Here is a 72,089-nt window from a genome sequence, read left to right on the forward strand (position 1 = left end):
ATTTTGGCACGATCCGTTTGATGTAGGGTCTCGTGGGGATTCGTAAACGACAACGGGCGTCGGGACGCAAGATTCGATAGTATCATCTCGTATAGTGTGTCATAGTGGGCGACAACCTACGTCGCGTCTGCGATGCTTCACGAAATCACGACAAAAAGACTAGCATGTTTAATTTTTTAAACGGTCGTCCACGACGGGTTCCGTCACATTATGAGGTTGACCAATAGGAGCACAGAAGCTTTTCCGTACACAACTTTCAAAAATGGCGAAACGAAAGAGAGACGATGGTGCTACTAGGTGGAGTTATGACATGGAGGAAAGGTTCGTAAGAAAACAATATTTTACCTCAAGTTCTCTTTGGAGGATTGACAGCCAATACTGTCCTCTTCGAGCAATAGGCTTGTTGCATAAACAGAACGTTCGATATTTCCGGGTTGTAACGGTAGGCCGCACGACTTCCGGTTACTCCTGTCAGAGCGAGTCTGACAGCGAGCAGCTGCTTGTCAGAGCGAGAACGCTAATGTTAACTTTAGTTAGTCAACGAGGTAGATGGCATTTTACACACGATGCTTGCAGGACCTGCCAAGGACTACCGTTAACGGTGTACATAGGATTATACAATCCTCACAATCTGAAATGTTGATCTTTTTTTTTTTAAAGATTACACTTGAGCACTCATTCCCGGTGCAACTGTATGAGGCTGTGTGTTCATGTGTGGCTGGTAAGGCACTGTGCAATCACAATGTTGCACTGCTCTATCAGACAGAACACTACTCGCAGCTTCAGATCAGTGCTGTACCCCCTGTCCTTAGTTGCACTGAAACAGAGCAACGCTGGCACAAGCCAAGGTCTATGGTAAATCTGAGAGCATTATTTACCACACTGTTTCATAGTGTAGTCAGTCAGCTGAATTGGTATGTGTGCAAAGCTTGCTTTCATTAAAGACCATTACTATCAACAGGGTGTGAAGCCAGGCCGGGTCAGAGACATGGTCGTGTTGGCAGCCAAACCCAAGCAAAAGACGGTTGGAAATGGTGTAAGGTAATAATGTTTTGTCTTATTTCTATAATTTAGATAAAACATGATTTAAATATGAAAATAAACACATCTGAAACACAGCATGTTACCATGTACACAGGAGCACACTTTACAAAGCACTGAGGGGAGAACTGCCAGATGTGGACATGCTCAAAGTGGCTGAGGTGTATAGTGATTTCCCTGCGACCTTGGCACCACTCATCACCACCATGGCCATTAGTTCTGATGTTCCGTTAGTCCAGTCAGCACTAGGGGAAGTGCAGGAGGGAAGTGCCATCGCTTCTCAGCACCCAGTAGCACCCACCAGGACCATCCAGTTGCACTCAGATGCACCTCCACCTCCACTTCTGCCGTTGGCTGATTACAGGTTGGAGCCTACAACCTGTCAATTTGTTTGCAGTGAACAACAACAACTTCATCTGGTCTCCCTCCAGACAAGTATTGAAATGGCCAGACAGGTGGAGGTTTCCACACGGGACCAGAGCTTGTCTGCAGAGTGGCATCAGGTTCGTCGACCACAAATAACGTCCTCACACTTTAGAGAGTTGTGCCATGTTCGAGGTGAGAGTACAGCACAGCACCTCGCTCAGAGGATTTGGAAGGGCACTGTTCAAACTGCTGCCATGAAGAGGGGCCTGGTACTTGAACCTGTTGCCATTGAGGAGTACTGCAGGGTCAAGAACACAAACTATTGGCCTTGTGGGTTTATCATCCACCCTGATGCCCCCTGGTTAGGGTCTTCTCCTGACGGGGTTGTATTTGACCCAACCGAAAACCCTCCCTATGGTTTGGTTGAGATTAAATGTCCAAATTGCAAGAGCTATGTTGATTGCAAGTACTTGAAGTTGCATGCCAACACAATGCAATTAAAACGGCAGCACAGCTATTACTGGCAGATCCAAGGCCAGCTTCTAAGAAGTGGAATGGAGTGGTGTGACTTTGTGGTGTTTGCAGAGGATGACATGGTCATCCAAAGAATCTACAAAGATGCAGAGGTTGCAAAAATCATTAGGGAGAAGGGGGATCACTTCTTTTTTTTATGTTTACATGGCTGTGTGTTTGAAATAGATACTGTTACTATTTACTGTTACTCTTAGAATAATTTACAGTAAATCAGTTCTATTTTGTATGTATTTATTAAATTGAATCAGTTCAGGTTTTATAGATTTGTAAAAAATAAACAATAACATCTCTGCATTTGTGAATGTTTGTAAACAAACAACATATCAGTTTAACCCTCGTTTATGTTGTCACTTGTGATCTTTGGGGTCTTCAGATACCCCAGACAATAACATTTAATTTTGCAACAGGATAATAAAAATGTTTTTACAAATGCAATTTTACTCTGTTTGTTAATGTTTTTCCTCAACATTTGTGTAGTTTTGGGAGGATTTATAATATCTTGTAAATTTCTAGGAATAGATTAAAAAATATTTATTTAAATAGGCTTTTAACAACAAAAAAACAACAGTATTTTATGCAAAATTCACTTTATAAAAGACCCAGATATCTAACTTTCATTCATGGGGATAACATGGATAATTTTAAATGGTTTAATGTAACATTTATGCCGATTTTGGGGAAAATGTAGTTAAAAAAAATAAATTTAACCACTAGATGGCTATTGTCACATTCACCGTCTGTCTTCATCTGTACTACACTTCCCAGTATCCTCCGTCATCAACAACATCACCTGTTCATCATCATCATCGTTGTCATCCCCGCCTTCACCTGTGTTTCACTCATCATCGTCACCTGTTGTCTTTGTCATTATCTCTGAGTATTTAAGCTCCCCTGTTTCTCTGTTCACTGGCCGGTTATTGTTTGTGTTCATACACACTTGTTTCGATTGTTGGATTTTTTGCCTGTTTGAATATTAAACTTTGAGTTCGCTGCCTGAAACATTACAGCTATATGGCTCCATTATACTATTTGACTACCTGAAAGATGTATTTTCACAAGTTGGATTCATATCTAAATGTTATAAAATGTTAAAAATAATTGTCAAAATTTAGCAATTTTTTGTACAGAAAAAAACTACAAAAAAAACGTTCCTCAATAATTTTACATTATGCTTAGAATCAAATCTGAACAAAGTGGTACAAAGAGAAATGTTGGACTCTTAAGATGTTATTTATTTCAATCATCTATTACTAACTGTAACAGAACAAAAATGAACAGAAATGAACAATTATATTACATGTTGGGTAAAAATACATGACCATCAAAATGGAATGAACTGAACAGCAATAACAAATGAGCAAGTATGTGTGTGAGAGAGAGAGTGTGTGTGAGTGCATTTACAAAGATATATATAGATTTGTAAAAATTAACAATAACATCTCTACATTTGTGGATGTTTGTGAACATACAACATACAGTATCAGTTCAAGTTTTGTATAGATTTGTAAAAATGAACAATAAAACTTGAACAAAGAAATTGGAACTGATTGTAAACTGATTCATAAAAATTCTAGTCCATTCATTTCTGTGTTGCCCATGCCTTAACCAGTGGTCCATTCTGGTAATTCACCAAGAGACAAGCGACGGTGAACAACTGGTCAATGCTCCCACACACTGACAGAGGAATGACTTTATCAAACAGTTTGTTCTCTTTTACTCGCCTGATGCACCTCTCAACATGCACTCTCACACGGGCAATAGACTGTGTCTGCTGGACATCCTCTTTGGTCATCTGTTTGTTTCTTGCAAGGAAAGCAGGTCGGTAAACCTTTCCAGAAAAGAGATTGTCCACAAGAAAGCCTTTGTCAACCATAATGGCCATCTCTGGTGTGAAGAGTTTGGCTATTCCTGACTGCTTAAAAATTTCCCGGTCACTCATGGAACCTGCATACAGAGGTGACACAAAGGTGATGGGACCATGAGGTGCAATGCCAATCATGGCCTTGAAAGTGGTGTGTGACTTGTATGGGGAGTAGACTTCGCTGTGCAAAAGAAGAGAAGAGGGAGTTTGGCAAAAGATTTCTGTGCAGTCAAGCACCACTTGTGTGTCTGGGAACAAAGCAAACTCAGGTGGTAGATGAGCCTTTAATTCCTCTGGTGGTATCCACAGGCGGATGGAACCCAGTAGATAATAGAGGAAATGTGTCCACGATGTAATTATTCTGCTTGCTGTGGTGGTATGGATGTTGAAGCGTTTGGCTAGGTCCCTCAAATGCAGGCCCACAGAAAGGTGCATCAAGAAAAGCAGTAACTCATCTATCGGTGCTAGTCTCTGTTAAAAAACAAAAACACACAACACACTAGAAATCACTTGTACTGTAGTATTAATGTGTGTTTCCCTAACAAATCATCTGAAAACACCCTTGATTAATACTGGAGCCTTTGACAGTCAAGATATGTCAAGTAAACTGTAACAAATGTTAAGACTAACAACATAACTTACTGATGGTCTCAGAAGGCTAGGTTCTTTGGAGGCAGCATGGACACTGGTGATCCGTACCATTTTAGTTGTTGCAGCAGGCTCCACCAATTGCCAAAGGGCCTGGAAATGCTTGTATGATGCAAATCTGCAATGAAATTATAATCACTTTAGAACTTTATGTTCATAATAATACAAAATGATGACTGACATATTATTGATGGAACAACATACTTTTTTAAATTTTACTTCAGTTTCTCAAAAAGGAAATTTTACTTTTACTCCAGTACATTTTTTTAGGGAGTAATTGTACTTTAACTTTAGTATAGATTTTCAGTACTATAACCCCCACTGCAATCCAGACACACACACATAGAGTTAGCTACTACATACAATTGCATAATAGCATGGACCAACCTTGTGTAAAAACGAATATCCTCATCAGATCCTTGGAGGTGTTGGAGTCCAAACCGAGACAGCAGTTGCAGTGATTGGACTTGTTGTTGGAGCTCCTCTACCTTTCTCCTCAGGGCTTCGTTTTCATCTGCCAGCTGATGTGTGACAAGTGCAGTAGTGGTGGTGACACAGTAGGCGTGATCACGATGTACAACTTCCTTCTCTGTGACCACCTCGTTGTCAGACGCCATCGGTAGGTCAGGGGAAGGAGGCCTTGGCCGACGTTGCCAGGCATTAAGCCGAGGTGCCGGTACGCTGAACTCATTCCAGGCAAACAAACAAGGGACACTGCCTTTCTTTAGTCGTTTCTCCCCTCCAGTCGTCGTTACAAAATCCTCAAAAAGGAAATGACAACTGCAGACACGAGTGCATTCAGTTGGAGTGAAGCTATCCCTGCGGATCTTGACTAGCCACTTTGATCTCACCTCAAGATCCACAGGGAAGCGATGAAAACGAATTGTTCCATTGTATTTCAACGAATTTCCACACATCTGCACACAACAGTGTAAAGACGTTCGTCTGGATTGACGCTGTAATTTAATTCGTTTTTCTTTTACTCTTGAGAAACTCATAATTGCCGTCTAACTAAACTATCAGTCTCTCGCTCTCTCTGACAGGAGATAACGTCAACGTAACCGGAAGTTGTGCGGCCTACCGTGACAACCCGGAAATATCTAACGTTCTGTTTATGCAACGAGGCCATCCAGGAACGTGTCCATTGTCGGGTTTTCTTTCTTTTTTTAAGTTTTCTGAACACAGGACAGCCAATACAACACTCACCGCCACATCCATTGTTTGTTTACGTTCGTTTCCGGAAGTCACTCGCTATAGTTTCGCCTTCTCAATGACATCACGCGCATCGTTAAAGACTTTTAACGACTTCTAACTTATAAAAAGTGAGGCAAGTGGCTGCATTGGATGTTTTAGGTTGAGTCAACTTGCAGTCTTTTTTAAGTATATTGAACACTGTAACATTACTTAATATGAACGCAATACAATCAAGTTATTACGCAGGAATGAGAGTATCGTTCCTATAGCCATATCGACGTAGAAAATCGCAACTTTTCATTTTCCGTCGGTCTTACTACATTATGTAACTGAAGTCAAGTTAAAAATAGAAAAAATATCTAAACTCTTTGGTCATTTTTTTAAGAGAGATGCTAATGGTTTGATCCGATTCAATGATCTATGCTAAGCTATGCTAAAACTGGTACCCCCAGATCGGCTGAATGGATTCGAAAACCGTAAAACTCAACTGTTTAACTCTGGGGGAGTTGTAAAATGTTGTTTTTAGTTTCCAAAAAAAAGCTAAGTGTTCCTTTAAGGTCAAAAGTTTAAGTTTGTATTTGGTAAACTCAACTACCAAAGTGATTACATTTTTTCAAATAATGGTGTTGTAGAAATTTTAATAGTCATTGATCCCTAACAGGTATCATAAGAGAGAACCTATCAATGTGTAAAATATATACGTGTGTACGTACTTGTGAGTGACGTTTCAGGAACATATGGGACAGTACCTCTGACCTTAGGGACGGTCAGTTTTGGCCAGCTTATTTCAGTACCAGTTTGTGTCTTTAAGTAGAAACTGAACAGCAGTAAGGACCTTATCTGGGTGGATGAAAGGTACAGTGGGTGAGGAGGAACCTTGAAAAGAGTATAAAGGCTGTCTCATATCTTCCTGTGGGGTGTCACTCTCTTGCACGGCGTAACTTCTGTGTATTAGACTGAACCTATTCTTGCAAGAATAAATACTTCTCTTTTTATTAATTTGACTCTGAGTGTCTCTTACGCAGTGATAATGTTTAACAGAATTTCTGCCACAACAATGGCAAACAATGCCACATGCCCTTGAGAAATCATTTAAGATCTGCAACACTTGGGGCTTGACCTACAATGTCCTGTCTTCTCAAACTGAAAGTTCTTGACATCTCATTTATAACTCTGCCGTTATTATTTTTCTTTGTCTCAGAAATCAACTCCAGACTGTCACTATCAAGGGAATCTTCTATTTTCCCGGCTGGATGAGGGGGCAGGTAGTTAACCTCACCTTTCCGTGTTTTTTTTTATATTCTCTGCTGGTTGCTTTTCTTCAGAAGATTTGCGCTTTAGAGAGCTAACCAAGACTTCTGGAATCCCATCATTCGAAGTTTGCTTCGGTAGTTTGATACTTTATACTTTAGGCTCTGCTGTCATCCATAGAGACCATTGAAGGAGCCTGGCTCCTTCAAACATGGGTTCTTTTTTATGAGGGCCTCTGCGACTGCATATCGTCGTGCATCACTTATAGGGAGTGTAATCAAAGATGAGCTCAGCTAAACACTCCAGAATGTTGGACTTAACACCAGAGTATTATAGTGTCATCAGATTCCACAGAAATGGAGCCACTTGATGTTGATAGTTGAGACACAGAGTCATTTTCGGACACTGATCTGGAGACAGAACAATCTTCTGTTGGGAGCTCAGGAATGTCAACATTTGTTAACAAAATGGCAGGTGGAACGTACACTATCTTCAGTGTGTCCCTATCCTTCAGGTCATCGATTGAACTTAAAGTAAAAAAGTCATCAAAATCCTGGTCTTTGCGCTGAACGCTTATGTCCATTGAGATCCCAAATTTTTGTTTTATTGTTGCTTCCAACTCTTTAACTGACTGTGGAATTCCAGGAAGACAAAGTTTCTTTATGTCATGGTCCAGGATGACTCGAAATTTTACAGCTGACTCCATTCTGATGATGTAGCCCTAAAAAGATGACAAAACAACATATTGTTTTTACATTCAGTCTGGCATTGTTTAGCAAGCATTCTTTGTTGTATGTGTGTGTGGTATATCAAATAAACTTAAAGAGAACTGTGAAAAAAAGCATACATCAGTACCCCTTGAATTCATACCATATTTGAAACGTGTTTCTATTCTAGACAAATATGTCGCTTCAGCGTCACCATACGCCTTCCTGCAACCTTATAGGCTGACAGCGGACATACATCAGTGAGATTCTTCTGTTCCACAAAAACTACAAGCTCTGTGCTCTCTAGCTCAAACGCTCGAAAGTGCTCATCACACCAGGAAATTAATACTTTAGCAATGAAATGGACCTTGTCTCTCAGAATTACTATCTGAAGCACTTCAATAAAGTCTGGGAGTCCCGCAATAGACACATAAGCCAAAATCATGCCTTTAGAGTTTGTAGTTCCATAAACTGGCACAGTGCTGGAAAGATGTACAGTAGTCTGACCTGGAGATACTCTTCTTATTGCATCATGGACATTTTTATGCAAAACAGCTATGGGCACTTAGGATACTCTGGCAGTACTGAACTAGGGAACTGTTGTAGTTGCATGCAGATGGTGTGCAATCATCAACTGATGCTTGGTTGCAAGAGAAAAAAGTAAATTTTTGAAATTCTCTGTATGTCTTACAACTTGTTTGAAATAACTATGTTTTCCCTCGAATCGCTTCGTCCAAAGTACAATGACAGGTCCAAACACTTTAATGAGCGTTGGATAATGCTCCAGGAAGTGGTGTTTGGGGATCAACTTAATCTGAGGAAACACAGCAAGTAATCTAAGTCGATGCTCAGAAATCTTTGCATCAAGATATGACAAACTTGCTTAAGTTTGGGTTGGTGCTACCACAAGTTCAACTATGTCTTTAAGACACATGATTACATTCCATGCAGGATCATTCTGTTATCTTGTGTCCTATCATTAGTGGGAGCAGTCTGAAGAGGGTCCAGTTTTTTGTGATCATTTCCTCCGAAACTTTTTAGAGTGTGGAATGCAATGTGAATGGGATGTGGACTGTCTGTCTTATCTCCCCACTTGTAAGGAAATGATTTGATTGTGTCGTTAAGCTCGTCAAGTGTGACGTACTTTTTGGCTATGAAATCACTAAAGCACAGTGCTAATTCCATGGGAAAAATCCCCTCAAAAAGGTTGTGCAAAATATCAGGAGGATAGCCCTCAACCATGTGAAATGGCTTAGTTTCTCTGTCACCAAAGCAGTGGGGTAGTGACTGGTTCGCTTGAAGTCTTTACATGAATGGAATAATCCTCCTTTGTCCGGTTTTGAAAAGCACCGTATCTCACTTCCTTTTCTTGAAAGTCAACGTGCGCCCCTAGACAGAAGCTGCAAATGTATGGTCCTGAGAAGCTTTCAACAAGACCAGCAACTGAATGTGCACCAAGATTGTCAGCAACTACAAAGTAAACAGTCCTTTTGACAGTTTTTCCAAAGACAGGAACCAAAATACCATCTTGTTCCAGTATAACCATGTCATCCAAGAGTGGTTTGGGAACCTCTGCATAGCCAAATCTTTTAATAGCAGTAGCTTTGCACAAAAGTGCAAGATACACTGAAGTTAGTGTGGACCGAAAACGGGATTGGATATTTCCCAATATCCAGTACACGGCTGTTATTTTATGTTTCCTTCTAGATGTTCCTAAGGGATTTCATACCTCAAAATCATCTACATAAAGGAATATACAGAATCTCTGCTCTTCAGAATAAAAATCACTCTCTCCATAAATGGCACCATCACGGAATGATCTGTACTGTGCAGGAATACGTGTGTGTCCATTATCTGTGAGGAACTTCTCTCTGATATCTTCATTGTTTAGAATTTGTTTCAATGATTCAAGGATCAGAACATACTGAAAACTGTTATTTTCATTTGGATCGAGAATATATTCAACTGGCTGTACAACGTTAAACCTTTGTAGAAAGTACATTCTCCTTTTGAAAGCTGACGATAGTGGGCCATCCTTATCAAAAGCGATGCTTATGGGGCTGGATTCATTTAACTCCTCAAATAAAGATGTGACAACTAACCTCAGCTCCCTGGAGTAAGCGATTTTGCATGACTTTACATCCCCAGTCATTTGGCTACACTGTAACTGGTTTCCGTAATTTGAACAGTATTTTACTGTAATATGTACTGTAAGATACTGTAAAATGTTTATACAGTATGTTACTGTAAACAGCAAAGGATTATGGGAAAATATATGGTCACTACTGTATTTCATCTCTACTGTAAAACAATTTACAGTAGTAAACTTGCCCTCGAAAAACTGACCAATGGCAAGAGAGATTTCTTATGAATTTTTTTGACTGTATGGTTGAAGTGGCAGTTAATGTGGACAAAAGATGTACCGGTCCGGTAACTCCAAAAAGGTTAGTATATTATTTCTATTGTATGTAAAACAAACATTTGCAAATGTTGTCATTTATGTTAACAGCAAACTAACATGATTTGACTTTTTGTTTTCGTCGGAATGGTTTTTGGTGCCTTTTTTTCCTGACTGTCGGCCGGATATCCGTCACGGTGATAATATTAACTGGTAAGTAACGTTAAGCTAAGTTATCCGAAATATTCTTTTAGTAAAACGATAACAATAACGTTTGTGTATTCCTCTGCCTCTTTAACGTAAGCTCGCCAGGCGAAGTCGTCGGTTAGTAATGTTAACCGCAACGAACTAACGTTAACGTGTCATGAAATACTGAGGTAAAGTGAGATAGACGAAACCCTTGTTTAAGTGAGGTTTTTTTAAACAATACTTTCAAGTATATGCTTTGATTTATTTTCAGGTTTGTGATCTGTATAATGTCTGCAGTCTGCAACGATGGAGGTGTGTTGGAGCCTTTTCATTGCCGTCTTAACGGTGATAACATCAACAGGTAGGTTAACTTCACCTAAATAAGCCGAAGCATATACTTGAAAATATTGTTTAAAAAAACTCACTTAAACAAGGGTTTCGTCTATCTCACTTTACCTCAGTATTTCACGACACGTTAACGTTAGTTCGTTGCGGTTAACATTACTAACAGACGACTTCGCCTGGCGAGCTTACGTTAAAGAGTCAGAGGAATACTGAGGTAAAGTGAGATAGACGAACCCCTTGTTTAAGTGAGTTTTTTTTAAACAATATTTTCAAGTATATGCTTTGATTTATTTTCAGGTTTGTGATCTGTATAATGTCTGCAGTCTGCAACGATGGAGGTGTGTTGGAGCCTTTTCATTGCCGTCTTAACGGTGATAACATCAACAGGTAGGTTAACTTCACCTAAATAAGCCTAAGTAAACTTATTAAACAGAGAAAAATAATAACTTTTGTATGTTCCGTCCCCTATTTATCACAATTTAGCTAGTTAGGCAGATGTAACAACGTGCACAGTGAGCTAACGTGAAAAAATAAGTTAAAGGAATAGTGCACCTCAAAAATAAATTCTGTCATAATTACTTGCCGACAAGTTGTTCTAAACCTGCATGAAGTTTTCTTCTGAACATAAAAAGAAGATATTTTGAAGAATGTTGGTAATGGAACAGTTTGACTTCTATAATAATAAAAAAATACTATGGATGTCAATGGGGACCAGAAACTGTTTGGTTACTCATGTTTTTTTTAAATATCTTCTTTTGTATACAGCACAAGAAATAAATTAATACAGGTTGTGAACAAGTTGAGGCTGAGAATACATAATTTTCATTTTTTAAGTAAACTAACCCTTTCAGCGACACCATTGTTAATTACATCTTTTGTTTTATTTTCAAGTTTGTGGTCTGAATCATGTCTGCAATGTCAGAGGTGTGTTTTGGAGTCTTGTGATTGCCGTCGTAATGGTGATGACATCTACAGGTGAGTAAAATGACATCAACTAAATTAGCTGAAGTATGCGTTAGTTAAGCAGGCAAACATAATATAATGTAACTGCCGATGAAACCAACGGAAGGGGAGAAAACGGGTTTACCAGGCAGCAGAGTTAAAGTGCTTTTAAATAATCGTCCATCAGTTTCTGTTCTTTATTTTGAATTTGCAGAAGCCATTCCCTCCGGACTGTACATTACTGCTGACGCTCTCCACTAAAACACAGAGGTTGACATTTGAGGAGGAGGAGGAAAGGGTTAGCAATATACCATTATCAATATAGCAAAATTTTGCTAACTAATATTTTAAATGTTGTTTCATTTATTAAAAACTATAAACACCATACAACATCATATCTTACATCATCTTTACCCCTCATGTCGTTGTTGTTAGTAACAAGTTCTGTTATTGTATTTTATTTCTGTGAACTATAATATCACTAAAAGGCTGCTGTGACTTTGTCTGTTTCAGGAGAGTCTGTTCTCTAAGCAAAAACATGGATGCTGACTATGAAGGGCAGAATCATCATCCAGCTAACAGACTCTGGTTCAGCATTAGCTGTCCATTTTGTCGAATGCAGAATTAGGTAACCCAAAATATATATATTTTTTACATTACATTTACATTCATGCATTTGGTAGACACTTTTATCCAAAGCAACTTACATTGTATTTAAGTTTAAAGGAACACGCTACCGTTTTTTGAAATAGGGGTTTTTCACTGTCTCCCCTATATTTAGATAAGTGGGCAAACGCATTTTTGTCTCAGTGCATGCATTGTCTTATGGTGCGTTCACACCAAACGTGAATAGGACATCCGAGTGAGCCTTAGTGTTATTTATCAGTGGAGACAGTTTTCAAAAAATGTCATCTAGTCATTCAAGTTGCATAGTTCGCCGGTGCTAGGCTAGCGCGAGTCAACGGTATCTGCTAGCCTGCCATTAAAAACAGTTTTACCCACTCCACAGTACACCAAAAGCAAATATTATAACGCCAGACTGTCGATGTAAATGTCTGTTGAGAGAATAATGTTAGAAATCAAATTACCCTTTCATCGCATTGCAATAGTTATACTTTGTTCCCTGTATTTATTAGCACAGTCTACAGCAGCGGCGGAGTGATATTAAGTTACCTAGGCAACCGAGCACGCCGGTCCACTATTTACCTGCCGCTGACACTCATCACTACAGAAGCTGTTCTGTGTTTACTTTTCGGCGCAGTACTACTAACCGGAGCAAAGTAAACTTCCGCCGCTGCTGAGAAACTAGTTCCTGTAAATGTAATGAGATCATTGAGATGCAAGAGTAGTTTGATTTCTAACATTATTACTCGGCGCAGTACTACTAACCGGAGCAAAGTAAACTTCCGCCGCTGCTGAGAAACTAGTTCCTGTAAATGTAATGAGATCATTGAGATGCAAGAGTAGTTTGATTTCTAACATTATTACTCGGCGCAGTACTACTAACCGGAGCAAAGTAAACTTCCGCCGCTGCTGAGAAACTAGTTCCTGTAAATGTAATGAGATCATTGAGATGCAAGAGTAGTTTGATTTCTAACATTATTCTCTCAACAGACATTTACATCGACAGTCTGGCGTTATAATTTATTTGCTTTTAGTGTACTGTGGAGTGGGTAAAACTGTTTTTAATGGCAGGCTAGCAGATACCGTTGACTCGCGCTAGCCTAGCACTGGCGAACTATGCAACTTGAACGACTGGATGAAATTTTTTGAAAACTGTCTCCACTGATAAATAACACTAAGGCTCACTTGGAAATGAGCCCCGATGTCCAAAATTCCGAACCACCCCTTTAAGTCAATGTAAAGACGCAATTACGCACGTCTACAAGTCAATCAACATCAGCCATCTTGCAAACAGACAACCGTCTAGCACTTGCCCCTCCCACAAAAAGCGGATTTCGCCTCGGACGCGCGTCAATTTCGCTTCAAACGCTTGCTTTTTACGCTTGTCAATTTCGCTTTGGATTCAAAATGTTCAAGCGTCCAATTAGATGAGGTAGATGAGAATTTTATGCTCTATTCGCGCTTGGCAGCGCCGCCGGATAGCATGTCCGAATAGCATGTCCTGAGTAAAAGTGACCCCCCCCTTTAGCTTATTCACCGTATCCCCCAGAGTGAGATAAGTCCATACATACATTTTTCATCTCCGTGTGTGCTGTAACTCTGTCTGACGCACCCACCACTAGCCTACAGTAGCTTAGCCCAGAGACTGGATGTAAATAGCTTCAGCTAGCATACTAATCCCAATAAGTAATAAAATAACACCAACATTTTCCTATTTACATGTTGTGATTTGTATAGTCACAGCGTGTACAAATAAAAAGGTCATATGAGACACAGCCATCTTTTAACCATATAAATACTGGGAAATATATTCTCAGAAGGCAAAGCACTGCTACTTGGGCTGAATGATTACTGCAACTCTGAGCTCCTCACCACGGGGCTTCTCAGGTGCTGCAAGCAAATCACTCTACAGAAGTAGCAGTGCTTCGCCTTCTGAGAATATAGTTCCCAGTATTTTTATGGTTAGAAGATGGCTGTGTCTCATGTGACCTTGTTATTTGCACACACTGTGACTATACAAATCACAATATGTAAATAGGAAAATCCTGCGTTATTTTGTCACTTATTGGGAGCAGTATGCTAGCTGGAGCCGTTTACCTCCAGTATTTGTGCTTAGCTAGGCTAGCGGTGGGTGCGTCAGACAGAGTTACGGAGATGAAAAAGGTATGTATGGACTTATCTAACTCTGGGGGATACGGTGAATAAGCTAAAGTCCCAAAAATGCGTGTTCCTTTAAGACTAGGCGATTTCCTAGGCAGATATTGACTTGGGACTATATTGCGGTGAAGCACAGGCGAAGCACTGCTACTTGGGCGCAGAGATATCACGCAACACCTGAAATCCCCCAACTTCCGTCAACATACCGGCGTGAATATTAGTTAGCTATTTTTCCTACAGTAGACATAGTGAATGGCGATGAATATGGCGGATTTGTGAGAGACGAAGAGGATGACTTCTCAAAAAAGTTGAGGACTGCAGAATGGATCAACGCAGAGAAATCCTCGGTAGCTGAGACACAACTGCGGGTACCTCATCTTGATCTGACACGTTGAGCCTGGTCATCGATGGCAGTACCTTGTCCCACTCGCCACAGCACAGATACTCTATTTCAGTCGGCATAGGCTGGCATATTTCCCCACACTCACACCACCAGTTCGTGTCAGCTCTCATCCTCACGTCCTCAGGCTGTTGAGCGATCGCAACCTCCTCCTCCTGTCGTTTTATTTCCAAAGCATGCAGCTCCTCTTCTGAAAACTCTGGTTCGTAGAGGTATGGTTCTGGATCTTGACTGTCTGAGAAGTCACCCTCTTCGTCTCTCACAAAAACCGCCATGTTTATCGCCATTCACTGTGTCTACTGTAGGAAAAATAGCCAGCTAATATTCACGCCGGTATGTTGACGGAAGTTGGGTGGTTTCAGGTGTTGCGTGATATCTGTGCCCAAGTAGCAGTGCTTCACCTGTGCTTCGTCTCAAGTCAATCTCTGCCTAGGAGATCGCCTAGTCTTAATCTGCATTGCTATTTGTACTTGTTGTGAATACGCAGGCCACAAGAAGTAATTGAGTTTTTTTTTAATCGCTTTTACTCACAACATGCTATCCGGCAACAAAGGGTTCCAATTTATTATGCTTAGCTAAGCTAGCGGTGGCACTTCCAGACTAAGACAATGAGACAAAAATGCGTTTGCCCATCTATCTAAATATAGGGGAGACGGTGAAAACCTCCTATTTCAAAAAATAGGTGGTGTGTTCCTAATATTAAGTTATCCATTCCCTGGAAGTCAAACTCAGTGTTTCAGCATTCTTGCATCTTTCTCTGCTGTTTAAGCTACACAGGAATGTATTGTAAAGGAATGAAGCTTAAATTATTTGAATGTAATGGATTATGGGTTAATTATGTACCATCCCTCTAGGTGCATTCAGAATCAGATGTTTTGCTTTTATCAACATAAAAGTACATGCAGCATCAAGTTTGAGAGTTAGGGCAAATTCTGACAATACCCATCTCAAAATTAATGTATTTTTTCCCCCTTTGTGCTTGCAGGTTTATTCTGAGAATTAACCCTGATGGCACCAAACACTAAAGGCACAGAGCAGATGGAAATCTGGAAAGATCCAAAAAAGCATCAGCCTGAACCCCTCAGTGTTTCTCATCAGAGGGCTTGTCAACTTTGACTGGCAAAATTACTGAAATGTAACAACACAAACTGACTTTTATTGTATTTTATTATTTTAAGGCCTGTTTTGGTTTTCAGTGTGTGTACCTTATTGCCATGCTACAGATATAAATGGTCCCCAGGAGATAAGTTCTATGGACTTTGGTGATTGTGCCTTTTTTTTTCTTCAGCTATTGAGGTCAAGATTTGTAATTTGTACTTCTAAAAACAAAATGTTCAACGATTAAAAAGAATATTATAAGGACAAATGTTCATGAGTTGTTGTAATTTTTGGGGGTGGGGTAAACATGTAAAAAAAAAACAAAAAAAAACTCAATACTAATACTGTAAATGACAATACGGTAATATTACTGTAAATCCAAATACAGTAAAGGTACAGTATACTGTAAGTGGAAATACAGTAAAGGTACAGTACTGTAAGTGAAAATACAGTAAAGGTACAGTATACTGTAAGTGAAAATACAGTAATAATACTGTAAAACATTTTACAGTAAATTACTGGCATCCAGCTGCCAGTAAGTTACTGTAAAATTTACAGCAATCTCTTTACAGTGTAAATTTGCTCAACTTACCTTGTTATTCAGATCCGCTGTTCTAATTGGTTAGGCATCGCCTGTGAGAGAAGCTTCTCAACACTGAAAGTGGCTAAGAACACAGGCTAAAAAGCTCAATGTCTCAGGAGCACTTTAACTAACTTTAACTAGTTATTAAAGTTGCAGAAACCAGTGCACTGCTTAGGCGGTTGTTGATGCCGTAAGGCTTTGCTATTTTCAGTTCTGAGTGCAAACCAAAACTTGTAAAGAATCAATGAATGTCTATTTCTTTCTTTGCATATTGAGATGCATATTTATTGTCCATTTAGTTAAAGATAACTGCTTTGTAGTTTTTTCATTTTATATGCAATTTTTTTTAATAATGCTACAGTTGTATGTTTTGTAGCAGAAAAGTTTCATATGATAAATTATTTATTTTATTAAATATATATATATATATATATATATATATAAAACAAAAGTCGTAAAAGTCATTTTTGTTTTTATATATATATATATATATATATATATATATATATATATATATATATAAAAAAAAACAAAAGTCGTAAAAGTCATTTTTGTTTTGAATGCAGACCAAGTAACAATTGGACTCTATGTAGCACAAAACTCTGTATGTGATTTATTTGGCTATATTATATTATTCACATTTCTTCTTGAAACTTGTTAAAAAATAAATATTACAGTATAGTAAGAACAGATTTATGACATGAATCCAGCTTCAACCCCCGGTGAGAGGGGCTGGCCTTGGGCATTAGACTCCCGGGCTGAAAATGGGCTCCACCCAAGCCCTGCCTCGAGGTACCGAGTTCAGTTTAGAAATATCAAGTTTAGCGGGGGAATCACATATTTTATATACGCCACAATACAGCTAATGGTAGATCGCATCACCGCACAAGTTAAACAAGATTATAGATAGATTGTAATGTCTTTTCTATACAAACATTCAAATTCATAACCGATTTTATTTAAGATATTTGAAACATTGCGTACAAAGAATTCATATTTCCTCATGTCTTCATATTTTATAATAGTAATGGTAACTGATTATTTACAGAACAGTGACCAAGAAAGTGTTAGTGTAATGCATGAATACAACGGTCTACTCATTGAGAAACTGGAAATTCTCTCATTCAGTGTATTGATGTGGCTCTAAAAAGAGCCGTTGTGGGATGAATCAGACGCGGGTTTAAGCGCGCTCTCCGCGGATGCGGCGGGCCAGCTGAATATCTTTGGGCATGATGGTGACCCTCTTGGCGTGGATGGCGCACAGATTGGTGTCCTCAAATAGACCGACCAAATAAGCCTCGCTGGACTCCTGCAGGGCCATGACAGCGGAGCTCTGGAAGCGCAGGTCCGTCTTGAAGTCCTGAGCGATTTCTCTCACCAGCCGCTGGAAGGGCAGTTTGCGGATCAGCAGCTCGGTGGATTTCTGATAACGACGGATCTCCCGCAGCGCCACGGTCCCGGGCCGGTAGCGGTGAGGCTTCTTGACGCCGCCGGTGGCCGGAGCGCTCTTGCGGGCGGCTTTAGTAGCGAGCTGCTTCCTCGGGGCTTTACCACCGGTGGATTTACGAGCAGTCTGCTTGGTTCTTGCCATTACAGCGGTCTTTCTCTCTCTGTTCTTCGTGCGCAGGAAATGCAACCCTTTGGTTCTCGCCCGGTTTTAAAGCATTACACCGCCACGAGCTCATGGTGTCACGAGGATGCAGGGCTTGTGATTGGCTAATACGTGACGTCAGCGCATGAGTGCCAGCCAATGACTGCGCGTTTTCCTCTTTTCACACAAGCGGATGGTTTCCCGCTCGAGCTGTTTTGTTCCTTGTTCTAAAATATTTGCTTTAAGTCCAAGCGGTTGTGCAGATCTCGTATTAGAACAAAACCACATTACAGTCTGTATAAAGGCACTGCAGCGAGACAGACTAGGGTTTCCATCCTTCCCGTGGAATAGGGATCAGTAGACCAGCTGCTACTAAACTGCAAAGACCCAGCGTAACATACCAATTTCTATTTCCCCGAAGCCGATATTTATATTACTTTTTTAATATGGACGATTATTTATTAAAATATGCAATATATTATCAGAGCTTGCAGACACCTATATTTCAACATTAGGGGAGATGGATTGTGTGGTAAATAAACATTAGGAGACCATCATGTGCTTATAACATGCACAAACGTAACCTGTAACTTTAATCGTTGATGTAGACAACCATATAGGGCAGGCTATAGTCGTTTGGTGTCAATTTTGCCCTCAACCAGAAGCGTTTATGGTGTTCGTAAGTATTAACAAGGAAAAGCGCTCGTTGTTAGATAAAATGGGTGGCTCTTAAAAGAGCCGTTGTGTTAATAACCCAGTATTCAATCGCTTTATTTGGATTTGGCGGGTTTCTCGGTCTTCTTGGGCAGCAGCACGGCCTGGATATTGGGCAGCACACCGCCCTGAGCGATGGTCACTCGGCCCAGAAGTTTATTGAGTTCCTCGTCATTGCGCACCGCCAACTGCAGGTGACGGGGGATGATGCGAGTCTTCTTGTTATCCCGAGCGGCGTTTCCAGCCAACTCCAGGATCTCAGCGGTGAGGTACTCGAGCACAGCCGCCAGATAAACAGGAGCTCCGGCACCGACGCGCTCGGCGTAGTTTCCTTTGCGCAGAAGCCTGTGAACACGGCCGACGGGGAACTGCAGTCCCGCCCTAGAGGAGCGAGTCTTAGCCTTCGCTCGGGCTTTACCGCCGGTTTTGCCTCTTCCACTCATTTCAAGTACAATAACTGCTGTCGAAAGAAATAGAATGATATTTATGTGTTTCTCCACATACTGTATTTAAACGAGAGTGCCAGTTGCCCATTGGTTTAGAGTCTGTAAAGATTCAAACCAATCACTGAACTTCCCTGAAAAGCCCAACCCCTTTCTGGCGGGAATTACTATGCACAAGTATTAATTACCTTTGAGACAGAAGAGATTAAAACATTGAAATATAAAATTATATATAATATATATATGTTTCTTCCAAAAGTGCTTCTCACCTTTCACACTCACACAGTGTATGTTCTGGGCACATTGACCTTCTGATACTGTACAGTATTATGTTCCTATTGGAATATTGGAATTTTTTTTTAATCACTGCTCGTATTGTTTGTATCATCACAATTTTCCAGCATAATGTGTGGATATATCCTGTCTGTATTGTGTTGTACAACATCACATTTACACTGGTATCACTGTCTGAACCCTTTTCAGGTTTTTTGGCCATTTACAATACATTTCTCATATATAAATGATGGTTTAATTGATTTTTTTCTTAAAAACTGTGTGTTTTGACTTAGGGTTAGCTAGGGAAAGCTATTTGCTTTCGAAATTAACAGAAATCATTAATATACGGCTTTTGCTCTTATGCAGAGTTAGTGAGTGGCTCTTAAAAGAGCCGTTGAAGGAACAAACACTGGACTTTATTTCTTTTTGGGCGCTGCCTTTTTAGGCTTGGCGGCTTTAGCTTTAGCAGTCTTTGCCTTTTTTAGGGCTCGTGGCTGTTTTCTTAGCTACTGCTGGTTTCTTTGCCTTCTAGGGGCTCTTTGTTGCCCTTAAGTGACTTTGGTGGCCGGTTTCTTGGCCGCGGGCTTCTTCGCTTTAGGAGTAGCTGATGAGCTTGAATGAGCCAGAGGCACCGGTCCTTTTGACCTTTGACCTTTAGTCACTAGACTTTTGATGGCAATCTTGACGTGGGAGTTGTTCTTCTCCGCGTCGTAGCCCCCGACAGTGAGCGCTTTCTTCAGCACGGCGAGGGACACGCCGCTCTTCTCCTTGGATGCGTACACAGCTCACCAAAGCCTGGACCTGTTTTCCTGGCTTTCACAGCGGACTTCTTCTCGGGCGCTTTGGCAGTAGCGGGTTCGGAAGTGGTTTCTGACATTTTTGGTTTCAGCATTGATTGGCTCTAGAGCGGCAAAAAGTGAACACCAGGCCCTGTAGAAAAAAAAAGCTAAGTATTTGCAGCCAGACTAATTTAGAATAGGCCTATTTCAAGTGTGTCAATGATTAGTTAACTTATAGCGTGCTATTTTGAAACAACTAATTTTGTACAAAGTATATTTTAGTTGTAATTAAAATGTAGTAAATCATAAGTGTATTTAGTGTACTTTTGTGTACTAATTTGGACCAATTTCAAGTATACTTAGTATACTTTAAGTTTATGCCTGTGTAGAGACTAATTACATGCTTGATTAGTGATATTAAAGTGTACTTTATTTGTGTTACAAGTGCATTACAAATTCATTACGAGTGTCTTTGAAACATACAAGCAATATACCACAAGTGTATTTAAATATTTTTGGCCTTTTATAAGGATAGGACACAGTAGTTAGACAGAAAGTGATGTATAGAGAGACGGGGGACGGGATCTGGAAAGGGACACAAGTCGGGACTCAAAATCAGTCTCCTGAAGCAAATGACGCGATATGTCAGAGCACTTACCCACAAGGCTGTCGGAGCAGACTAGAAGTTAACACAACAAATTGCACACTTTGTCTTCACTTTTTCTTAATGCACATTAATATACAAATAATACTAAGCTAAACTTTGTACAAAATACTATTGTATACTATAATGTATTTGCATTGTTACAATGATCATTCCAAGCACATAGTTAAAATATACATAAAATATATTTTTAATAAAGTGCAAATAAATACACTTTTAAAATATAAACTGAATTTTCACTGACAAGTATATTTTTCTAAAATATATTTTTAGAAAATGTACTTAAGTAGCTGCAATTATTTTAAAGTTTGTTAAAATTTGTATTGTGAAAATAGGAAAAAACGTGATGCTAATATACTTTTAATATATATGAAGAGAGTACAATTTGTGTTACTATATTTGCAATGTACTATTGAAAAAGGGAATATATTTCAAATACAATAAAGCATATTTTTTCACTAGGGAAGGTTCTGAGCTTTCATCAGAAACTATGTGAAGAGAAAATGATTATTATGATTGAGCCACGACTATTCAAACTTCAACTGTCTAAATTAAAATTTTGACAGTTGGAGATGCTCATTAGACTCCATACGCTAATTTCACGCAGCCGTTATTTTGAAATCAAAAGCGAGGCTCCGGTGGGAAGAACGCCGGAAGTAAAGAAAATAAACAACAAATAAACCGGAAATAGCCGGAAATAAACAACAAAGCCTTGGACTACCAACCTGAAGCTGCTGCCGCGATTTACACTATTGGATGTTAATATCCAATATAGGATATGTAGATATAGTTCGTTCCTGCTTATTTTTTTACTTTCTGAAAAAATATATATATATAAATGAATTTCACTGTATATAGTCTAAAGTATGAAAGAAATGTATGTAAATTTTTAGAATAACTAATTTCTACATTAAACACAACAAATCGCCATCGCATTCGCGACTCTCCTATGATTAAAGGCGACACTTCCGGTTTTCTTCCCACCGAAGCCTCGCTTTCGATTTCAAAATAACGGCTGCTTGAAATAAGCGTATTGATATAATATTCAGTCGCTGCCCGATGAAACTCACGTATGTCCAAAACGGTTACTTTTCAGGAAGTGAAAAAAACACCGTAATTTCAAAAGCAGTTGAACATAGTGTTGCATGCTTGGTACGGCATCTTTAAATGTAACCATATTCTTGACAGTGTAATGATATAATCCACATTTGACCAAAATCAAGTTTAAATGGACATACGTGCATATTATACAGTAACGGTGGTCGATACGCGTTCTTCCGATCATTAATTAGAATGACCAAGTCGCGTTTCATATTGACAGATAAGGACTAGCTACGCTCAGTTTATTAAATAGCCTACGTCTCAGTTTATTAAATACGCTCAGTTAATTTGTCTCTTGCAAACTATGAAGGGACAATGAATCAATACACTGACATGGCAATGCTACTTTGTTTGCACAGTCCTACCATAGTTTTGTGAATATATAATAAACTTGTGAACAGTTGTCAAAAACAAACGTTTGCTGATACTTTACCTCACAGTGTTATTCGGCTATCCAATGTTGAGCTTCCAGAGACGCTTAAAGAGCAACATGCAGGTTGAATTTATTTCTGAATTAATACTTTAAATTGTCTGCAGAGGTATTTTAAAAACACATATGTAGAAATTACTAATGAAATCTCATTTGATATTGAAATTTTGATGAAAATGTAGTAGGCTCTGGAATATGCCTTTCCCGCTATAGCAACGCATCATATGACGTAGGCCGAGGTAAATAAAAGAGCTTGCGGTCAGCTTTCTCATTGTTGGGTGTTGGTGTAGTTAGAGCAGTATTGAGAGACATAAAGTTTTAGAGAAGCCATAATGGTAAAGTGTTGTGTTTGTGCTATTGCACGAATTCCAGCCTGTCAGGACATCGTGTCCATCATTTTCCTTCTAGGAAAAACAAGGCTTTTCGGTCTTGGGTGCGTTTTGTGCAGGTGAAGAGAGCAGACTTCACTGCCGCGTCTGTTACCACACACTCGGTCGTTTGTGGCGCACATTTCACTCCGGAGAATTATCGACCTGGAGATTTGATGGAGACTCGGATGGGATTTCGGAGTAAGGACCACGTGATGCTGATTACTGATGCTGTTCCCTCGGTGCACTCGATGGAATCAAGTCCACCGTCAAAGTTTACACCGCCGACGCCATAGACTCACAATGTCCGCACAAGCACCTAGCCAGCAAAAAGCCATCAGGGAGACCCTTGCCTCTCTTCCTAATCTGCCCCTCTCCTGCAGGCAAAACCGTGGACTGGAGTTTTATACAGATATGAATGTTAAGGCGCTTTTCCACTGCATGGTACGGTACGGCTCACTTTAAATGGTATCACTAGCTGCAGTTGAAAAACAAACCGAGCTAAAGCTGAGTCGTACCACGCAGTGGAAAAGCGAAGGGAGCAGAATCGTTCTGAGCCGTACCATCGAGTGGAAAAGCGCCATTAGACTGTAGCTTAGGTATTGTCATTATTAATTTGTTGTTATGGCATGGTATTTAGTTTATCTTAATGTAGATAGTGCTAACCAGCTTGGATGGACTGCATAATCACTGTCAGCGTAGAATATGAGAAGACAAAACGTTGCTGGCTTAAATTAAGACAATCTAAATGGATGTTTAATCAAGAACAAGGTCGAACGTATGTTTGCTAAAGCAGATTTATTGCAAAACACCAAGGTACTAGCCATACAGTAGATGAACCAGCGTTAGCCACGGTGCTAACTTACATGAACTCACCAAGTCACTTGCCCTATTCGCCACTGGTTTTCTTGACACCACAACTCTACTTCTCTCCTCTGCCTATTGTTCCTCCCCCTGATCTCCCCCTGACTACTATCGCGCCTAGGAGGCTCATAATTATAGGCCTGTGGGCCATCATAAGCATGTTCGTCCACATCGGAGAACTCGGTTTCTTCATTCGCACCCATTGTAATCTGAGCTTGAACTTGACCAGACTCCCTCGCCGATCGTCACTTCCGGTTAGTGCTTTACAGACGCGGAAGTTATTTTATCACAATTTATCTCGAAATATCGTTAATGGCTAAATATATATTACTCCAGTTAATAAAATCTAGTTGTTCTATCATCAACATACACTATGTTATATAGGGGTGTCCAACCTGCATGTTGCTCTTTAAGATGAAACTTCACGAGACCGGCGAGATGCCTCCACAGGGTGGGAGATACGCGGCGTGATTGACCGCTTTGTCACCAAATGGATATACGTGAAAATCAGATGACATGATTTCACAACTTTTCATTGGTCAATTAGATAACATGAAGCATACTGTATACGGAAATTAACCTGGACATTCTATCCGTCGAAAAATCTCAAAATCGGCAAAATGGACATACGCGGTTTTCATCGGACAGCGACATGTCGCCTTGGGGTTCTAAGCATGCGTCAAAACCGCCACCATCTTGGAACAGGGGTCTTGTCATAGGAAGTAACTAGGTAACGCGGCTGCTATCTCCGCCTGTACTTCGAATTCATGGATGATGCCGGACTTTTGTGCTGCATATGGATGTTCATACAAACGGAATCTAAAAACCAGACATTAAGGGATTACATTTCACAAATGAGAATGTGTTTTATGATATTGAATGATACGAAATTATATTTCTGGTTATGTTGGTTTGTTTCAGTCCTTGGTTAACGACCGCAGCTAATCCATACTAGTTAGCTAGCTAGTTACCCATTAGTTTTTGACAGTTAGGAAAACCGACAATGAACAGAATGTATTTATATCAATGTAAGGTTATTGTAAGATGTTGGAAATGTGGACAGTTGTTTTGGTTTCTTTTCAATAGTTTCTCTGACTGGCGCTGTGTGGCCAAGTTCAGTCTCCCCTTATATTTTCAGCTTGCATGCTACACTAACTTCAGTCAGCATTCTTGGCTAATGGAGATGAGTCTTAAGTTAAAACGTCCACCTGAACAAGTTTATCCAAACATACTGGTTCTAGCTGTTTACCCCAATTGTATCTGATGAGTTAAGACGTGACGGGAAAAAAAAACAGGAAAAAACAGATACGGTTTACAACAACAAATAACCGGTAACAAACCTTTTCAGCCAGGCCCTTTACTCTGCTGTCATTTGGCTATGTCCCTTGAAGTACACTAAAAATACTATGGACTTATGGATTTGTTTTGTTTGTAGATTCCCAAGTGATAAACAGAGAAGTCAGTCATGCACTCAGGAGAGAGGGCTTCGAGCCAAAAGACCGCACCTTACTGTGCAGCTGTCATTTTCGACAGGAAATTTTGACAGGACTGGACAGACCATCTATTTACGGCAAGGAACGACCCCATCCATTTTTAATTTTCCTGATCATCTTTCAAAAGTTTGTCACAGCAAACATTTTTAACACAACAATTTGTAATTGATTACGTGTTCCTATAAGCTCAAACAATTTCCCTTTTCTCCAGCAGCCTAGTTCATCCAGGTTAAGCAGAACGTCAAACAAAGCAACTGAAGAATCGTCTCAGGTTACGTATGTAACCCTGGTTCCCTGAGAGGGAACGAGACGCTGCGTTGAGACGCGGTGGGAACGCTCTGCGTGATTGCGTCGTGAAGCACGTGTATAATCAGTCCAATGGAAGAGCGAGACGTCATAGGCGGTGACGTCATAGACCAGGAAGCTATAAAGCACACCAGAAAACAGACCGCGAGAGCTTCTGAAAAAGCCTGAAGCAAGTCGATCAGGGCATGCAGGAAGTATGGCGGGAGAACGCAGCGTCTCGTTCCCTCTCAGGGAACCAGGGTTACATACGTAACCTGAGACGTTCCCTTTCAAGGGAACTCGAGCTGCGTTGAGACGCGGTGGGAACCCCATACCCACTACGCCATAAGACAAATGCCCATTCTGTGTGAAGTCCTTGCGCACACTAGAAGCAAGCAACCTAGCCCCGGGAGTGGAGAGGTGTAGGTCATAAAATCTGACAAATGTATGAGGTGAGGACCAGCCTGCCGCATTACAAATATCCTGAAGGGAAACACCCGAAATTAAAGCCTAGATGCAGCCATACTCCTAGTAGAATGGGCCTGAACAGCCACAGGTGAACGCTGTCCGGCCGCTTCATAAGCAAGTGAGATAGCCTCAACTACCCACTTGCTCATTATCTGTTTAGATGCAGGGCAACCTATCTTAGGTTACCCGAAGCAGACAAATAATTGTTCTGATAAACGCCACTGAGCAGCTCTGTGGTCCTAAGCATCCAAAGCCCGGACAGGGCATAACAGATTTAAGATTTTCCTGATCTGGGGTATTAAAGGTGGAGGACAGAAGGCCTGGAGCACAAATGACCGCACATTTAGTAGGGACCTAGAAATACAACCCGATCTGGGGTGAAGAAATACTACCACCAACCAGGTGCAAATTCAAGTACGTGCAGGCCTCAGCCTCATGTACCACGGAGAAGACGAAATTAGGGATCTCTCCTCAGAGATAGACCAGCAAAGAAACATTCATTACAGAAATCAAGTACTGTACCAAAAAGGGCAGAAACGAGATTCAGAAGGCGTTCTCTGCACCATGCAGAGAACAGCATATTAGTCTTCTCGTGGAGGGAGCTCTAGACTGGAGTATGGTCTCCACGACCTCGGTCGAGAAACCTGAATCTATGAGCTGGGCCCCCTCAGAGGCCGAGCCCACAGTATCCACAACTCCAGAGCTCCCAGGAGCAAAGATATCGGGAAAAGCGTATAGGTGTAGTGGCAACCACACCTATTACATTACATCCAGTCCAAGCGGAGCTGGATGCGTGAGGGAGAAACACAAGGGCAATGCATTGTACAAGCGATGCGAAAGGTCGACTTGTAGTTTGACCGAAGTTCTCCCTAAGAAGCTCCACCACCTCGGGGTGAAGTCTCCATTCCCCGGGCCACAGCCCCTGCCTCAACAGGATATCTGCTCTGATATACGAGACCATCAGTGTGTTGTCCGGACCCTTCACCGACCAACCACTCATGATTGCCCCCGACTTGTGAGGGAAACATCCGTCGATAGCATTATGCGTCGACAAGAAGCCCCCAACACTGGGCCTGGGCAAGGAACCAAGGTTCTTCCACATGACCGAGGCACGAAGGCATAGCCGCGTGACCTTGATCATGCGAAAACGGATTTCCCCTCGGAGAAAACCCCTTGGTCCCGAGCCACCGCTGCAGGGGTCTCATGTACAGAGGGCCAAAAGTAACTACGTTGGACGCAACTGCCATGAGCCCCAGCCAAAGACCGTTCACCGAGCGGCCACTCATGACCGCCCCTCATCCTGTGAGGGAAGCATCCGTCGATACCGTGACGCGTCGACAAGAAGCACCCAGCACTGGGCCCTGGGCGAGGAACCAAGGCTTCTTCCACATGACCGAGGCACGAAGGCATAGCCGCGTGACCTTGATCATGCGAAAACGGATTTCCCCTCGGAGAAAACCCCTTGGTCCCGAGCCACCACTGCAGGGGTCTCATGTACAGAGGGCCAAAAGTAACTACGTTGGACGCAACTGCCATGAGCCCCAGCCAAAGACCGTTCACCGAGCGGCCACTCATGACTTTCCCTCATCCTGTGAGGGAAGCATCCGTCGATAGCGTGACGCGTCGACAAGAAGCACCCAGCACTGGGCCCTGGGCGAGGAACCAAGGCTTCTTCCACATGACCGAGGCACGAAGGCATAGCCGCGTGACCTTGATCATGCGAAAACGGATTTCCCCTCGGAGAAAACCCCTTGGTCCCGAGCCACCACTGCAGGGGTCTCATGTACAGAAGGCCAAAAGTAACTACGTTAGACGCAACTACCATGAGCCCCAACAGTCTCAGAGACTGTTTGCAGTGAGTGACTGACCTAGTTTTACATTCTTTACGGCTGTGAGAATCGCAGAAATACGTGCAGGAGACAGACGTGCTTGCATTGTTGTCGAATCCCATAATACACCTAGAAAGTGGTCCTCTGAGCTGGGAGGAGTACACTCTTTTTGGTGTTGAGCCGCAACCCCAACCTCCTTATGTGGGACAGAACGACATCTCGATGTTGAACTGCCAAAAGCTCGGACTGAGCTAAAAATCAACCAATCGTCGATATAATTTAATACGCGAATGCCCTGGAATCTCAGAGGAGCCAGAGCTGCATCCACGCATATTGTAAAAGGTGTGGGGTGATAACCTAGGCCGAATGGAAGAACCCGATACTGGTATGCTTCGCCCCTGAAAGCAAACCTCAGGAACCTCCTGTGATGAGGATGGATAGATAAGTAAGCGTCCTTTAAGTCTATTGTGACAAACCAGTCCTCGGACTGAATCTGTGACACAATCATATTTAGCGTAAGCATAATATGCTGTTTAATTGACGCAGGTCTAGAGTAGGACGCAACCCCTCATCCTCTTTCGGAACAATGAAGTAATGGCAGTAAAACCCTGACTGTCTGCCGGGAGGAGGAACCCCTTCTACAGCTCCTTTTGCAGAAGTGTCAGTACTTCCTGCTCCATGACCAAAGCCTGCTCGGGGTCCACCACAGTGGGGAGGACCCCTAGAAATCTGGGCGGACAAGAACCGAATTCTGAACCCTTTTCTATAGTGTGCAGGACCCACCGAGAAATATGTGGCAGTAGTTTCCACGCTGCCAGAAATTCTACTAGGGGAACCAGTCTCTCAAGACTGGCCTCTGGATTTGGTTGAACAGTCAGTACGGTGCCCTGAAGCGGCGAACCGGCAGGGAACAACCGAACTGACCGTTCTACGACCCTCCTCGGAGGATCGTATGGGGACGCTGACACCTCGGTGCCCTGAACGGCGAACCGGCAGGGAACAACCGAACTGGCAGCGCTGCGACCCTCCTCAGAGAGTCGCACCCCAGAGGGCGCCGAGGAGAAACGATTTCTCAAAACCGTCCCTGCCCCGAAGGAGCCCTCAGAAGCTTTATTAGAGATGACAGTCCTCAGATCTTGCCTCCCTTTAAATAACTTAGTTCCAATGGCCCTCCTCGGAGGATCATTGAAAAAAGCAGGCACCTCGGCACCCTGAAACGGCGAACCGGCAGGGAAACCGAACTGACTGCTCTACGACCCCCCTCGGAGGATCGTTTGGGGACACTGACACCTTGGTGTCCTGAACGGCGAACCGGCAGGAAAACCGAACTGGCAGCGCTGCGACCCTCCTCAGAGAGTCGCACCCCAGAGGGCGCCGAGGAGAAACGATTTTCTCAAAAACCATCCCTACCCCGGAGGGGACCACCCTTTAGAAGCCTGATAGCCTCGGCATCAGGGCTTCCTATTGTCCAAGCTTTTTTAGAGATAAAATAGTCCTCAGATCTTGCATATCTCTAACTGGCTAGACTGCTACCGCCACCCAAGTCCCCTTTGATTGTGGAGGAGCCCAAATGGCGATGCTCGCTGTGCTGCGAGGAGCTTAGTAGACTGAGACTGCTCCGCCCAGCAGTCTCAGGAACATAGATTGGTGAGGAAGAAACCTCTGGAACGCCGCTGAACGGTTTATTCTTAGTTTTTTGAAAGCGGAGCATCCAGAAGAACAGACATAATTTTATCTTATTTTTCTTTACTTTTAAATCAGAAAAACGTATATATATATATATATATATATATATATATATATATATATATATATATATATATATATATATCAGTCCGTGGCCACCAGCAGGAAAACAACCGAACTGGCCGTGTGCGACCCTCCTCAGAGAGTCGCCACCCAGAGGACGCAGAGGAGAAACGATTTCTCGAAACCGTCCCTCCCCAGTATAGTTTATCTGTTTTTGCACGACGCAATTCTCGAATAGCGTCAGTGCTGACAACCTCACATTCATCCATGTCTTTATAATTTACCCACCAGCGTTGCCTAATAAAAAAAATTTATTTAGATGGCTGGTGGGTAACGTCGGGGTTAAAAATTATGACGCTGACTCGGGAGAGAGAAAGCTAGCAAGCGTCTCTTTAATCCGAGGCACTGTCATACCATGATACTTAATACCCATAGCATTACTATAGTTAGACGTAGGGCATTAAACACATAAAATAGAAACCGACTTATTCCTCGATCTTGACACCTCAGTGTGGTGTGGAGATAGGGAAAAACGGCAGTCCCCGACGAGGAGGCTGAGATACAGAGTTTTTCTGTTTTTAGATATATTTCATCTAATAAACTCCTTATTTTCACTCTCATAAAGCTCAGCTGGCCAGAAAATATTTAACTAGCAACAGCACTAGATAAACCTCCTTTTAAAGCTCCTCTTTATTCAACAGAGTTATGAGCTGACTTATTTATTCATTTATTGAAAACTCAAACATCTGCCTTTTTTTAATATCTTTATTTGTTTTGTTCTCTTTTTCTAAACAAAACACTAACGATACCAATTCCTCGGAACTGGAAATCGCCAGCACTGGATCTGGCAGGTGAAAGCTGAGATAGGGCGGAGCCCGTCCCAACCCCCGCTGTCAGATCCGTTTGCGAACCCCAAAATGCGAGTCGCCGCCGTGCATCAGCAACAGCGGGACCCGCGCGGGGAGCGCGAACCGAACCGTCCTCCTCGAAGAACGCCCGGCGGGAGCGGAGCGTCCTCACGGACAGCTTCTCGCAATGCTCACAGTCAGCCCCCTCGAGAACTGACTGTGGCATGCTCCACTCCCAAATAGTAACAAAAAGCTGATGTGTGTGTCCCCACCCGTGATATAACGTGGGCAGGGAACAACACAAAAGCTGCTTGCTCTCTTTTGCCATAATATATATATATATTGCAACTTGACAGACAACAATAAATATGACAAGGACAGAATACACAGATCGCTTGCTGATCGCTTGTTTTCTGGTGTGCTTTATAGCTTCCTGGTCTATGACGTCACCGCCTATGACGTCTCGCTCTTCCATTGGACTGATTATACACGTGCTTCACGACGCAATCACGCAGAGCGTTCCCACTGCGTCTCAACGCAGCTCGAGTTCCCTTGAAAGGGAACTCCACACCCATGGTCCAACACACCTGTCAGGTGGTTTGTAAGACACACCTCTTAAGTTTGTGTTGCTAACCTGCCTAGGCTATGGAATTTAGTTCATTTAGGCTTACTGTTCAGAAATAAGCTACACAACTGATTACAAACTTTTACATCAAATTTGCGTACACCTAAATAAAACAAGTTAGGCACACCAGTGCAACCAATGCAAAAAGTTAGTCTGGAGCATGTTGTATGTCTCATCTCACACAGTTTGATTGCTGTCTCAATATTGTTACCTGAGAAATATTTTTCTGTTGCTCGTAGATATGATCAAGTTGTCTCTAAATCAATCTGAAATATGTCTCTGTGAAACTATAATTTTATTATTATAAAATTATTTCCCTGAACCTTTCAGACCTTCCAGTTGAACTGTTCAAGCACGACCATGCCTTCACTCCTAAGGGAATTCCAAAGGGAATTTGCTTTAATGCTGCATTTGCATGGACCTAAAGCCATACACTTACTTGAGGGAAACCATGAAGATACCACTCCCAAATCCTCACACTCTTCTAAAGTAAATATAATATTTTCTACAACTTCACATTTGTCAGAAATAGATGAAACTGATATGTCAATATGTGTTTTGTTTATTGCTTTACCTGCAGATGGTTGCAGACTGTGGATGCCAAGCCTGGGTTAAAGAAGGCCGTCACTAAGACCGCCGTTAAAGGAGGAAAGAAGCGCAGAAAGTCCAGGAAGGAGAGCTACGCAATCTATGTCTATAAAGTCCTGAAGCAGGTTCATCCTGACACCGCCATCTCCTCCAAGGCGATGGGCATCATGAACTCTTTCGTCAACGACATCTTCGAGCGCATCGCCGGTGAGTCGTCTCGACTCGCGCACTACAACAAGCGCTCCACCATCACTTCTAGAGAGATCCAGACCGCCGTGCGTCTGCTGCTGCCCGGAGAGCTGGCCAAACACGCCGTGTCCAAAGTGAGGCGTGTCTGACTTCAACTACCCCAAAGGCTCTTTTAAGAGCCACCCATCTTCTCAGATAAAGAGCTTTTATCTTTTCTTATCTACAGTTCTTGATTCTCAGATTCAACTTCATTGTCATTGCACAAATAAGGACAAGTTCACGTCAGTAACCAATGAAAAGAGATGTTGGCGGGTAGAGAAGTGCAGCCCCGCCCCAGGTGCGGCCCCACCTCGATCGACATCATCACTTTGCCACTAACCAATGAGAAGCATTGTGGGCGGGGCTGCACATGCAGCCCCACCCCATGTGCACCCCCGCCCAAATCTGCAGGCTGCAGCCAGGTGCAAAATTTCACCAAAAAAAGTTCACATGGCTCGGGTGATTTATTTGTTTCTGACCGTTTCTTGTTAGAAGAAGTGTTGTGACAAGTGCTGTTGATTGACACTGTGACATATAGTGTATTTTTTTGGCATAGCATACCTCAAACAGATGGTAGAGATGGCTCAATCAGTTTGAGTTAAGGTAGGCACTTTCAATAAAATATAGTGACTCAAAATGTGCTCAACCATTTGGTTGAGAAGTCAGTTAAAGGGCAACTAAATGCTACTTCATAAATGCTGTTCATTGAAAAAAGCTGTTTCTGAGCCTGCTGGTGCGACTCCTAAGGCTCCTGTAACGTCTCCAAGACAGGAGGATGGAGAACAGTCCATGACTGGGGTGTGTGTGGTCCACGATGATATTGTGTGCTCGTAGCAGACATCGTTAGTGATGAAGATCAGTGATGGCTGGGAGTGATGTGCCAGTGATTTTTTTAAACCGTTTTCACCACTCGCTGTGGGGCTTTCCTGTCATCCATTGTGCAGTTCCCATACCATACCGTGAAGCAGTTAGTGAGGAGGCTCTCAACTTTGCAGCGATAGAAGTTACGGAGGATCTGAGGGGACAGGAATTGCTATTATCAAGAGGGTAAGGGCAGAGTGGAGGACTGTGGATGGCATCCTCAGTCGATCTGTTGGCATGATATGCATACTGGTGTGGATCTAGTCCCGGAGGAAAACTGAGCTTGAGGTGAACTAAGATTAGCTTCTCAATGCATTTGGTGATGATGGGGGTCAATGCTACCGGTCGATAGTCATTCAAGCACTCTGGGTTTGATCGCTTGGGCACAGGGATGATGATGGTGGTCTTGAGGCACACGGGAACAACAGCCTGGGCCAGTGATAGGTTAAATATATCAGTAAAAACTCCAGACAGTTGCTCGGCACATGTTCTCAACACATGCTCATGCCATCCGGGCCAGCTGCCTTCCGTACATTCACCCTGCTCAGTACTGACTGCAGGGTAGAGACAGTGAGTCTGAGGCCTAGTCCACATGGGCACGGGTATTTTTATAACCGGAGTTTTTCCTCCTGCGTTTAAAAAAAATACCGTCCACACATGCTCGGTTTAAAAAAAATCTCTGTCTATGAAAACGCAAAAACACGCTATCAAGCGCTGTCAAGAGCATGCCACACCAGTTAGCGGCGCACAATCTGACGTCAAACACAGCGGATAACTGTGCACAGTCTGACGTCGCAAGGCAAAAAACCTGGTTTTACTGTCTATACGACAACACCGCAACCGGCGTTTCTGAAAATCCTCACCCTGGCAGGGGTTTCAAACATGTTCGGTTTCAGTGACCTAATACTGCGTTTCCGTGTGCCGAACGGCCGAACCGCGTAAAAAAAGTCACGGTTAAATACCCATGTCCGTGTGAACAAGGTCTGAGGGGTTGGTCATCAGGTGGAGGGGTAGTTTTGACCGGTGTAGTGTTGTTGTCCTGGTCAAAGCGGGCATAAAAATTGTTAAGCTCATTAGTAAAAGAGGTAGTGGTGGTAGGGCGGGTTGAATTTCCTCTTCTATGGACTGTGATGGCCTGTATCCCTTGCCACATACATCGGGGGTCAGAGCGGTTGAAGTGCTCATTTGTGGCTATGTTGGGTATTTCGTATTCCCCTTTTCAGGTTAGCCCTGAATGTGCTATAGGCTTCTGCGTTGCCGGATCGGAAACTGTTCCTTTCATTTGAAACTCACTCAAAATTGTTTTACCTTCCAACAGGCATTCATGCCTTATTATACCAATAAAAAAACGATACTGTTACGTCCCTGTGGTCTCGCGCATATGTGTTTTCTTTTTTTCTCTTTCTCTATACTGTCTATCACATTCTTAGGCTTGCGTCACCACTCGTCCGCTGTTGGCTGAGAGAGATGTCAATCATCATCTACGTTGTGACGTCATCTTTCCTCCCGCAACCTATCAAGTTTACCACGCGAGTTTAAAAAGAAGCTGAGAAGAACGCATGTCAGCTTGTTTCTTTCTGTCGCTCTGCTTGTCGTTTTTTTGTGTTTGTTATTTTCTGTTACAGATTGTCCTGTTGTTTTTTCTTTCGGCCATGACGGCGCTTTTTGAGATTACCAAGTGTAATATGTTCTGCCAGGACCGCGTGTTCTGAGATTACCACGAGTAATGTGTTCTGCCATGATGGCGTGTTTTGAGGTTACCAAGAGAAATTCGGACAGGTAATATGTCACGTGACGTACACAAAGCAACACTTAGCAAACTCGATGTATACAAACACCAGGTAAGGAAGTGAATGCCACCCTTGTATGTTTTTGTTATTAGTTAGAGCAGTTAGAGAGGGCACTTTGCGCTGAAGAATTCTGTCTTTTCTTTTCTTTTTGTTATTAGTTAGTTAAGAGGTTGGGATTAGATAACCAGAGTTTGTTTTGTTCTTTTCTTTCATTTGGCTTCATTATTTATGCCCTTTAACTCTTGGGTTATTTACTTTGAACTCTCAATCTGTATATTTTGGTTTATTTTTCTTTGTGTCCACAATAAGTATTATTATTATTAGTATTATTATTATTCATCTGTTGCATTAACATTTCACAAGTACAATAAACCGTACTTTATTTTTTCACAATACTTTGTTATGTGTCGTCTCTTGCCATTTTAATTACACCACCTTCTGATCACAACCTCAATGTTGCCCCTTTAAAGACTTTGTGTCTAAGGGTGCGTAACATTTAATGGGGGCTCGCTCGTCCGGGATATTTAATCTCAAGTTAATTTAGTTGTGATCAGTTGTGTGTGTGTGTATGCTAGTGGTAAGTGACGTTACGTTAGTTTGGCGGCATATTCATGCAGAGTAGTATTTTTGTACTCGTTTGCTGGTTGTGCATCATGGAAGCGTTTAGCTTTCAAAAGTTCATTGCCAACCCGTCTTTTGAACAGATTAGTTCATGTAAGAAGCAAAACTTAGTGCTGATAGCTGATCACTATCAGGTTGTTGTGAGTAGACAAGCTCTTAAGAGTAAGTTGATACAACGTTTAAAAGAGATCAATGTTCTTCCTATGTGAAATGCCGTGGGTGATGAGGAGGCTAGCGGAAGTGTTGGTGTGAGTGACGTTGCAGTGGCACATCGCAGTTTTGTGGATGATTAAGATAAGCGGAGCGGTTGAGCTGATGCTGAAGCGGAGGTGAGAGCCGAGGCTAAGGCCGGCTTGCCACAGTTTGATCAATTCTCTCCCAGTTCTGTTGATTCGAGAGACGGGGCGCGACTGAAAGTCCGCTTAGCCCGTTTACAATATGAGGCGCAGGAGAAAGCGAGGCACGTCTAGCTGAGATAAATATGCAGTTGGAATTACGCAGGCTTGAAATTGAGGCTGAGACTCAGGTGAAGCTGCGACAGCTCGATCTGGACGCGATGCAGATCACTGCCAGTTCGGCTGCGCAGTCGAATCCAGGTCCGGTCTCTGATGTTCCTCCACGGTCTGATTCATCCCAGGTAAGATTTGACATAAGCACATTGTCTTAGTTCCTCAGTTCAGAGAATCAGAAGTAGATTCTTATTTTAATGCTTTTGAACGAATAGTCTGTATTTTGCCCCCTCGTGGGTTTTGTTTTCTTGTTTGTTACCAATAAACCTTGTGTTCATCGCACTCTGTCTGCATTTGGGTTCATCTCCTGCATCCACATAACAGTTTGTTCTACTTTATCTTAAGAAGAAAGTTTAAAGTATGAGTCTATGAAGTCTGCTATACTTCGTGCTTATGAATTAGTTCCAGAGGGATATCGGCAGAAGTTTCGAGGACATCAAAAAAATTCGGCTCAGACATTTGTGGAATTTGCTAGAGACAAAGGATTTTTTTTCGACAAGTGGTGCACAGCTAACAAAGTGAGTGACTTTAATGAGTTAAGAGAACTTGTACTGCTCGAAGAGTTCAAAGGGTGTTTGCCTGATCGTATTGTGGTCTATCTAAATGAACAGAAAGTAACTTTGTAGTCTCAAGCAGCCGTGTTAGCGGATGAGTTTATTTTAACCCACAAAAATGTTTTTTCACTTGCACGTTCAGAGAGGTCACAGCCTGTTCCTGTGCAAAACCAAACGTTTCGTTCTAAAAACAGCCCACCTCGTGCTAGAGAGGATCGAGAATGTTTTTATTGTCACAAACAAGGACATGTGATAGCAGATTGTTTGAAGTTAAAACGCAAACAACAGCCTAAAAGCGTAGGGTTTGTGAAAGCTGTTAAGCCGCCTGTTCATATACCAAATGTGGAGAAAATTCATGACAGTTACCAACCTTTTATTTTGAAAGGGTTAATTTCTTTAAAGGGAAATTGTGATGATCAGAAAGAAATAAGAATGCTCAGAGACACCGGTGCAATGCAATCTTTTATTGTGGCAGATAGATTACCATTGTCTGAGGACACTTTCTGTGGCTCAAGTGTGATAGTTCAGGGCATTGAAATGAGTTGTATAACTGTGCCATTACATCGTATACATTTGCAGAGTGAGTTATGTACGGGGTTTGTAAGAGTGGCGGTACGTCCTTCTCTTCCTCTTCAGGGCGTTGATTTTATCCTTGGAAATGATCTAGCCGGAGGAAAAATCTTGCCTGTGTTCGAAGTTGTTGAAAAACCAGATGTGTGTAGTCAATCAGATGATGTGTCACATGCTTACCCTGAAGTTTTTCCTGCATGCGCCGTCACTCGCGCTCAGTCGCGTAAAGTGGGTGATATGGTGGATTTGTCTGACTCTGTTTTTATCCCTCTTCTTGCTGGTGACGAATCATTGTGTACTGTTACGTCATCGAAACTAGATAAATCACAATCAGAGAACATGAGAGAAAATGTGTCTGACGCACCAGAATTAAAAATGTCTGTGTCACGAGAGAAAATTATTTCTGCACAGAAAGAAGATAAGTCTCTCATTGCTGCTTTTAATTCTGCTGGATCTATTGATTTAGCTAAAGATCAGAAAGTTGCTTATTTTTTTGAGAATGAGTTATTTATGAGAAAGTGGTGTTCTAACACACACGATTCAGATTGGAATGTTGTGCATCAGGTGGTCGTTCCTCCTCCTTATCGTCAACATGTGTTATGTTTAGCGCATGATCATCAGCTTGCCGGTCACTTAGGAATTACGAAGACGTATGATAGGATTTTACGGCACTTCTTTTGGCCAGGCTTAAAGAAGGATGTTGCTCAGTACTGCCGTACTTGTCACACATGTCAAACTGTTGGGAAGCCGAACCAGGTGATTCGTCCTGCTCAACTGTTTCCTATACCAGCTATTGGGGAGCCATTCGAGCATGTGATAATAGACTGTGTTGGACCATTGCCTAAAACAAAATCTGGTAACCAGTTTTTGTTAACCATAATGTGCATGTCTACTAGGTTTCCGGAAGCTATTCCACTGAGGAAAATCACCGCGCCCGTTATCATTAAAGCGTTATTAAAGTTCTTTTCCACTTTTGGTCTTCCGAAAATAGTACAACATTTTTTTATCAAGACTTTTTAAACAAGTCTTGGGTTCTTTGTCAATATCTCACCGAGTTTCAGTGCGTACCATCCACAAAGTCAGGGCACACTTGAACTCTTTCACCAGACACTTACGTCGATGCTTAAGAAATATTGCATGGATACTGCTAGAGACTGGGATGAGGGGGTTCCCTTAGTATTATTCGCCGTAAGAGAGACTGTACAAGAATCTCTTGGTTTTAGTCCAGCCGAACTCGTATTCGGACATCAGATGAGAGGACCTTTGAAAGTTTTTAAAGAACACATTTTGACCACTGTTTCGAGTCCTAAAACTAATGTACTGGATTACGTAAGTAATTTCGAGATCGTTTGCATACTGCTTGGTCACTAGCTAAGGAATCTCTAGGAAATGCTCAGAAAGGCATGAAGCGCAAGTATGATCAGAGAGCAGTTGCGCGTTCGTTTTCATCCGGTGATAAAGTGTTAGTGGTTTTACCTGTTCCAGGATCATCTTTGTCTGCCCGTTTCTTTGGACCTTATGTGGTGAAACAGAAAATGAGTGAAACTGATTATGTGCTTTACACACCTGACAGAAGACGTCAAACCCGAGTTTGTCACATAAACATGATAAAAGCTTACCATGACAGGGAGATGCATGAGGTGAAAACTTCATAGGAGACTGCAGGGCCCGCTGTCTCGTCTGTCGCATTAGCCGTGGATCTGTTAAAACCTGTTGATATTTCGGGGGCTGACGAGGATGGTGTCGTGCTCCACAATTCTCCTCAGCAGTGCGCAAGGTTAGCCAACTCAGAGATTTTAAAAGATCTTCACTCTTGTCTTAATCATTTAACTGTGAACCAAGAAACTGACATTATTAACGTAATATCCAATTTTAACTGTCTGTTTAGTGATGTTCCTAAACAAACGAAAGTTTTGCAGCATGATATTATTGTGAATGATGCTCGTCCTATCAAGCAGCATGCTTACCGCGTAAATGCAGTTAAGAAGTCTATTATGCGTCAAGAAGTGAATTATCTGCTTGAGAATGATTTAGCCAGACCTAGTTGTAGTCCCTGGAGTTCTCCGTGTCTTCTCGTTCCTAAACCTGATGGCACGTTTAGATTCTGCACTGATTTTCGTAAAGTGAACGCTGTAATGGTGCCAGACAGTTATCCGTTACAGCGAATGGAAGACTGTGTTGATAATATTGGGTCTGCTCGTTTTGTCACAAAGCTCGATATGTTGAAAGGATACTGGCAAGTTCCACTTACTCCGCAAGCATCCGAGATTTCAACGTTTGTAACTCCAGACAAGTTCTTACAATATACAGCGATGGCTTTCGGTCTCAGAAATGCTCCCGCTACGTTCCAGCGACTTGTAAATGTCGTCTTGGCTGATGTACCGAATTGCAATGCGTATCTCGATGATTTGGTTTTATACTCTGTGGATTGGAAGGAACATGTGTGCTTGTTGAGAACGGTGTTTGAATGTCTACGTGCAGCTAACTTAACTCTCAACTTGGCAAAGTGTGAGTTTGGTCGAGCGACTGTCACTTATCTCGGTAAAGAGGTTGGACCAGGCCAGGTACGACCAGTTTAGGCTAAGGTTACCGCTATTGCAAAATTTCCAGGCCCTACCACTCTACGAGAGTTGCGAAGATTCCTAGGTATGGCTGGTTATTACCACAGTTTCTGTAAAAACTTCTCAACCGTTGTTACTCCCCTCACTTCGTTGCTTAGTCCGTCTAAACTTTTTAAATGGTCTGTGGCGTGTCAGAATGCTTTTGATTGTGTCAAAATGCTTTTATGTAATGCACCTGTTCTCGTTGCGCCTGATTGCACGCATACTTTCAAGCTTGAGGTCGATGCAAGCGCTGTTGGAGCCGGAGCTGTTCTTCTTCAGGAGGATACCAATGGTGTAGATCATCCTGTGAGTTATTATTCCCGTAAGTTTAATAAACATCAACTTAACTATTCTACCATTGAAAAAAAGCACTTGCTCTCTTGCTTGCTCTCCAGCACTTTAATAGGAAGACTACTGGAACCAAGGTAAACTTCACAGTATTCACCGATCATAACCCTCTAGTGTTTTTATCCATGATGTACAATCAAAACCAGCGTTTGATGCGCTGGGCTCTAGTACTCCAGAATTATAATTTGGAGATCAAGCACAAAAAGGGTGTTGATAATGTTTTGGCTGACGCTCTTTTGAGAGTGTAAAATATTGTCTGTTTTAACTTGTTTTTCACAAACAGGTTTGTTCTTAAGGGTGGGAGTGTTATGTCCCTGTGTGGTCTCGCGCATATGTGTTTTCTTTTGTTTCTCTTTCTCTATACTGTCTATCACATTCTTAGGCTTGCGTCACCACTCGTCCGCTGTTGGCTGAGAGAGATGTCAATCATCATCTACGTCGTGACGTCATCTTTCCTCCCGCAACCTATCAAGTTTACCACGCCAGTTTAAACAGAAGCTGAGAAGAACGCATGTCAGCTTGTTTGTTTCTGTCGCTCTGCTTGTCATTTTTTTGTGTTTGTTATTTTCTGTTACAGACATTGTCCTGTTGTTTTTTCTTTCGGCCATGACGGCGTGTTTTGAGATTACCAAGTGTAATATGTTCTGCCAGGACGGCGTGTTCTGAGATTACCACGAGTAATGTGTTCTGCCATGATGGCGTGTTTGAGGTTACCAAGAGAAATTCGGACAGGTAATATGTCACGTGACGTACACAAAGCAACACTTAGGAAACTCGATGTATACAAACACCAGGTAAGGAAGTGAAAACCACCCTTGTATGTTTTTGTTATTAGAGCAGTTAGAGAGGGTGCTTTGCGCTGAAGAATTCTGTCTTTTCTTTTCTTTTTGTTATTAGTTAGTTAAGAGGTTGGGATTAGATAACCGGAGTTTGTTCTGTTCTTTTCTTTCATTTGGCTTCATTATTTATGTCCTTATGCTCTTGGGTTATTTACTTTGAACTCTCAATCTGTATATTTTGGTTTATTTTTCTTTGTGTCCACAATAAGTATTATTATCATTATTATTAGTATTATTATTATTATTATTAATCATCTTTTGCATTAACATTTCACAAGTACAATAAACCGTACTTTACGTTTTCACAATACTTTGTTATGTGTCGTCTCTTGCCATTTTAATTACACCACCTTCTGATCAAGAACTCAATGTTGCCCCTTTAAAGACTTTGTGTCTAAGGGTGCGTAACAGATACCAATAAAAGTAAGCAGTCACTGTTTATTCTATTTTTAACAAGACAAAAAGTTCTGAAAGAAAAAAAAATCCTAAAACGTCTCAGGTTACGTATGTAACCCTGGTTCCCTGATAGGGAACGAGACGCTGCGTTTGAGACGCGGTGGGAACGCTCTGCGTGATTACGTCGTGAAGCACGTGTAAAATCAGTCCAATGGAAGCCCGCTACGACATAGGTGACGTCATAGACCAGGAAACTATAAAGCAACCCTGAAATCAGACCGCGATAGCTTCTGAAAAACCTGAAGCAAGTCGATCAGGGCATGCAGGAACTATGGCAGGCAAACGCAGCGTCTCGTTCCCTATCAGGGAACCAGGGTTACATACGTAACCTGAGACGTTCCCTTTCAAGGGAACTCGAGCTGCGTTTGAGACGCGGTGGGAACCCTATACCCACTACGCCATAATGACAAATGCCCGTTCTGTGTGAGGTCCTGCGCACACTAAGAAGCAAGCAACCTCGCCCCAGGAGTGGAGAGGTCAAGGTCATAAAACCTGACAAATGTATGCGGAGAGGACCATCCTGCCGCATTACATACGTCAAGAAGGGAAACTCCCGAATTTAAGGCCATAGAGGCCGCCATACTCCAAGTAGAATGGGCCCGCACAGCCATAGGTGAAGGCTGTCCGGCCGCTTCATAAGCCAATGAAATAGCCTCGACTATCCATTTACTCATAACCTGCTTAGATGCAGGGCATCCTCTCTTGAGTGACCCAAAACAAACAAATAGTTGCTCAGATTTACGCCACAGGGCAGCTCTGTGAACGTAGGCATCTAAAGCCCGGACTGGACATAACAGGTTAAGCTGTTCCTGGTCAGGGGTATTAAAGGGTGGAGGATAAAAGGCCTGCAGCACTATTGGGCATCCAACATTCAGTGGGACCTTAGGAATATAACCCGGCCTGGGGTAGAGAAATGCCTTCACCATACCAGGTGCAAATTCCAGACATGAAGGAGCAACCGACAAAGCATGTAAATCACCAATTCTCTTGATAGATGAGATAGCAAGGAGAAATAAAGTCTTTAGAGTGAGGAACTTTTCAGAAACCTCCTCGATGGGCTCAAAGGGAGATAAAGACAGACCCTCGAGTACAATGGCCAAGTCCCAAGCCGGTGCTCTAGAGTGCAGTGCAGGTCTCAACCTCAATGTACCACGGAGAAAGCGAGTAATTAGAGGGTTTCTCCCAATAGAAGTACCCCCCAGAGGGGTGTGGTAGGCAGATATAGCCGCCACGTAAACCTTTAGGGTGGAAGGAGATAACCTGGCCGAGAAACGGTCTTGCAGAAAATCAAGAACTGAACCAACAGGGCAGTTAACAGGATCTAACTGACGTTCAACACACCACGTGGTGAAAAGTTTCCATTTTAGCGCATACAGCCTTCTCATGGAAGGAGCTCTGGATTGAAGAATGGTTTCTACAACATCGGTCGAAAGACCGGTCTCCCTGAGCCTGGCCCCCTCAGAGGCCAGGCCCACAGTTTCCACAACTCCGGCCGAGGGTGAAATATCGTGCCCCCGGCCTGAGACAGGAGGTCCACCCTGATTGGGATCTCCAAGGGGGAGCCGTCCAGAAGAGACACCAAGTCCGAGAACCAAACTCGGGTCGGCCAATAAGGGGCTACTAGTAGCAGACGAGCCCCTTCTCGGCGAACCCTCTCCAGAACCCCCGGAAGCAAAGATATCGGGGGAAAGGCGTACAGGTGCAGCCTCGGCCACACCTGCACCATAGCATCCAGACCGAGAGGAGCTGGGTGCGTTAGAGAGAACCACATGGGACAATGGGTTGAATCTGATGATGCGAAAAGGTCTACCTGAGCACGACCGAACTTTTCCCACAGGAACTCCACCACTTCTGGGTGAAGTCTCCACTCCCCGGGCCTCAGCCCCTGTCTCGACAGAATATCTGCTCCCACATTCTGACGCCCCGGAATATATACCGCCTTGAGCGACAGTAACTTCCCCTGGGCCCATAGGAGGATCTGATGGGCCAATTTGCAAAGGTGACGTGACCTCAGACCCCCCTGATGGTTGATATAGGAGACCACCGAAGTGTTGTCTGTGCGGACCAACACGTGATGGCCTCTCAGGTCTGGCAGGAAATATTTGAGTGCTAGAAATACCGCCATCAACTCTAAACGATTTATGTGCCAGGAACATTGATGGTCCTGCCACAGACCTTGCGCCGAGCGGCCACTCATGACCGCCCCCCATCCCGTGAGGGAAGCATCCGTCGAAAGCGTGACGCATCGACAAGGAGCCCCCAACACTGGGCCCTGGGCGAGGAACCAAGGTTTCTTCCACAAGGCCAAGGCACGAAGGCATAGCCGCGTGACCTTGATCTTGCGGAACGGATTTCCCCTCGGAGAAAACCCCTTGGTCCTGAGCCACCACTGCAGGGGTCTCATGTACAGAAGGCCAAAAGTGATAACGTTGGACGCAGCTGCCATGAGACCCAACAGTCTCTGAAACTGTTTCACAGTGAGTGACTGGCCTAGTTTCACATTCTTTGCGGCTGTGAGAATCGCAGAAATACGAGCAGGAGACAGGCGTGCCTGCATTGTGGTCGAATCCCAAATTACACCTAGAAAAGTGGTCCTCTGAGCAGGGAGGAGCACACTCTTTTTGGTGTTTAGCCGCAACCCCAAACTCTTTATGTGGGACAGAACAGCATCTCGATGCTGAACCGCCACCTGCTCTGACTGAGCTAAAATCAACCAATCGTCGATGTAATTTAATACGCGGATGCCCTGGAGTCTCAACGGAGCCAGAGCTGCATCCACGCATTTTGTAAAAGTGCTGGGAGATAAACCTAGGCCAAATGGAAGAACCCGATATTGGTATGCTTCGCCCCCGAAAGCGAACCTCAGGAACCTCCTGAGATGAGGATGGATAGATACATGGAAGTACGCGTCCTTCAAGTCTATTGTGACAAACCAGTCCTCGGACTGAACTTGTGATACAATCTGTTTGAGTGTAAGCATTCTGAACTTGAGTTTCTGAACCCTGCTGTTTAACTGGCGCAGGTCTAGAATAGGACGCAGCCCTCCATCCTTCTTTGGAACAATGAAGTAACTGCTGTAAAACCCTGACTCTCTGCTGGGAGGAGAAACCCTTTCTATAGCTCCCTTTCGAAGAAGTGTCAGTACTTCTTGCTCCATTACCAGAGCCTGCTGTGAGTCCACCACCGTGGGGAGGACTCCTTGAAATCTGGGCGGACGAGAACCGAACTGAATTCTGTAACCCTTTTCTATTATGTGCAGGACCCATAGAGAAATATTTGGCAGAAGTTTCCACGCTGCCAGAAATTCCGATAAGGGAACCAGTCTCTCGAGACTGGCCTCTGGATTTGATTGAACAATCGTTTCGGCGCCCTGAAGCGGCGAACTGGCAGGGAACAACCGAACTGACCGTTCTACAACCCTCCTCAGAGGATTGCACGGGGACGCTGACACCTCGGTGCCCTGAAGCGGCGAACCGGCAGGGAACCCTCATAGAGTCGCCCCCCGGAGGGTGCCAAGGAGGGACGGTTCCTCGGAACCGTTCCTCCCTGGAGGGGACCACCCTCAGAAGCCTGATAGCCTTGGCGTCAGGACTTCTTCTTAGCCCAAGCTCTCCTAGAGATAACAGTCCTCAGATCTTGTCTACCCCTAACAGGTCTGGGCTGCGAGCGCCACTGAGGAACCGTAGATTGAGGAGGTGCCCGAGCGGCGACGCTCTGTTTTTGTTGAACTCTGTGAGCGGAGCTCGTAGACGGATGAGGCTGCTCAGACTTTATACTACGAGCAGCCTCGGGGACAATAGACCGGCGAGGAAGAAACCTCTGAAACGCAGCCGCTTGTTTCTTATTTTCTTGAAACCTATCGACGACACAATTTATAGCATCGCCGAACAGACTTGTAGGTGACAGCGGTGCGTCCAGAAGAACAGATCTATCTTTATCTTTTATTTCTGATAAATTTAACCATAAATGGCGTTCCGTGGCCACCAAGGCTGCCATAGAGCGGCCAACAGACTTGGCCGTCTCCTTGGTGGCTCGGAGAGATAAATCTGTCGTGCGACGCCATTCTCGAATTGCGTCAGCACTAACTTCCTCACTATCGTCTATGTCCTTCAGCAGGTCAGCCTGGTACGCTTGGAGAATCGACATAGTGTGCAAACATGCTGCGGCCTGACCTGCTGCTGAATACGCTTTACCCACCAACAAAGATGTATTTTTTAATGGTTTGGTGGGTAACGTCGGGACTTTCAGAGAAGAAGAAGACTCAGGGGAGAGATAGCTCGCTAGTGTGTCTTCAGCACGAGGCATAGTCAAATAACCATAATGATCAATCCCTTGAACTTTACTATAATTCTTAGTTTGTGGGTTATGCACTCTGAAAGACGCCGGTTTAATCCACGATCTCGAAACCTCGGCGTGGAGATCGGGAAAAAACGGGAGTTCCCGACGAGGAGGTCGTGATCTAGATGGTAAATAACGTTCATCTAAAAGACTCTTTCTAGATTCAACATCGAAATCATCGGCTGGCCACTCAATATTTAATTTAGTAACAGCACGAGATAAAACCTCCATAAGCTCCTCATCAGCAGGGGTATGAGCTGGCGAACACTCAATATCCCCCATACTACCGACATCCAGATCCTCAGAACTGGATAGCCGTAATATTGGTGCCTCAGCTTGGGAAGGAGAAGCCGCAGAGCGGGCTCCTTCCTGGGCAAAGACACCGAATCCAGTAGGTAAGGGCTGAGAAAGGGCGGGGCCCGTCTCAAACCCCGCTACTAGATCCATCTGCGAACCCCAAGATGAAATTCAACGCCGTGCCTCGGCAGCAGCGGGACCCGCACCTCGGGGAGCGCGAACCGAACCGTCCTCCTCAAAGAACGCTCGGCGAGAGCGGAGAGTTTTCATAGACAAACTCAAGCAATGCTCACAGTCAGCCCCCTCGAGGACTGACTGGGCATGCTCCACTCCCAAACAAGCAATACACATAGGATGTGTGTCCCCACCCGTGATATAACGAGGGCAGGGCACAACACAAGGTTTATAACTTTGCTTGCTCGCCATAGTGATATATATATATATATATATATATATATATATATATATAAGGGGCTTGACAGACAACAATAAATAGACAAGGACAGATATACAGAGAGCGCTTGCTGAAGGTGCAGAAGCTATCGCGGTCTGATTTCAGGGTTGCTTTATAGTTTCCTGGTCTATGACGTCACCTATGTCGTAGCGGGCTTCCATTGGACTGATTTTACACGTGCTCAATGACATAATCACGCAGAGCGTTCCCACCGCGTCTCAAACGCAGCTCGAGTTCCCTTGAAAGGGAACCAGACAGGTTTGCAGAAGTACAGACAAAATTACCATGATGTGCTGATACGTTTGTGGGGATGGTGAGATGGTGGGGTTTTATACCTTTTTAAGATTTTTTACTGTTGTACTTAGATTTAAATTCATAAACTTTTGTTTTTATTGTTCTAATTTCATCAGCAGTTTGGCAGATAAGTTAAATGCAAAAACTTTATTTTCCATGGATTTACTATTTGTGTTTGAGTTGAGTTAATTTCCAGAAAATTACATATGCATGGACATATTTTTATATATATATATATATATATATATATATATATATATATATATACTTTTTGTTGTTTAGTGGAAACTAAAACCATTTTGCATCACAAATATTGAGATACTTTATTTTTTTAGGTACTTATATGAAATTTGAGAAATAACTTGAGATACAACACTGAACGATAATCCGATTTTTTTCCAGTAAAGTAATTGTTTCTATATGAGCAATGACTGCTCATGCCAGTGACTATCTTATTGGTCATTAAATTTACATGTTAAATAAGTTATAGTATGAGCTCTAGAGTCTAGCTGTTCATTTGAACTAAACTAGATTAGAGGGCCATCACTCCCTTTATGTTTAGTTTTAGTTACATATATGTTGAAACTAGTTCAAACAACAATTTAATAATTATAAGTAATCAACTTATCAATTTATTTGTGTTTAGGCTTCAAAATGAGTTCATCTAATTCAATGTTGTTTGTAGGCAGAAGAATTTAAATTGAAGTTGTGACAGTTTGATTTATGCAAACTGGGTTTAATTTGTTACAAAATACAATACAATATTCACTAACACATAACTAAGATGTGCAGTGTAATAAAATACACTGTGAATATGGTAAAAATCAATTAGTTCTGATTCTTATATATTTTTTGATAGAAAGGATTGCTCTATAAGTTATGGTCAGTGCTTAATATGTAAATTCTGAGGTTGTTGTTGTGCCTTATTTTGAACATGAATAAATGAGAAGCCAGAGGAAGTGTATTTGAGGCAACGTTTATTCATTGGAACAAAATAAAGAAAAACATCTAAATCTTTCTGCATGGCATATGTTTGCAGGTGTGGCGTTCTAAACCAAGACAGACTAAACACCGACTACGCCACCCTGGGAATTTCACCCAGAGAATGATTTTTTTTTTTTTTTTTTTACTCAAGATCTATAAATCCAACAGCTAAAGACACACAGGTACGTGTACAATAGAGCCAAAGACCATGTTCAATTTTGAAAGCACAACATTTATTAATTTACATAATTTAACAGTTTAAAACAGTCATCTCTCAGGGCAGAGAACACAAAACAAAAAAAAAGAAAAGAAAGAAACTAAATTGCTGAGGCTTACCGATGGAGGCAAAGGATTCAAAAGGCAGTAAAAGTTCCCAGAAAACCCCCCAGTAAACACACAAACAAACCCCCAATAAACACCAATGCACACAAGTACAAACAGGGAAGTCCACAGCACTCCAAACGGGGTCAATGCCACCCAGACACCAATACCACCACCGGCTCTCAGCTACTGTAACAGAAAAAGAAAAACAAAGGAAATGTGCACTAACACACTCTTTCAACAAAGATTTACCACAAAAAAAATACAGAAATCAAAAAAATCTATATTTTTCTTATCACAAAAAAATAAATGAATATTTCTTAATTCAGTAATCAAAGGAAATCAAATAAACTTATCAAAAAATACAAACTGACTGCCAAAACCAACAATGGTTATAATACGGCAGTATAAAGAAAACATATATATATATATATATATATATATATATATATACACACAAAAGAAAAAAATTAATTAAATGAAATATAACAATTGTAATCAAACTTCTTAAATCAACAAAATTATAATATAAAGCCCCAACCCCTTGAGCTATTCACATGTCATAAAAACAATAGCATTCATGGAACAAATGCCACATACTTTTGGCCAGACAGCCAGAACTACCCAGTGGCCATGATAGCAAGACGAGCGTACAGTGATCTACTCCACTCGCTGATACGCTATTTACACAAACAAGGCAGTGGCCCGGGCGAAGCGGCACGGATGCCAGTCAGACAGAGACATAAACAAAACAGAGATGTACACGAAGCAGCACCTCAAACATGGGCAACAATGCACAATATAGCCGCAGACAAAACGGCAAAAGCAACAGCAAAACAGAAAACAAAACAGCAGGCAAGACAAAACAGCAGCCAACGAATCGGTCTTGTGCAGCTATTGATGATCTCCGGCTAAACTGGCCTCATTCCTGTTAGCTACACAAAGAAAAATTACCATTAACCCCCAATTAATAAGAAACCAGATATAACTGAATCCTACGTCATCTGAGATACATACCCATCATTTAGACATACCCGAGGGAGAAAGCTCGACGAGTGCCCACGGCACTGATAATGCAGTGTGTTCAGTGGTTCAATAAATTGAACGACGAGATGAAAGTTCGTCTATCCGACCGGAGATCTACGAACGCAAGTCACCACATGATACCAGTAAGCAAGACGGCAGGAAACAATGTTCGCACAGAGACAGCAAAGCCGCTACCCTACCTGTTAGCGCAGCCACGCACACACGGAGAGGGAGGCCCGGAAGCACAACACAACTTCCGATCACCGATGAGCAAGAGAGGGCGCCAGAAGGATTACGCGCTATTTATAGGGCGGAGCTTCACACGGGGAGTGAGCAAAGGAACGCAGCTCATTAGACTAACTCATACTGCCACACAGGCGTTACTTGCTCACTCATTCACTCTTAAAGTTACAATATGAAAGAATTTTCGCCTCCAGGGGTCGCTAACCTCTTACAACAAAGGCGTATAATGATGACGTGTATTCCGCATTAAGCGTAAGTATGGATCTTGTCGTCAAGCTGATGGATCTTTTATGGATGAGTGAATACATTGATGTTTTTAACATGACTGTGGTGTGAAGCAGGGCGCGATTGCTAGACGTATACCAGCGTCACACGGAACGCGAGTCCCGCGGATATAAAGGAATAAGGACATTTCATTCTACCGAACTACACGCAAGTGCTGAATTAAAACTCAGTTCAGTTTATTAGACGAATTAAACATGAGGTAACGCAGCGCTGTTTCACTTGCAGTTACACGATCACACTAAACGGCATTTGAGTGTGTTGAATGTTGTTAGTTAGGTTGTGTGTTGGCTTTATGAGACTAAGTACGTTAAGCTAGATCAACATTAGAATAACATACAGATCATATTCTAACATTTTATCATGTTGAACTAAATAACATTGATTAGTTTTATGAACATTTGCTCACCTGTCTAATAAAGTACATGCAACACTCGCATCTCTGTCAAGTCGAAGTTAGTCGCAGATGTGGAGCTCTCGGCATCTCGAAAGATGTTGATCTTCGTTTTAGCCCTCTTTTTGTCTCAAAGTCTGCTTGCCTTGCCATGTTCCATAATGTTAAAACAAAACAACAACAGCGTGAGCGTCTTGCTAGGCATAACGGCAATAACCCGGTTGTCCACGTCTGTGGCCATGGTTACTATCAAAGTGCGAGCGCAAACCTGGCGGAAACCGAGGCTAACACGGATATGACGCCATTGACTGGCGACTCCTCACCCTGGCTCACACGTCCTGTTTCTGTGGTTAAAATCACAATTTTCTCACGATTTAGAAATAGCTGGAAACATTTGGGATATTGTAATCAACAAAACAAAATATATAACATTGGCCTAGTGATTTTAGGATATTTTACTGCAAAAATCCTGCATAATGTACCTTTAATGGAAAGGCATTACAATCTGAGTTCCTCTTTTAAGTACATAATGCAAATCATTTGTTTTACAGTCTATTGATTGACAGCTCTCCTGACCTCATGTTGAAATAAATCATGAGTATAAGTGCTGAGGCGTTGTGTGGGCTGTGAACATGATGCTTACTGTAGTTGTATGTGCAGGCATTTACTGATCTCACAAAAACCCATTCCATATCCCTTATTGGCTACTGTTGCGGGTCAATTTGACTTGTTTTGATTTGTGAGTTGTCGGAAATATCAGTATATGTTTTTGTTTTTTTGTGTGTGACTTAGTCTCAGTTAGGGTTTGACACATTCTATTCTAAGGGTTTTTACATTCTATTCAATTATAACTATGCAACGTACAGTATTGCATCAGGCAGTGCATTGTAGTGTCCCTGAGGAAAAAATTCGATTCGTTCATTGCTATAGGAGAGGAAGAATTTTTTAAACTCGTTAAATCATCTAAATCAACAACATGTAGGCTATGTTAGACCTTAAATGGCAGGGCATATGCATTGGCAGGTCTGGCTGGCGATGCCTTGCACCAGAGATGGGGACTCATGAGTCTCAGACTCGAGTCGCACTTAAGTTGCACAAATAGGTGACTTCAGACTTGACTTGTGATTCGACCCAAAAGACTTCAGACTCGAGCTTCGAGACTCGTCAACAACCTGTTTTCATACAATTATTGTGTGGCGAACAGGACGAGGCCGAGAGATGTGAGACCGGTGTGCTCCCAGGTGTCGCTCATTAACACTCGCACAACCGGCCTCGCGCCATACTCTCATGTCTCTCGGCCTCGTCCTGTTCGCCACATATTGCTTTTTAAATCTAAATTCATTAATGTATTTCTATTTTCTTTTATTGGCACATATACGTTGGGGAAGTGTATGATGTATGATGCATGTCCCCTGCCCTTTGACATACTGTGCAACGTGCATGCGCTATGCCTATGTGTGCGCCGCGTGCACTCACATATCAAAAAATGCATTGACGATGGCGACAACACCAAGTGCTCCCGGAGTTGTGCCTTTTGTCATTAGTTTTGGTTTTAATAACTTTTCAAACAGTGGCGGTAAGCGAACAGCTACATGCAAGGTGTGTGGCAACAAGATAAATGATGCCGGATCCACAACCTCAAACTTCATCAGGCACCTCAAAACTCACACAGATAGGTCAGTCACTTGCTAATGTGAAAGTTAAATTTAGCATATATCGTCACAGGTACAGTAACAAGCTAACCATCACAAAGTGTTGTATCCATATGATGTTAAAGACTTAGGTTAATATTTCACCAGCTCCGAGGGCAACGGAAGTTCCCTTTCGAGAGGTCTCTCCTATTGCGTAAGTAGCTTACGCTATGGGAAAACTCCTTTTCTCGAGAATATTGAAGTCTTTATGTAAAACGCATTGCAGCTGCACAGCTGACAGCAATGAACGAAGGAAGCTCGGTCATTGGCTGTGCTGCGGCAACTTGCTCGAACCAATGACGGAGTGACTCTGAATGCGCGACCAATGAGCGCGCTTCGCGCCCGCGCGCGTCAGAGCCCGCCAAGATGGGCGTGGCCAAGAGCTATTTATTGGGCGCCCCGTCATGAGAGTTCTTTAGATTTAATCTCCTTCATCGAACACCTTCTTCGCTGGATACTCTGGATTATTGAAGCCTTCGCCGCCGTCGAAAAGCATACCAGCGGGATTGCTACGAGGACGTCGGCACCTTCAGCCACCTTCGAACGCCATCCTACTGAGCCATCCGGCGTGCCTTGTAAAAGAGCAATTTTCTGAGGCGTTGTTTCAAATGCCTTCCTGTGCATCATGCAGAGACCTTCTCCCGGACGGGGATCGTCACATCATCTGCGCTCGCTTCCAGGGCCGGGACCACGCAGAAGCTGCTTTGACCAAGGTGGGGCACAAGGTGGGGGAATGGATGACGATGGGGGAATGGACTCTCGACCCCGCCCCGTCGACGCTAGCTAGCACGAGCGGGGGCTCCACCATGGATACCGAGATTATCCGTGTCCTCTCTAAGGCCGTGGAAGACCTCGGGCCCGATTGGTCTTCTCCCGAAGAACCAACCCGGAGCCGACTGGATGAGTGGTTTCTGCAGGGGCGCCAGCAGGCCCCTCGGCAAAGGCCTTCTCCCTTCTTCCCGGAAGTTCACAACGAACTCACCAAGTCGTGGAAAGCCCCCCACTCTGCGCGCCTAAAGCCTTCTTTTTCTTCTTCGCTCTCCTCTGTGGACGGCGCGAAGGAAAGAGGCTACGAGGGAACACCGCCCCTCGAGGAGGCCGTGGCCAATCATCTCTGCCCGCCCTCCACCACCGGATGGAAAGCCAAAGCTTCCCACCCCTCGAAGCCCTGCCGCACTACTTCTGCTCTCGCCGGTCGCGCCTACGCCGCCGCCGGCCAAGCTGCATCAGCGCTTCACTCAATGGCGGTACTTCAAGTGTTCCAAGCCAAGCTTCTCCGCTCTATGGACGAGTCTGGCCCCGAACCCGAAGCCTTCAGGGACCTATGAAGCGCAACTGATATAGCTCTGTGAGCCACGAAGGCCACCGCCCAGTCTATTGGCCGTGCCATGGATAACTTGACTGTTCTCGAGCGCCATCTGTGGTTAACTCTGACGGAGATGAAGGACGCGGATAAGGCGCCATTTCTCGACGCGCCTATCTCCACCAGCGGGCTGTTTGGACCGGCGGTTAAGGGTTTCGCTGAACGCTTCACTGAGGCCCAGAACGCTTCACAAGCTATGCGCCATTTCCTGCCCAAGCGCTCCAGCTCATCGCAGAGCAGACAGAGACCGCCGCAGCGGGCTAGAACAGCTCCCACCGCCTCAGGCTGACGCTCGACGCCACTCGCGCTCTCACAACCGCAAGCCGCCTTCTGAGCGACGGGGTCCTCGGCCCAAGATTGTGCTGAACCCTGAGCCTCGAAAGCCGTCCTAGCCACAGGAATGAGAAGAGAGAGTGCGTGTCTCACAAAAGCCGGACCACTCTCTCTGCAAAAGCTCAAACATTACCCAGTCCCCTTACAGGCGGCTGGATATGTCCATACAGCAGTCAATGGTCCAGTCAAAGAGCTCGCTCACCTGCAAACAAACGCCGTTGTTACGGCGACGCACAGAAAACACAAAAAGAGTCTTTTTCTGCCTGTGTCACTAAGGGTTCACATGTCCACAAAGTGTGCATTCCCAGATGCTGTCAAAACAGTGCCAAATTCATTCCCAGCTCAGGCTGCGCGCCCCATGAATGTAGATCACGTGCCTACGGTCATGTACGCACCACTACACACAAGCACTGTTCACACAGTTATAAATTCACCCCCAGTAAAAGCGGGAAACATTATAAAAGTGACGAGTGTGCCTACCACTGTTTATGCACCCCCACTTATAAACACTGTCCTTACAGTGTCAAACACAACCCCAGCTCAGGCTGCGAGTTTTACAGACACAGCGCGCGCTGTTGTAATCACACACGCGCCCATTCACTCAGCTGCTCAGCGCGCGCCCGCGCCTCTGAGTGCTACGAGCTCAGGCGATTCGCTGGCCGGGTCCCTACGTCACAGCGGCCCGCCCCTAGCCTGTATTCAGCCAATATCTGTACACGCAGCGGCATGGGGAAACATTCCAGATATGCCGAAATGGGTATTGAATATAGTAAAGCACGGATACTCGCTCCAGTTCGCTCGCAGACCACCACGTTTTACGACTGTGGTCGAGACGAAAGTGAGAAAGGAGTGTTCACATGTTCTACGCACCGAGGTGCGCAAACTAATAGAAAAGGGCGCTGTGGAAACTGTTCCCCCCTCTATGAGCGAGGAAGGTTTTTACAGCCGCTATTTTCTCGTCCCGAAAAAGGATGGCGGTCTCCGCCCCATCCTAGATCTCAGACACCTGAACAAAGTACTAATGATTCGCTCGTTCAGAATGTTAACAACCAAGCATATCCTTGCGCAAGTACGCCCAGGAGATTGGTTTCTCTCAGTGGATCTGAAAGATGCTTACTTTCACATTCCAATAGCGCCTCATCACAGGCCGTTTCTGAGATTCGCTTTCGAGGGACAGTCTTACCAGTACACAGCACTTCCGTTCGGCCTGTCCCTGGCTCCCCGTACATTCACGAAATGTATGGATGCAGCACTTTCCCCCTTGAGACGAAGGGGAGTGCAAATACTGAATTATCTCGACGATTGGCTGGTCCTAGCACAATCAGAGAGTCAGTTAATAACACACAGATCTTGGATTATCAGCCATTTAAAATGCCTGGGTCTAAGAATCAATTTTGCAAAAAGCATACTATCTCCCAGCCAGAGCATTTCTTTCCTAGGAATAGTTCTAGACTCGATGCAAATGACAGCGCGTCTCTCATCAGAGCGCGCGCTCACCAGCGCCTTGCAACATCATTCAGGGCGGGCGCGCGCGCCCCCGTCAAGCGGTTTCAGAGGATGCTCGGTCTCATGGCCTCAGCATCGGCCGTACTCCAGCTAGGATTGTTGCATATGCGCCCTCATCAACGCTGGCTAAAGAGCCGCGTCCCTACTCACGCATGGCGTTCGGGCCACCTTTTTAATCAGAGCGAACCACGGCTGTATAAAAGCCCTGACGCACTGGAAAGCCGCCGACTGATACCAGTCAGGCATGAGTCTAGGTGTGAACACAAGGAGAAAGATGATAACGACAGATGCCTCCAAAATAGGTTGGGGGGCCCTTTACGAGGGCAGGCCTGTCTCCGGCTTTTGGTCAAACCCGGAAAAGCACCTACACATAAACTGTCTGGAGATGAAAGCGGCCGCTTTGGCTCTCAGAGCCCTGCTTCCACATCTAAAAAACGAACACGTCCTGGTCCGAACGGACAACATGACGGTAGTGTCGTACATAAATCGCCAGGGTGGACTCAGGTCGAGCTTCATGCATTCAATGGCCAGGAGACTCATTTTATGGTCCCAGCACAACTTGCACTCGCTGAGAGCAGCGCATGTGCCAGGCGCCCTGAACCAGGCGGCAGACATGCTATCCAGAGACAAGATTCTCCCAGGAGAATGGCCTCTCAACCCGCTGACGATTCAGTGGTTATGGAAAACCTTTGGCAAAGCGGAGATCGACCTCTTCGCCTCCAAGGAGAACGCGCACTGCTCTCTTTTCTTCACGAAAAGCACGGACGCACTCGCCCAGAGCTGGCCGAGCCGCCCCTTATATGCCTTTCCCCCGATCGCGATGCTGCCACAGGTCATCAGTCGGGTCAGAGAGGAGAAAAACGCAGTGCTTCTGATAGCCCCACTCTGGAAGAACCAAACATGGTTTCCAGATCTGATGCAAATGCAATCTGCACCACGGCCGATTCCACTGAGGCCAGACCTCCTCAGTCAGGCCACCGGGATGATATTTCATCCCCGCCCCGATCTGTAGGCCCTTCATGCATGGCCCCTCAACGGGTTCCCAGGAACCTCACGAGCGGAGCACTAAAAACCATCGCTGAGGCGCGGGCGCCCTCCACGAGACGCTTATATGCTCAGAAATGGAAAGTGTTCAGTGACTGGTGTAATGCCAAGGGCCTGAACCCTGAAACATGCGAGATTACGAACGTACTCGCTTTTCTACAAGGGCTTCTGGAGGCGGGCCGCACCCCATCCACGCTCAAAGTATATGTGGCGGCCATCACAGCGTCACACGACCCTGTAATGGAACGTCCATTGGGAAGAAACGACCTAATTATTCGTTTCCTAAGGGGCGCTAGGAGGATGAACCCTTCACGCCCCCCCTCAGTGCCGATCTGGGACCTAGCTACTGTCCTAGACGCTCTTAAAGGGCCCCCGTTCGAACCACTCCGAACCGTGCTCCTTAAACAGCTCTCGCTTAAGACTGCGCTCTTGCTGGCACTCGCCTCGGTCAAGAGAGTGGGCGACCTGCACGCGCTTTCGACAAGCGCTGCCTGCCTAGAATTCGGACCTAACGACTGCAGGGTCGTCCTTAGACCCGAAACACGGGTATATTCCTAAAGTGCTCACCACTCCCTTCAGAGCACAGGTTATCTCCCTAACTGCGCTATCGTCTCCAGCAGACGAACACAACGCTAATCTACTCTGCCCCGTTAGGGCTCTCAGAGTGTATTTGGAGCGTTCTGCCCTATTCAGACAGACAGAACAACTGTTTGTATGCTTTGGCGGCCGTACGAAAGGTTCCACCGTTTCAAAGTAGAGAATCTCTCACTGGATAGTTGAGGCTATAGCACTGGCTTATGAAGCTAAGGGACTTCAATGCCCCTGGGGAGTCAAAGCACACTCCACCAGGAGTGTGACTTCTTCCTGGGCATGATCGAGCGGGATACCGATCGAGGATATTTGTGCGGCGGCAGGCTGGGCCTCACCGTCCACATTTATCAGGTTCTACAACCTACAGGTCCCGACATTGCATTCCAATGTACTATCAGCATGATGCTAGTTGAACTACGAGTTCGTATCTAGATTATGTATGTGCTTGTGTCACACTGAGCGCCTTCTAGCCGCTCCGTATTTTTTCCCACATATAAAGCTCGCCTCTGCCGGCTAGTTGGATGATAACTTTGCTTTTCAGCTCAGGCACCTGCCTCTGGCTATCATAAGGTGAAGTTCAGCACGCACGGCGTTTTGCATGGTGTTCCCATAGCGTAAGCTACTTACGCAATAGGAGAGACCTCTCGAAAGGGAACGACTCGGTTACGGTTAACGTAACCTCGGTTCCCTGAGAGGAGGGAACGAGTATTGCGTAAACTGCCGTACTTGTGCTTGGTTAGTTCGCTTTAGTCGTTTTAACCTAAAGAACTCTCATGACGGGGCGCCCAATATATAGCTCTTGGCCACGCCCATCTTGGCGGGCTCTGACGCGCGCGGGCGCGAAGCGCTCTCATTGGTCGCGCATTCAGAGTCGCCCCGTCATTGGTTCGAGCAAGTTGCCGCAGCACAGCCAATGACCGAGCTTCCTTCGTTCATTGCTGTCAGCTGTGTAGCTGCAATGCGTTTTACATAAAGACTTCAATATTCTCGAGAAAAGGAGTTTTCCCATAGCGTAAGCTACGTACGCAATACTCGTTCCCTCCTCTCAGGGAACCGAGGTTACGTTAGTAACCGAGTCGATTTTTTACCTTAAAATCGAGTCGCGTTTCTGTAGTTCCCTTTCGAGGGAACTCGCGATGCGTCAACGACGCTTTGGGAACGCTCCCAGCGTGAATGCGTCTGAAGCATCTATGTCAACTAGTCCAATGGAAGGAATGAATGTCACGGGCGGGTGACGTCATGACCAGGAAGTGATAAAAGAGCATCCGGTGCAAACCGGCATTAGCTTCTGTTGCCTCAGCAAGCGATCTGTGTCAAACTGTCTGTTATATTTACTGTTGTCTGTCTGATATATATATTTATGGAAACTAAACAATTGCACAAACTCTGTGTTCTCCCTGCTCGCGCTATTTAACGAGTAGGGACACACACGAGCTTTGTGTGATGTGTTTGGGAGTAGAGCATGCGGTATCAGCCTCCGAGGGGGCTGATTGCCAACATTGTGAGAAGCTTTCGCTTCGCATGCTCCGCTCCCGCCTGTCACTTTTCGAGGAAAGTGGCCGGGCTCACAATTCTCAGGGTGACAGGTCCCGCGTCTGCCGAGGCAGCGCGGAGAATGCATTCCTGTGGATCGCGAATAGGATCTCTTTACGGGGTTGGAGACGGGTCCGCGGATCTTATCTCCTCCCTTTCCACGAGGGATCCAGTGCTCTCTCGCCGGTCTCGGAAGCCCGCGCTGCGGTCTCTTCCGCCCGGGGAGAGAGAGAAATCAATGCTTCAGTGCTCTACCTCCGAGGAGGTAGATGTGCTGGGCATTGAAAGTGACACAATCATGGGGGAAGTGAATTTGCCATCTCTTTCCCCAGCTTATGAGAAATATATATAGCCTATATATATATATATATGATAGTTTATATATTATATATAAAATAAAGTGAATATATATAAAAAATATATATAAAAAATAATAAGCTGGTGGAAGTGTTTACTAAGGCTGTAGATAAATTAAATATTTATGACCAGCAGAAATAAGGGGGCACTCGTCCTAAAAATAAAATAAATTAAACGAGTTTCCTTCCCTCTATTTTTCCACCTCCATCACGGGGCCTTCCATTTTTCCCGATCTGCACAGCGAGCTGTCTAGATCATGGAAAAAGCCTTACTCCTCTTGTCTTTTAGCCCCCACATTCATGTATATTCAGATATTTGGGGGTTAAGAGGGTATGGCTATGGGGCAATACCCCGGGTAGAACAGACGCTTGCCAGCTATCTGTCTCCCGGTTCAGTATCGTACCTGAAGGCGTCGGCTTCTCTCACTAAACCATTAAAGAAAACTATTTTTTAATCTAGTGGGAAAAGCATATATGGCAGTGGGTCTAGCATGGGCCTGCTTGCACACCATAGCAGTGCTACAAGCATATCAGGCTGACCTGCTGCGGTATTTGGACAGAAGTGAGGGAGTTTGGCCCGATGGGGTTTGAGAACTCCGTCGGGCCACAGATTTATCTCTCAGGGATGGCAGCCCTTGTGGTCACTGAGAGACACCTCTGGCTCAATTTGATGGGAATCATAGAGAAAGATACAAGATAATCTCTCCCTCGCTATGTCCAACCCCCTGGGGCTGCTGGGCGTGAGCAGCTCCAGCCGTCTAGTTTCTCATACACAACACAGCAGCCAAAGCCTTCAAAGCAGAAGCCGGATCCGAGGACCGTTCTTCACGCTGAGAAGGCTGCGGCTCAAAAGAAAAGGTCTGGCGCCACCGGCGTCAGACCGGTGAGGGCAGCCCCAACCGGGGTGGAATGGTGTACACCTCATTATACGGTGCCCTTTCCATCTCGGTGCCCTCAGGGGACCGTTCTGCCAACCCCGCCACCCTTGGTGCTTCGGGGCGCAGCGGTCTCCAGCGAGCTTCTGGCGCAGCATCAACTCGACATTGCGTCGGAATGCGCCCTCTGAGGGGGGTTCGAAAACAGTCAGTTCGGGTGGTTCCTGCCAGTATGCTTCAGGTCCCCGAACTGGCTGTCTTTATTACACCAGAGGCCAGCCTCGAGGGGCTGGTTCCCTTGGTAGATTTTCTGGCAGCGCGGAAGCTACTGCCAAATATATCTCTATGGGTCCTGCAGTTAGTAGTAAGAGGCAGATTTGGTTCTCGTCCTCCAGGCTACAACGGGGTGTTGCTCACGTTAGTGCATTCCGAGCAGGCTCTGGTAATGGAGCAAGAGGTAAAGGCCCTGTTAGCAAAGAAAGCTATAGAGCAGGTGTACTCACCCGACATTGCGTCGGGTCTTTACAGTCGTTATCTCATTGTTCCAAAAAAGGATGGAGAGCTGCGTCACATACTAGATCTTCGTCTGTTGGAGTGTTTGGTGCTGGAACTCAAGTCCAAAATGCTGACACTCAAGCAGATCGTGACTCAAATCAGATCCGAGGACTGGTTTGTCACGATAGATCTAAAAGACGCATACTTCCATATCTCCATCCTCCCTCAGCACAGGAGGTTCCTGAGGTTTTCTTTGGGGCAAAGAACACCAGTATCAGGCACTTCCTTTCGGTCTAGCTCTATCACCCCGCACATTCACGAAGCGTGTAGACGCAGCTCTGGCCCCGCCAGGCTGCAGTGCATATGCATTCTGAATTGCATAGATGACTGGCTGATTCTAGCGGAATCAGAACAGTTAGCGGTTCGGCACCGAGGTGTCGTTCTCGCTCCTATGCAGATGTTGGGGTTGAGGCTCAATGCCAAGAAGAGTGTGCTTTCTCCAGTACAGAGAACCACTTTCCTTGGTGTGGTATGGGATTCAGTGACGATGCGGGCCACTCTGTCGCCCGTTCATGTAGCTGCTATCCTAACAGCCACAAAAGAGCTGAGGCTAGGCCAGTCACGCACTGTAAAACAGTTAGAGAGACTGTTGGGTCTTGTGACAGCAGCGTCCAACGGGATAACTTTTGGCCTGCTGTACATGAGACCTTTACAGTGGTGGCTCAGGACCAGAGGGTTCTCCCCGAGGGGAAACCCACTTCGTATGATCAAGATCACGCGGCGGTGTCTCCGCACCTTGGTTATATGGAGGAAACACTGGTTCTTAACCCAGGGTCCGGTGTTGGGAGCTCTTTGCCATCGAGTTGTGATCTCGACAGATGCTTCCCTCACCGGCTGGGGAGCGGTATTGGAAGGCCGCTCAGCTCAGGGCTTGTGGAGGAGTCATCATCTCTCTTGGCACATGAATTGCCTAGAGATGATGGTCGTCTTCAATGCGTTGAGACATCTCCTCCCAGACCTGAGGGGCCATCATGTGTTGTTCTGGAACAGTGACTGTTAGGCCTCAGGGCAGCAGCGTCCAATGTGATACCCTTTGACCTGCTGTACGTGAGACCTTTACAGAGGTGGCTCAGGACCAGAGGGTTCTCCCTGAGGGGAAACCCACTCCTTACGATCAAGATCACGCGGCAGTATCCCCGCGCCTTGGTTATATGGAGGAAACTCTGGTTCTTGACCCACAGACAACACGTTGGTGGCCTCTTATTTTGGTCCCTCAAGAAATTACGCTGTCTGAGGGCAGTGTATTTTCCGGGGGGGGCCAGAATATTGGAGCAGACACCCTGTCGAGGCAGGGGCTGAGGCCAGGGGACTCCACCCCGAGGCGGTGGAGCAAATATGGGAGTTTTACGGCCAGGCAGAAGTGGATTTGTTCTCGTCTCAGCATACGACGCACTGTCCACTCTGGTTATCCCTCACTCAACCAGTCCCCTCGGGGCTGGATGCTATGGTGCAGACGTGGCCGAGGCTACGTCTGTACGCATTTCCCTCCGTTGCTCTGCTCCCAGGAGTTCTGGAGTGAATCCGCCAGGATGGAATAAGCCTATATAGTAGCACCACCCTGGCCGAGCTGAATTTGGTTTGCGGACCTAATTTTTCTCCTCGACGGACCTCCCTTGGAGGTCCCGATCAGGAGAGACCTTCTGTCTCAGGCAGGGGATGCAATATTGCACCCCCGGCAGGGGATTTGGGAACTGTGGGTTTGGCCTCTGAGGGGGCCCAACTCATAGAGAGTGGTCTCTCAACCGAGGTTGTTTAGACCATTCTAAGCTCCAGAGCTCCCGCTACGAGGAAACTATATTCACTATTTCGAGAGTTTTTCACTTCTTGGTGTTACCAGCGTCAGTGGGATCCGGTTAACTGTTCAGTAAACACAGTATTCGAGTTTCTGCAAGAACGCTTTGTATCAGGTCTATGTCCTTCCACGCTTAAGGTATAATATGTGTGGCGGCCATTGCGGCTTTCCACGCCCTGGTGGGTAGTACGTTTTTGGGTCGAGACCCCCTGATCACTCGTTTCCTTCGTGGCACTTTGAGGCTGAGGCATGCAACTTGCACTAAGGTGCTGGCTTGGGACCTTGCAATAGTCCTAGAAGGCCTATCTGGGGCTCCCTTCGAGCCCTTAGATTTGGTCTCAGAGAAGTTCCTTTCTTTTAAGACTATTTTCTGCTAGCTATTTCGTCCCTATAAGAGTCAGACCTTCAGGCCCTTTCGGTCCCCACCTGCCTTGAGTGCACCGGGATGGCCAAGGCAATCTTACCCGAAACATGGATATGTTCCAAAGGTGCCTACCATTATTCCGAGGCCTATTGTGCTGCAGGTTTCTGTCCTCCCCCATTTTTCGGACCAGGAAAAGCTGAACCTCTTGTGCCAGTGCGAGCACTGGACACTTATGTTCATCGGACTTCTCTGTCGAGAAAATCCAACCTATTGAGCATATAGATAGTCGAGACTATTCTTCTTGCTTGTGAGTCTTCTGGCCAACCATTTGGTGGTCAGGGCTCATTCCACTAGGAGTATGGCTTCTAAGCGTATTATCTGGAGTTCTCTCCAAGACGTTTGTGATGCGGCGGGCTGGTCCTCACCGCTCACATTCATGAGGTTTTACAGCTTGGACCTGGATGCTGCCCCAGGATCCCAGGTGCTTGGTGCAGTGTGACAACAGGCTGACACTCAGGCATTTGAAAGTCTGGCGTTTTGGGTATTCTCGTTCCCAAAGCGTCGTTGACTCATCGCGAGTTCCCTCGAAAGGGAACGTCTCAGGTTACGACTGTAACCATAGTTCCCTGAGAAAGGGAACGAGACGATGCGTCACCCTGCCATACTTCCTGCATCCCTGTGATCGGCTTGCTTCGGCAATTTTTGAAGCTAATGCCGGTTTGCACCGGATGCTCTTTTATCACTTCCTGGTCATGACGTCACCCGCCCGTGACATTCATTCCTTCCATTGGACTAGTTGACATAGATGCTTCAGACGCATTCACGCTGGGAGCGTTCCCAAAGCGTCGTTGACGCATCGTCTCGTTCCCTTTCTCAGGGAACTATGGTTACAGTCGTAACCTGAGACGTTCTAATGAGACTACAAATTTGGCTTGCTTTACGTCAAGCGTTTAGTCATTATTTATATATCATGAAACATACTCTAGTACCTTGTCTGTTAGGGTTGCCTTGCCAACTGTCTCGAATTAGCCGGGACATCCCGATTATTGGGCCTAATTTATTTGTCGCTTTTATTGAGTGCTATGCTGATCTAACTACAGACTGATAGCCACGGACACGATTTTCTAATTTTTTTGGTGTCTCTCTACACGTTCCCAATTTAGTTTCTCTCAGCACGTTTCCAAACTAATGTATTTCAATTGGAAGCATTATGACGCATGTAATTAAATACTTTTAGATGGGCTTAACAGCAAGGTTTTTTATAGTGATTAAGGTTAGGGGTTATATTTTTCTTGTCACAAGTTCACATCCAATCTTGGCTGCAGTGACCACATTTTATTTCAGAAAAAAAAAAAACATTTAGTATTACTTTAGCTATTTCCCCCCGCAAAACACTACACATATGTCCAGGATTTAAAATTAACCTTTTCATTTAGTGAGTGAAGCAAATCTACCAGCCACGGTGGTGGGCTGAACCACCTGCATATTTTACCAGCATTTGGTAAATGGTGCTAATTTTGAACCATGCATATGTCAGTTTTATGCAGATTGTATTAGTGGCATGCAAAATAATTTCCTATGTCCATCTACAAGTTTACAGAATTCACCAATGCTAAAAAAGGTTCTATTGGAGAGGGACAGAGCAGCATTGAGTCATATTCAGCCAAGACGTGTGCAAGTGTACCATCAGGGACATAGGCAGAAGGCCATCACTGAATCAATCATTAATGAACTCATCATTTCATGCAACCTGCCACTGTCATTGATTGACAATCCCAGCTTCAGAACTTTTTTTGTCAGTGGTAGATGAAAAATATTTTCCAGTAAGTCGGTGCAGCGTAACAAGAAGCCTGAATGAGCTTGCAACAGTCAAAGAGGCTAAGATCAAATCAAAATTTGAGAAAACAGACACTGTGTCTGTTACTGTGACCATGCGTGGCTTTTTAGGAGTTACTGCCCACTTCATGGAGCTAGACAGAAGCAACCCAAGACTCCAGTCAGTTCTATTAAGCTGTGAAAGATTCACAGGGTCTCTGGTGAGAGGATTAGTGAAAAATGTATTAGATACATAATTAGATGTATACATTATCTCTGACAATGCTTCGGACATGAAGAAAGCCTTTACGGTTTGTTTTCCCTCTACTACAAGTAGCGAAGATGATGACCTGGAAAATGGCGACCTGTGGGAGGAAAGTAAATGAGGATCACCAGGATGATGTGGAATCCATCCAGAGCAGCTGCCAGCAAAAACAACTTCAGTGCTTTGCACATTCGCTGCAGCTCGTTGTGCGAGACGGACTTAAATATATAAAAGTTCTGAACAGTGAAATGGCAAAGGTGACTAAATTTTGCACTTTACTGCATTCTACTTGTGGCCTAAAAGAAGCATGTGTAGCAAAGTATGGAGCCAACCGTAGCATCCCCTTTGCTGTAGTGACAAGATGGATCAGCACTCTGTGCCTTGTTGAAGCAGTCATTGGCTTGGATATTCAAAGCCTGAATATACTCCTGAACACCCAAAGTCATAAAGGCCTGTGTTTATTAGCCAGAGAATGGGGTCAGCTGAAAGAACTTGTGGAAATTTTGGCCCCATTTCTTCAAGCAACGGACCTCACTCAAGTGGGGAAAGTTGTGGCCCTTAGTGTAGCCCTGCCTTGTGTACTGTAACTTAACACTTAACATCAGGATGTTGAATGCTACTCACCACCTTGTTTGTTTAGTAAAAGCGCTGCAGAAGTCACTTCAACGCCGCTTTAAGGGTTGTAAATGTGAAAATGAATGACTCCAGTGAAACGTCTCGGTTACGTATGTAACCCTAGTTCCCTGATAGGGAACGAGACGCTGCGTCAAACGCTGCGGGAACGCCCCTGCGTTGTGCGTCATGAAGCACGTATGGAATCAGCCCAATGGAGAGATGAAACGTCATAGGCGGGTGACGTCATCGACCAGGAAACTATAAAGCACCCCAAAAACACAAGCGCATTAGCTTCTGATAGGCTTGAAGGAAGCGCTAACGGGAGTGCCGGGAGTATGGCGGAGCGACGCAGCGTCTCGTTCCCTATCAGGGAACTAGGGTTACATACGTAACCGAGACGTTCCCTTTCAAGGGAACTTCGAGCTGCGTCAAACGCTGCGGGAACGCGAATACCCACGTCGCCATAGGACCAAATGACCGTCATGTGAGACTAGCGCACAGAGGACGAGAGCACCTGTGCCCCAGGGGTAGAGCTTAAGTCTAGGTCATAGAACTTAATAAAAGTATGCGGTGAAGACCATCCAGCCGCATCACAAACATCACTCAGGGAAACCCCCGACAAAAGAGCTTTAGAAGCAGCCATACTCCTGGTAGAGTGAGCTCGGACAACCAAAGGTGAAGGCTGGCCAGCCGACTCATAAGCAAGTGAGATAGCCTCAACCACCCACTTGCTCATTCTCTGTTTAGACGCCGGACACCCTTTCCTGGGTGGCCCGAAACATACAAAAAGTTGTTCTGATTTCCTCCACAGGGCAGCTCTGTGGACATAAGCGTCTAATGCCCTAACAGGGCAGAGTGAATTAAGTTTCTCCTGGTCCGATGACATAAATGGAGGAGGACAGAAAGCCTGCAGAACCGTAGGTCTAACAATATTAGTAGGAACCTTAGGAACGTAACCTGGTCTAGGATGCAGAAAAGCTTTAACCATGCCAGGTGCAAATTCCAGGCACGAGGGTGAAACCGACAGAGCCTGCAAATCTCCGATTCTTTTTAGTGAAGAGATAGCAAGCAAAAAGATAGTCTTAAAAGTGAGAAACTTCTCGGGAACTTCTTCGATAGGTTCAAAAGGAGCTAGGGAAAGACCTTCTAATACAATGGCCAGATCCCAAGTCGGCACCCTCGTACGAACTGCTGGCCTCAGCCTCAAAGTGCCACGGAGGAAACGAGTTATAAGCGGGTGTCTCCCAAGAGAAACTCCACTGAAAGGGACGTGGTAAGCAGCTAGTGCCGCCACATACACCTTTAGTGTGGAGGGGGATAACCCTGTGGAGAAGCGCTCCTGCAGGAATTCCAGCACTGCACCCACTGGGCAGTTGACTGGGTCCTGCAGGTGTTCTCCACACCAAGAAGTGAAAAGTTTCCACTTCAAGGCATAAAGCTTCCTCGTGGATGGAGCTCTGGAGTTAAGAATGGTCTCAACAACCTCGGTTGAGAGACCGGAGTCTATGAGCTGGGCCCCCTCAGAGGCCAAGCCCACAGTTTCCACAATTCTGGGCGGGGGTGAAGTATCGTGCCCCCCGCCTGGGAGAGTAGATCCCTCCTGACCGGGAGCTCCAAAGGAGAACCGTCCAGGAGAGAAATCAGGTCCGCAAACCATACTCGGGCCGGCCAGAACGGGGCTACTAGTAGTAGACTGACCCCGTCCCGGCGGACCCTCTCCAGAACTCCTGGTAACAGAGCAATCGGGGGAAAGGCGTACAGACGTGACCTCGGCCACGGCTGCACCATAGCATCCAACCCCAGGGGGGCTGGAAGAGTGATGGAGAACCACCGATGACAACGAGTGGTCTCCTTGGAAGCGAACAGGTCCACCTCGGCGCGACCGAAACTCAACCAAAGGAGCTCCACCACCTCGGGGTGGAGTCTCCATTCCCCTGGCCTCGGCCCCTGCCTCGACAGGGAGTCTGCTACCACATTCAAATACCCAGGGAGATACATTGCTCTCAGAGATAGTAGCTTCCCTTGGGACCACAGGAGGATCTGACGGGCCAACTTGTAAAGCCGGCGAGACCGCAGGCCCCCCTGATGATTTATATAAGAGACCACCGACGTGTTGTCTGATTGAACTAACACATGATGGCCTCTCAGGTCTGTTAGGAAGTGTTTCAGAGCCTGAAACACAGCCAACATCTCTAGACAATTTATGTGCCACGAAAGATGATGATCCTGCCACAGACCTTGGGCTGGGCGACCACTCATGACCGCCCCCCACCCTGTGAGGGAAGCATCCGTCGTTAGCGTTATGCGACGACAAAGAGCCCCCAGCACAGGACCTTTGGATAGGAACCAAGTTTCTCTCCACATGACCAGAGCACGAAGGCAGCGCCACGTGACTTTGAACGTGCGGAGCGGATTTCCCCTCGGGGAGAATCCCTTGGTCCTGAGCCACCACTGTAGCGGTCTCATGTACAACAGGCTGCAAGGTATAACGTTGGACGCTGCTGCCATCAGACCCAACAGTCTCTGAAACTGCTTGACAGTGAGTAGCTGGCCTAGCTTCACTTGTTTCACAGCTGAGAGAACCGAAGCGATGCGGGTCGGAGAGAGTCGCGCCCGCATCGATACCGAATCCCAAACGACACCCAGAAAAGTGGTCTTCTGGGAAGGAGATAATACACTTTTCTTTGCGTTCAGCCTCAACCCCAACTTTCTGATATGAGCGAGGACGACATCTCGATGCCGAACCGCCATCTGCTCGGTCTGAGCTAAAATCAACCAATCGTCGATGTAATTGAGAATACGAATGCCCTGAAGCCTCAGAGGCACTAGTGCTGCATCCATGCATTTCGTGAAAGTGCGGGGAGATAAAGCTAGGCCAAACGGAAGAACCCTGTACTGGTACGCCTCGCCCCCGAAGGCGAACCTCAGGAACTTCCTGTGTTGTGGAAGGATGGACACATGGAAGTATGCGTCCTTCAGATCTATCGTGACAAACCAGTCCTCGGACCTGATTTGAGACACGATCTGCTTGATAGTGAGCATCTTGAATTTTAGCTTCCCTACCGAGCGATTCAATATGCGCAGGTCTAAAATTGGACGCAACCCCCCATCCTTCTTTGGAACGATGAAATATCGGCTGTAATAACCTGACTCCAAACTGGGAGGAGGAACCCGTTCTATAGCCTCTTTTTGAAGGAGCGTTTTCACCTCTTGTTCCAATACCAGAGCCTGCTCGGGGCCCACCACTGTGTGCAGAACCCCTCTGAATTTTGGTGGACGACACCTGAACTGGATAGCATAACCCTTTTCTACTGTCTGCAGGACCCAATGAGATATTTTTGGAAGGCTTTTCCACTCTGCCAGAAATTCTACTAAGGGTACCAGCCTCTCGAGACTGGCCTCTGGTGTAACTTGAGCAGCAGACGCAGCGCCCTGTAACGGCGCACCGGCAGGGAACAACTGGTCTGACCGCTCTGAGACCCTCCTCAGAGGGAGCGAGCGTCCCTCGGGAAAGCGCTCGCTGGGATCGTCTGTGCCCCGGCATAAAGGCGGGGTTGGCAGAACGAGCCCCTGAGGGCACCGAGGAGGAATGGGCACCGTAAAAAGAGGTGAACACCTTTCCGCCTCGGTGGGGACCACCCTCAGCATCCTGAACGGCTTGGCGTCAGGACTTCTTCTTAGCCGAAGCCTTCTTAGCCAATATAACTGTCCTCAGATCAGTTCTACTGGGAGAAGGCTTCGGCTGAGAGTGTCGCGGCTGAGCCCACTGTCCAGCAGGGGGAGCACGAGACGCGACACTCTGCCTCTGCTGCGCTCTATGTGATGAGCTCGAAGACGGCCGGGGCTGCTCCCGCCCAGCAGCCCCAGGGACATGAACTTTAAGGGGAAGAAACTTTTTAAAAGCTGCAGTTTGTTTCTTTTCTTCTTGGAATTTATCGATAACTGAATTCACAGCATCACCAAACAACCCCATGGGAGAAAGAGGAGCATCTAAAAGAAAAGCTTTTTCTCTCTCTTTAATATTAGTCTGATTTAACCACAAATGTCTTTCTGCGGCCACCAGAGCTGCCATAGAACGACCCATTAATTTGGCCGATTCTCTGGTGGCACGCAGGGATAAATCAGCAGCCTGACGCAGTTCGCGAACTACGTCAGTACTGACCTCCTCACTCTCACTCATGTCCCTTAGCAGATCAGCCTGGTATGCCTGCAAGATTGACATAGTATGCAGACATGACGCAGCCTGACCTGCTGCCGAATATGCTTTACCCACCAAAGCCGAAGTGTTTCTTAAAGGCTTGGTGGGTAATGCCGGTGCCTTAAAAGATGATGCTGCTTCGGGGGAGAGATGGCTCGCAAGCGTCTCTTCCACACGAGGCAAAGCACCATAACCATGAGCCTTGGCTCCCATAATATTAGCGTATGTTGAAGTCTGGGGACTAAACACTCTATATGACACCGGTTTTCTCCATGATTTCGACACCTCGGTGTGGAGATCATGGAAAAACGGCAGGCACCGGCGTGGAGGCTGCACACGTGACGGCAAAAATCTCTCATCCAACTTTGATTTAGAAACAGACTCCTGTCTAGTCACTGGCCATTCAATATTAAGTTTTTCAACAGCTCTTGTTAACACCTCCATAAGCTCATCACTCTCAGGAGTGTGGGGTGGCGAATCCTCCACATCTCCCTCAACACTAACAACATCAAGTTCCTCAGAACTGGATAGCTGCAGCATTGGTGCCTCAGCCCGAGCGGAAGAAACCGCAGCGCGTGCTTCCAAACCCGGGACTGAGGCACTGGATCTCACAGGTGAAGGGAGAGATAAGGCAGAGCCCGTCTCAAACCCCGCTGTGAGATCCATCTGCGATCCCCACGATAAGCGCCGCCGCTCTGCCTCGGCAGAAGCGGGACCCGAACCGCGGGGAGCGCGCACCGAACCGCTCTCCTCAAAGAGCGATCGGCGGGAGCGGAGCGTCCTTAACGGCAAACGCTCGCAATGCTCACAGTCTGCTCCCTCGAGAGCAAACTGGGCATGCTGAACTCCCAAACAAACAACACAAAGATCATGTGTATCCCCGCTCGTTAAATAACGCGAGCAGGGAGGAACACACTTTCTAAACTGCTGTTCGTCCGCCATAATCTCTCAATATATATATATATAGGGATAAATTGTTTGTGTGGTGCAGGGTATGTAAGACAGACAATATCACACAGGGACAGATTCACATGTAGCACGACTGAAAGCACAGAAGCTAATGCGCTTGTGTTTTTGGGGTGCTTTATAGTTTCCTGGTCGATGACGTCACCCGCCTATGACGTTTCATCTCTCCATTGGGCTGATTCCATACGTGCTTCATGACGCACAACGCAGGGGCGTTCCCGCAGCGTTTGACGCAGCTCGAAGTTCCCTTGAAAGGGAACTGAAGATTGTCTACATGATACTAAATCCATAATTTTGCCTCTTGTGGCTACAGCAAGATGTCCAAGCACAAGAGGAAGTTAAGAGAGAAGTCAAGGAGATGGTAATAGGTATGTGTATCCACCATTTCCAAAGACAATCTATCACACACATGACATTATATGCATATTAAAAATGCCAATTATGTTGTATATTATCTTCTTAGATTGATTCACAACATTGATACTGTGTATATCAGTCCCATGATGCTATAACAAAACATGATTTTTGATCAACTTACAGATGTTGTCTTGGCTGAGGCTCGGAAACTGAATGTACCTGAAAGCAGCAGTGGAGACGATGATCAGGAGTCAACACCTGCTAAAACACCACGTCTTTTCTCTGGCTAATGGAAGAAAAGCACCAAGAAAAGTGTGGATCATGGCTCATCTGTCCAGGCTGAGCTCATCTGCTATATCCAGGTAGCATCTGATGAAGATGAAGTGAACTGTCTTGAGTTCTGGAGAAGACAGTCCAAGGCATTCCCGTGACACTATCTTGTGGCTATGATAGTGCTTGCTGTCCCGGCTACCAGTGCACCAGTGGAGAGGGTGTTCAGCCATGGAGGGCTTATCATGCCTCCTTACCGTGCCAGGCTTTCGGCAAAGACACTGTCACACTTGTGTAAAGCCTATCAATGGTGCACATTAAGATTTTTCAACCCAATTGTCTTTTCAATACAATTTATTGATAACTCAGAAAATCACACCAAAAGAATCACATAAATAGGCTTTGGAGAGTATCGAGTTTATAGTAAGGGTTCATGCACCTAAGGCTATCAGTGCAGACGTTTAATAATATAACTCAAACTTAAATAATAATAATTCAAAACGGTAACAAAGGCCAGCTCTACAGTGACAAAGGCCAGCTCCTAAAACAGAGTCAGAAAACCCTTATTATTTGTGCTATAACATTCACAAACAACACACATAAGTTAAAACAAACATACACTTCAACCTTATATCACGTACCTGGCAACAGCTTACAACAACTGTTCCCTTTCAAGGGAACTCGAGCTGCGTTTGAGACGCGGTGGGGAACGCTCTGCGTGATTACGTCGTGAAGCACGTGTAAAATCAGTCCAATGGAAGCCAGCTACGACATAGGTGACGTCATAGACCAGGAAACTATAAAGCAACCCTGAAATCAGACCGCGACAGCTTCTGCACCTTCAGCAAGCGCTCTCTGTATATCTGTCCTTTTCTATTTATTGTTGTCTGTCAAGCCCAATATATCTATCATTATTATGGCGAGCAAGCAAGATTATAGACGGTGTGTTGTTCCCTGCCCTCGTTATATACGGGTGGGGACAAACACATCAGCTTTGTGTTGCTTGTTTGGGAGTGGAGCATGCTCAGTCAGTCCTCGAGGGGGCTGATTGTGAGCATTGTATGAGTCTATTTATGAAGACGCTCTCGCCGATCGTTCTTTGAGGAGGACGGTACGGTTTGCGCTCCCCGCGCGGGTCCCGCTGTTGCCTAGACACGACGGCGACTCGCATTTTGGGGTTCGAAATCAGATCTGACAGCGTGGTTGGTTGGGACGGGCCCCGCCCTATCTCAGCTTTCACCTGCAGATCCAGTGTGCTGCGATTTCCAGTTCTGAGGAATTGGTATCGTTAGTGTTTTGTTAAGAAAAAGTGAACAAAACAAATAAAAATATTAAGAAAAAGGCAGATGTTTGATTTTTCAATAAATAGGCAGCTCATAACTCTGTTGAATAAAGAGGAGCTTTTAAAAGGAGGCTTTTCTAATGCTGTTGCTAGTTAAATATTTACTGGACAGCTGAACATTATGAGAGTGAAAATAAAAAGAGTTTATTAGATGAAATATATCTAAAAAAACAGGAAAACTCTGTATCTCAGCCTCCTCGTCGGGGACTACTGGTTTTTCCCTATCTCCACACTGAGGTGTCGAGATCGTGGAATAAACCGGTTTCTATTTTATGTGTTTAATACCCAAACGTCTAACTAGAGTAATGTTATGGGTATTAAGTATCATGGTATGACAGTGCCTTGGATTATAGAGACGCTTGCGAGCTTTCTCTCTCCCGAGTCGGCGTCATCATTTTTAACCCCGACGTTAACCCACCAGCCATCTTTAATAATAAATAAATTTTATTAGGCAGTACTGGTGGGTTAAGTATTTAAGGACATAGATGAATGTGAGGATGTCAGCATTGACTCTATTCGAGAATATATATATATATATATATATATGTTTATATGTATACGTTTTTCTGATATAAAAATAAAGAAAAAGAAAGATGAAAAAGTCTGTTCTTCTGGACGCTCCGCTTTCAAGAAAACTAAACCTTTCAGCGGCGTTCCAGAGGTTTCTTCCTCACCAATCTATGTTCCTGAAACTGGCATAGAGTACAAAGAAGAAGACCTGATGCTGAGGCTATCAGGCTTCTAAGGGTGGTCCCCTCCGGGGTAGGGATGGTTTTGAGAAATCGTTTCTCCT

The 72,089-nt window shown here is 44.8% G+C and overlaps 4 protein-coding genes and 1 long non-coding RNA gene across 5 annotated transcripts; 3 read left to right on the forward strand and 2 right to left on the reverse strand.

The window, feature by feature from the left end:
- The first annotated feature begins 663 nt into the window (after positions 1-663).
- LOC143721294 (uncharacterized) lies at positions 664-2,135 on the forward strand. Its single transcript, XM_077211583.1, has 3 exons — positions 664-855; positions 962-1,041; positions 1,139-2,135. The coding sequence occupies exons 1-3, from the start codon at positions 853-855 to the stop codon at positions 2,133-2,135; spliced, it is 1,080 nt and encodes a 359-aa protein (XP_077067698.1). The 5' UTR covers positions 664-852.
- A 9,858-nt stretch (positions 2,136-11,993) lies between these two features.
- Positions 11,994-16,016, forward strand: LOC143720490 (uncharacterized). Its single transcript, XR_013196585.1, has 2 exons — positions 11,994-12,104; positions 15,643-16,016. It is a non-coding gene; the product is annotated as an uncharacterized LOC143720490 (long non-coding RNA).
- A 1,460-nt stretch (positions 16,017-17,476) lies between these two features.
- LOC143720491 (histone H3-like) lies at positions 17,477-17,940 on the reverse strand. The gene has a single exon (XM_077209953.1). It carries the CDS (start codon positions 17,927-17,929, stop codon positions 17,519-17,521), a length of 411 nt encoding a protein of 136 aa, XP_077066068.1. The 5' UTR covers positions 17,930-17,940; the 3' UTR covers positions 17,477-17,518.
- Positions 17,941-18,678: 738 nt separating this feature from the next.
- On the reverse strand, positions 18,679-19,099 carry LOC143721247 (histone H2A-like). The gene has a single exon (XM_077211534.1). The coding sequence runs from the start codon at positions 19,084-19,086 to the stop codon at positions 18,700-18,702; it is 387 nt and encodes a 128-aa protein (XP_077067649.1). The 5' UTR covers positions 19,087-19,099; the 3' UTR covers positions 18,679-18,699.
- Positions 19,100-31,316: 12,217 nt separating this feature from the next.
- On the forward strand, positions 31,317-31,931 carry LOC143721295 (histone H2B-like). Its single transcript, XM_077211584.1, has 3 exons — positions 31,317-31,354; positions 31,446-31,776; positions 31,869-31,931. Exons 1-3 carry the CDS (start codon positions 31,317-31,319, stop codon positions 31,929-31,931), a joined length of 432 nt encoding a protein of 143 aa, XP_077067699.1.
- Positions 31,932-72,089: the final 40,158 nt, after the last annotated feature.

The sequence above is a fragment of the Siphateles boraxobius genome, unplaced genomic scaffold, assembly GCF_051911475.1.
Source record: "Siphateles boraxobius isolate OS27281-9 unplaced genomic scaffold, OSU_SipBor_1 65, whole genome shotgun sequence".
In the NCBI taxonomy this organism is placed as follows: Eukaryota; Metazoa; Chordata; class Actinopteri; order Cypriniformes; family Leuciscidae; genus Siphateles; species Siphateles boraxobius.

Excerpts from the sequence above, each read along its gene's own strand:
- LOC143721295 (XM_077211584.1), top strand. The coding sequence starts at position 31,317 with ATGAAGATACCACTCCCAAATCCTCACACTCTTCTAAA. Across the intron at positions 31,355-31,445 it reads AATCCTCACACTCTTCTAAA|ATGGTTGCAGACTGTGGATG; the intron begins GTAAATATAATA and ends CTTTACCTGCAG. Across the intron at positions 31,777-31,868 it reads CCAAACACGCCGTGTCCAAA|TTCTTGATTCTCAGATTCAA; the intron begins GTGAGGCGTGTC and ends TCTTATCTACAG.
- LOC143721294 (XM_077211583.1), top strand. Across the intron at positions 1,042-1,138 it reads ACGGTTGGAAATGGTGTAAG|GAGCACACTTTACAAAGCAC; the intron begins GTAATAATGTTT and ends CCATGTACACAG.
- LOC143720491 (XM_077209953.1), bottom strand. The coding sequence starts at position 17,929 with ATGGCAAGAACCAAGCAGACTGCTCGTAAATCCACCGGTGGTAAAGCC.
- LOC143721247 (XM_077211534.1), bottom strand. The coding sequence starts at position 19,086 with ATGAGTGGAAGAGGCAAAACCGGCGGTAAAGCCCGAGCGAAGGCTAAG.